General features: G+C 43.2%; 1 protein-coding gene across 1 annotated transcript; it reads right to left on the reverse strand.

The window, feature by feature from the left end:
• Positions 1–10,784: 10,784 nt before the first annotated feature.
• On the reverse strand, positions 10,785–50,922 carry wnt10a (wingless-type MMTV integration site family, member 10a; the record flags this gene model as incomplete). The annotated part of the gene is made up of 4 exons (XM_079518486.1): positions 10,785–11,366; positions 33,997–34,370; positions 47,133–47,398; positions 50,861–50,922. 4 exons carry the CDS (start codon positions 50,920–50,922, stop codon positions 10,785–10,787), a joined length of 1,284 nt encoding a protein of 427 aa, XP_079374612.1.
• Between the last annotated feature and the right edge of the window lie 13,932 nt (positions 50,923–64,854).

Consider the following 64,854-nt stretch of genomic DNA (forward strand, 5'->3'; position numbering starts at 1 on the left):
TTGTGATATTAACCAATAAGGCATGAGAACATAAACATGGACAGATAGACCACTTAATTTATGCCCTGATTTGGGTCTGAAATGTCACTTCGCAAGAAGACCCGCGGAACGCAGAAAATCAGGCTGGAACCCAGGCTAGACATTGAGGGTGCTACGTAAAGCAGCACTGGATAAGAAGAGTTGAAAATGTAAAATTTGCATAGTAGACTTAAAGCAGCACTATGTAACTTTCCTCTTTTACCGTTTTCCTGTACAATTGCGGAAATTATTACCATTGAGCCAATAGAATCGATCAGCTTGCGTAGCGGATACATTTTATCTTGACTATCAGGTCAGTTCCTGTGTCTAGGTGAGACCAGGCGCGTAGTGTGGATCAAATGATTGACTGGGCAAATTAGCATCGCAGGGGGCCCCCCGAATATAGAATACAATACACTAGGCAATATTATGTGTTGTACATGTGTCTTAGTGTTTTTGTATCGTTTTGTGTATGAAATGCAGCTGGTTCTTTTCTCCCAGGGGAGACAAAATAAAGTAACCTTGAACAATACAGGACTGAATAACACAATAATGTACAGATAGATAAAATAAAAGAGTCTTTCCAGTAGATGAACTCCTGCACCACATAAAGGAATGCCATGCTACACAGACGGACCTAATCAATCCCTTGAACGTAGAGTAGCAGAGTTGTCATTATGATCTATCTATTGAAATACCTTACATATACTGTATTACAAGATGAGCTTCATGTTTGTTTTTTTAATCATCTGCACTAACAGTGCAACATTGCAGCTGGAAAGACATCTTATGCAGGTTAAATCAGAGGAACCTCCAGGGAGGCCTAGGCTGAACCAGGTTTCGATTCTGTCCTATATTTAGCACCTCTGGAGAGGAAAATGTTTAACCCTAGCTGATCAATATTTCATGAAATTGCTCCCAGTGTCACTCCTCATCTCTCGAGCTGATCATGGTGTGCGCGTGTGTGTGTGTGTCTCTGTGTAGCAGACCCACAGAATTCCTCTACATCCCCCACCTCCTCCCCCACCTTCCTTTTAGTCCTCAAGAAAATGGAACTCAAATCTAGTGCGTTGAGTGTCGGCTTAGGTCGAGCGGAACATGTCGCAAATGGTGTTAAAAGCATGTACTCACTGGCCCTGGTCCTCAATATTTGATGAGAGACGTCCTCCCTCCCCTTCGATACGGTCCTTGCTGGAATAGGGCATGAATAAATAACACAGATCAAACTGCAGTGTTAGCGCAGATCAAGTATTTGTAAAGAAGCTGACATGATGGTGTACAGGCAGCCCTATGAGATAATGTGGATGTAAGCCCATGTGCCTGCAATGTTCCCTATTCCTGTCACGTTGCATTACAATTCAACGTGAGTAAAAAGTATGCTAAATTAGTTATCATCACAACACAAGGCCTATCTTTAGAAAAATAAATGTCATGAATAAGATCTGGATTTGTTTTCCCTAAAATCTGTAATTGCATAATTTGAAAACAGGAACTATGGCTGACGGCACAAGGCTCCACAAAGTAAACATGTCTACAAGTACATCTTGTGGTCTTTTATTTACATCCAACCAATTAACAGTGCAAGCCGGCGACAATACAAAAATAAATAATACTGGTCAAAAACAAAGTTCCAAAAATAGGAAATTAGGAATTCAATGCCCTTTCTAAGGCCCTGGTAGCTCTCCACTGGTGTTGTCACCACTCACCAGGGGGTAGTACTAGTACCCCAAGGCAACACTGAACTCTCCTCACCAGCATGTCTGGCCTTAAACAGGTGGGACAAATCATATCACATGATCACAGTAAGTGGTACTGGCGCCAATTCATTTACAGAGTAGGCTATAAATAAGAATAAAATAAAATAAATCATAATACCAACATGAACAAACTCCTTTACAGTGCTTGGCCCATTCCAATCAACAGGATTAGATTGCCAGCACTGCAGAGGAGAGGCAGGTGACCAACAAATAATTTACATTCGATTCAGTGTCAATAAATAAACAATTAAAACTGTTTCAATCATTATTAAATTACATGTAATTTGTACAAATGTATGAAACATGCAACACAAATGCAATTAGTCATTACTCAGCTGTCAGTGGGGCAGCTAAGAGCTGCACCACTGACCTGTTATGACAGACTGGACTACAACGGAGCTCAAAGTCTAATCTAAAGCTTTTTTCCATCACTTTCAAGATGGAGCTAAGAATAGAGGGCGGTAGTTGCCGGGGTCTAATTTGCTCCCTTTCTTGTGCAGGGGGGTTACTTTGGCCAGTTTGAAATCTTGGGGGACCTGTCCCTGTTTTATTATGTGGGTTTATTATGTGGGTGATGATTGGAGCTATAGAGATGGCCGAGTTTCTGAGAAATTTGGAGGGAATATTGTCCTGGCCAGTGGCCTTGTGGGGTTGAAGGGCACACAGTCTTTTAAGTACCTCCTCAGTTGTTACCATTGTCAGTTTAAAATCATCTTTACAAACACCTAGGTTTTTGTAGAAGGCTTTGATGTGCTCTACACCAAAACGGCCAGAGTGTTAACAGTAGCCTACTTGTTGAAACTAATTTGTGTGCGTGCGTGCATGCACGCGTGCGTGTGTGTACAGTATGTGCGCTTGCGCGCACGCACGTGCATGCGTGCATGAGTGTGTATATGTGTCACGAACTGAAAAAAGTAAAGACAGGTAGGCTATCCAGTCCTCCTCTGTCTGCAGTGCTGCTGTGCTGGTAATCCTGTGAATTGGGAGGGTGCCAATTTAAGTAGAGGGGGGAGGTGTTTGTGTTTTAAGAGCAATCTACGTTCTTTGCATTGTCATTGGAATCAATTTCACCCCAAAATATGTTTTGAGTTGATTGTAAAACATCAGGCGATTGGTTAGATTATACTATAGCCTAGAGGAGTTTGTAGATGAGCTAATTGATTGCTAATTGTATTTTGTCCAGTGGTAGGATCCACTTATCTCTGGTCCAGTGGTAGGATCCACTTATCTCTGGTCCAAAGCCATCATTGTAGGATCCATTCCAGGTCTATAGTTTGTAAAGAACAGCCATGGGGAAAGAGTTACATGCCATGGACCCTTGTGCAAGGGTATTATAGTCTATTATGCAATATATTGTTTTTCCTTTCCATTTGTTTGCTTGCAAGTCTTTTTCTTTTTTTTTTCTTTTTTCTACAAAGAATGTCACTACATTTGACAATACATTGGATTTAGACTAGTGGTTAAAGGGACACTTCATCCTTTTCCTGGTCATTACGTGTTCCATGGTTTACTTGCAGCATGCAGAAGAGATTTGGCACTGACATGCTGTTCAATCACTCACTCACATACATACACGCACACACGCACGCACGCACGCACGCACGCACGCACGCACGCACGCACGCACGCACGCACGCACGCACGCACGCACGCACGCACACACACACACACACAGTGGCATGCAGACATATACGCTCCTATAGATTTATGTGGCAGTGGCACACAGGGTTCGATTCCCGGGCATTATACGTACGTGTTCCATGGTCTACTTGCAGCATGCACAAGAGATTTGGCGCCATAGCCATATTAATTGTTTATCATACCAATCATACCAATCATAATTTTGACCCTGTACCATCAAGTTCAGATGTGCATCAGTGTTGTTTTTCTGCCGTGATCAACGTTTGATCATGTCAATCATGTAGCTTAAGGGGGAATTTAATTCCGCTCTAGAAACTCAGGTGTGGTCTTTTTCTTTAATAATACCAAAGTTCTAGGTCATCAACGTTTCCTGATGTCAAATTACATTCACCAGTGTGAAATTGGTTTTTCATACCATAACTACTCCTCCCTCACTCTGCAAGGCCAAACAAGCTTACCCGAGTCATGTGACATATCATGGCAAATAACCTTTGAGGGCCACAAATGATAGAAACTTGACTGGAAGAAAAGGCAGCACAGGAAGTATGCCTCACAAGTTTGTGTGTGTGTGTGTGTGTGTGTGTGTGTGTGTGTGTGTGTGTGTGTGTGTGTGTGTGTGTGTGTGTGTGTGTGTGTGTGTGTGTGTGTGTGTGTGTGTGCGTGCGTGCGTGCGTGCGTGCGTGCGTGCGTGCGTGCGTGCGTGCGTGCGTGCGTGCGTGCGTGCGTGCGTGCGTGCGTGCGCGTGTGTCTGTGTCTGTGTGCGTGTGCGTGTGTGTGTGTGTGTGTGTGTGCGTGCGTGCGTGTGTGCGTGCGTGCGTGTGTGTGTGTGTATGTGTGCACGCGTGTGCATGTGTGTATGGTGTGTATTGTGTACTGTTTTAATGCACTTGACTGTTTGACTGTACTCTCCCTTGAGTTTACTTGTAGGGACTGGTCCTTCAGATCTGTTCTATGCAATCCACCCTAAAGGGAAAAAGCAAAGAGAACATTTATTCATCATCAAGCTTGTGGCAACTAGCTGCCTGTCTGCCTGTACGACTATAACTCTGTCTTCCTCCATGCCTTTATGTCTACCTTCCTTACCTGCCTGTCTGTTGTTCTGTTTGTTGTTGTTCTGTTGTTAATCTACTGTAAAATTGCTATTAATTGCAAACTTTTTATTTTATTGTTCAGCGCATGCAATGCATTAGGTTCCAGAAAGTTGGTATACAAACCTGATCTATTGTTATTATTATTATGATCTACTTTCCTGCTTGTATAGCCTGTTCATTTGCCAGCATCTTCAATTTACTTTCTGCCTGTTTGCCTGCCTGCTACTGTCTGTCTGTCTGTCTGTCTGTCTGTCTGTCTGTCTGTCTGTCTGTCTGTCTGTCTGTCTGTCTGTCTGTCTGTCTGCCTGCCTGCCTGCCTGCCTGCCTTCCTGCCTTCCTGCCTGCCTGCCTGCCTGTCTGCCTGCCTGCCTGCCTGCCTGCCTGCCTGCCTGCCTGCCTGTCTGTCTGTCTGTCTGTCTGTCTGTCTCTGTCTGTCTCTTTATCCCAGCTGCCTTTCTGCCCAACTGTATGGCTTTGCAGCGTTTGAAACCAAAGGGAGCACTGGTTTTAATCAGTAGAGTAATGCCCATGTTATGCTCCATCATATGATGGTGTTGGGCAAAAATAGCCAATCTACAAGCTCACAACACGTTGTGGATGTGGCACGCTGTAGGCTTGTAGATTGGCTAATGTCAGTACACAACACAGCCGTATGATGAAGTATAAATCATGCTTAATGCACCAACCAGAGTTGGTTTCTACATTTTTGGTCAGCTTAAGAGGCTACCCTAGCTCTCCAAATATATGTTTGGTCGAGTGGTGACACAGCTCTGGTTTTTAATTCAAATTATTTCAGGGTTTAACCCCCAAGAGGTCATGCAACGGGCAGCAGATCTGTTTGGATATGTCGGGGGGTGGATGGGGGGGAATTCACATACATAATGTACACAATAACATAGCCTACATGCTGACATACTGTACATTGTAGGCTACATGCTTACATGCACAATTGCTCAGAAACATGAAGTCTGCTCGTTCACTCCTACACACGCATGCAGTCGCACACAAGCACGCACGCGTTCACACACACACACACACACACACACACACACACACACACACACACACACACACACACACACACACACACACACACACATACACAGTAGTCGCAAAGCTCACTGATTACAGCTTGGATGGTGTGGTCTTGATTCTGCAAGCAATATGCAAAATCAATTCCTGTAATTAGTTTGTTTACAGTGAGTCTAGTTATTATAGATGCTTGTTACCAGTAATCTGAGAAAACAACAATATCAATTATGCAATTAGGGTTAAGATTAATGAATGTAGTCCATAGTAATAATAAAAAAGGCACTAGAATATGTTATTCTTCTGGGAAACCCTCTTTGCTCCAGAGAAATCAGTTGCCCCCCCCCCCATAAATAAATTGAAAGGATATGTTCAATGCGCTCTGTATGAAAGGTACGGTTTACTTTAACCAGTTGTCTGAGTTTTCAATTATACCAAAAACATAAAATCCGTTTAAGTCGACGATTAATAGAATCCAAACATAGGAAGTGATCCTGAACATGACAGACAATGCCACCTGCCATTTACAGTGCATTAACAAGCCTGTGCTGGCAATTGACATTTCTAAGCATTATGATATTAGTTGTTACTATGTGTCCCTGTTGACTGTCACCACAATACCAGACAACTAGACCTTGTCCTTGAGAACACCAAAGAATGTCTTCAGAGGCGATGTGGACCTGCTAGTTCACGCTGAGGGATCATAACATAATAAATCTCACTCACCAACATACTGTTGCTTTAGCTCAAATCAGCAGTCACTTTGGGACCTGCTCTCTATCAAAATAACAGCCACTCTTCAAATAAATCCAACACACAAGTCCAGGCCTGGTGTTTTCTGATATTCACAGTCAGGCACCAAGCTATTCTCAGAAAGATTGATGTTCTTTCTTCCCTGTCATCTGATATTAAACTAGTATTTATCAAGGATTATAATACCTCTTCAGGCTCGGCATAGTATATAGGACTGGTTTGTCCATGTTTCTCCGGTGAGAGACAATGGTGGTCAACGCAAAAGAAAATAATCGAGGAAGTGGGAAATCAGCTTACACAATGTTTTGATTAATTTATGATGCCGTTGTTGTTTATTTAAGAGAGAGAAGATCAGTTCAGCTTGGCTGCTGTCGATGCCTACCGTCGATGAAGCGAGGGAAGAGCCCTGAGGAACCTGGGCAGGTTGATAAAACTGCATGTCATGCAAGCAAGCACAGTCAAAACATGCACGCATGCATGCAGGCTCTCTCTCTCTCTCTCTCTCTCTCTCTCTCTCTCTCTCTCTATCTCTCTATCTCTCTATCTCTCTCTCTCTCTCAAACACACGTGCACACGCACGCACACACACACACACACACACACACACACACACACACACACACACACACACACACACACACACACACACACACACACACACACACACACACATGGCCAACAGCACACTCTATTCTGCACACAACACAGGCACATGGTTTTACACTTAAGCCCTATTTTTTTAATAGTGAGATTATTGATTATTATAGATAGCTATTTTTGAAATGTCTTCTTATAGAAACGTACAGATTTCTAAAATATTTTTGGGATTAAGCTCATCAGACGCAATATAGACATCATGTAAATATAGGCTAAGGTAGCGAAGGGGCAAAGGGAGTGTTCTCTTTCCTTTCAATATGAACGTCACATTCAGGTATTGGAGCACAAGACTCTAAATAGCGCCTTTCTATTTATTGCCACATCTGTTTACTCTGAAAGCTTATATCTCTTGCACTCTCTTTACACCTGACGTGGTGACTTCATCACGAGCCCTGTGGGGCACAGAATGCATCAGTGAGTCAGGGTTTCTCTCTGCACGCAAGCAGCACGTTGTCAACTGGAATGAAAGGGTCTGGGGATACCCTCTCAATGCTGGTTAGTGGTTACTATTCTATGTATGGTCTTATCCTGTCCATGTATGACTTGCGGTAAACTGTCGTGGCTTTAACGTGGTTTAACATGAAGGCCTCATGAAGTCCTCACCTATATATGGAACCAACATCAAAAGACAAAAACGGTGTAGACAAATCAGCAGTGTAGATAAATCATTTCTCAAACACATGTTGTACAACTTGCTAGTATTTCTTTATGGCCTAGCACAGTAGGTTACATAAAACCAAGGTTCATTATGTCCCACGTTAACGAGCTGTGAAAAAATGAAGACAAACTATTTATTTCTCTTTACCAAATGAGCTGCTTTCATGTATTTTATTATTTAGTCACATTAGGTCCCTTTCAATATTATGGTCTTTCTTTATTGTTTTACAAATATTAAGTTATCCACAAAAATAAAATAACTTAGATAATAGCCATATTAAAACATAAAAAAGACATACATACATATACATCTATACATACATTACAAATTGGACATGAAAAAAATGCATATGGCTGATATCCCCCAAAGTTCTCCTGAAGACAATTGCTGCATGTGCAAACTACTAATCTGCATCGAAAATAATTTGTGCCAGAAAACCAGACATAATTTCAGGTTTGTTTTCTTTTCAACACAGAGAAGCATTTGCTTTAAATAAATTAAACAGAACAGTCTTAAGATAAAATGTGCATGGGTAGACATCTATATCCACTTCGTCATATACTGCAGACCTTGAGCTTGACATGAAAATTAGAGCCAGAATGATATATTGAGCAGACCATTATACCGGATAATTTTACTATTATTGAAGACGGCATGCCATCAGTATATCAATTATGCAGTCTATGAGTCTCATTTCTTTAATTTTTTCTACCACACTCAACCTGTTCTCTACAATGTCACATGCATCTTGCAGCTGGAAAATCTTTAGATTAAGTTAAACGTGTTTAAGTTTAGAAAGTTTTATTTACTTTTTGACTAAACTTCGGTAATCGCTGGTCTACAACTCTCCAAAATCGGGATCGGCATCAGACCCCAAAAGCCTGGTATCGGTCGGGCTCTAATGAAAATGTCCCATCCCATGCTCCTCATCTGACATGATATGCACACATCAAAGAGGTGTGAAGCATGTGATATGATGTAGATATGACTAGAAGCTTACAGGGCTGCATGTGCACGCACGCACGCACACACACGCACGGACACACACACACGCACGCACGCATGCACGCACGCACGCACGCACGCACGCACGCACGTACGCACGCACGCACGCACGCACGCACGCACGCATGCACGCACGCACGCACGCACGCACGCATTTGTGTGTGTCCAACATTATATATATCTATATAGATATATATACATTTAAATAAATTGGGTTTGTACAGTATGCACAAGGCCACTACGGCCATATTGATGATGAAACCAAGTACATTTTCTTAAACTGAGAGCCAAGGTCTCAGATAATGTTCTTGACATTTCTCTCATTACATTATAGGCTACAGAATGCACCACACAACACAGACAATGGATTTGGCCAAAAAGAGACAACACACAATGTGTGTGTGTGTGTGTGTGTGTGTGTGTGTGTGTGTGTGTGTGTGTGTGTGTGTGTGTGTGTGTGTGTGTGTGTGTGTGTGCACTGTGTTTTGAGGAGGGGGAGGGGGATTAATCACATCAAAACAGCTGTACAAACTATTCTAACAGTGGTTTTTAAACAACTGTAAAGCTTTGATAGGGTAGTGCTTCACTTAAGATGCTTTAAAAATGTCGTGAGAAGAAAAGAGACGATCCACAAGCTGAGAACGTGTCACATCGCCGTAGCGCGTTCTGAGCTTGGAGATATGATATATCTTTTTAAAGAAATTACCTAAATTGCTTATAAATACATGCCCAAAATTGAGACACGGGGCTGGAAGGTGGTTTTAATGTGATGTCCATTGGCACGTCCACAGGGGGGAGGGGGAGGAAATCAAAACCAGCAGCACTGACTCTCTGAAAGTCTTGCCTTTTCATTCCTGTTTATACTGCAGTCACTCAGCTGAGCTTCACCATAGCTACTGCACGACACCTTGGACGCTTCTTAACCACTCAAACCCCCAGCATCTGTATTCCGGGGCGGAAAAATGCCGAAAATAGCCCGATCTATATAAGCTCATAATGCATTGTGAGCTTGTAGATCAGCTATTTTCAGCAAAGATATTGAATGTGGAGCGAAAGCGGAAAAGTCACTGGTAGTCCGGAGGGACTGCGGTCAACCAAGTTTAGGGTTTAAGTGGTTAACGCTTTAGTGCCGTCTGTGTCAGGAAACATGACGTGGGCTTCGTGAAGGTAGTCCAGTCTGTGTCAGGAAACATGACATGGGCTTCGTGAAGGTAGTCCAGTCTGTGGTTTTCTGGCTTTTCATCATAGTTTGTTACTGACAGGGATACGCATAAATAACACACAATGTCCACTGATAACGTAGGTCATACCGAGTCGCAGTTTGGCCTTCAAGACACCTGAAGCCAGGCGCTCCATCAAAAAAAAAAAAAAAAAAGCATGTACAATGTGACTGGTAGTTGGTCTTCCATTTATAGTAACCACAAAACAGCCAAAGTGCCCCTGAGCAAGGCACTGAAATGCTAACTGCTCCAGGTATGCTTCACTGTCCCCAGACTCCCCACACTCTGACCTTTCAACTTGAAAGGGCATGCAGCTAGAGGGGTCATTGAACTTGAATCGCACAACATCTCCAGTCCTACGCAAAAACATCTTTTGAGTTTGTTATAATTCAGGGTAATTGTCCGACCTGTCGACTTCAATCGTTCAACTTCCTCTCACTTTGTATTTAAACTATGCAAAGCAGGGTGTAGGTGAGAGTATGCTGTGTCATCTCTTCCTCGCGTTAATAGTGTGCTCTGGAGCAATACGCTGTTTTCTTTTTTCTTTTTTTTCTTTTTTTTATATATATGGTTATTCATCACCAATCTGTGATGGCTCTGTGTCTAGAACCATAGTTCGTAAGCTAACTGAAGCTTAGAATCTGTCTTTACCTTGAGAGGAGGCAGGATGCCAACACACTCTTGACTTGATGAGTTTCTTATGCATGCTGCGTGTGCAAAGGTTCTCTACCAACGTGCACATAATATCTGGCAGTCGGCTCTAGTGGTCCAACCTCAGCACGTGCTCTTCTGTTCAATCAACAGAAAATAGCAGTCCATTGCAAAAAAAGAGAGGAAAGGTTATGGGGTACATTAGTTCAGTCATTCCCCACATTAAAAAAAAAATCACAATACAGCTGTCTATATTTATTCTTTTCTTTATCATACAGTCCAGTCTTATATCTGATGCGTTTCTTCATTTACAGACGCTGACCCACTCCGTTATCCTGCACTCTTCGCAGACCACATAGCAGCACCAGTGGAACTTGCAGTTGCAGCGCTCGCTCCGTGTCTGCTGCAGGATGTTGTGGCCCCGCCCGCAGCACAGGCTCTCGCAGTTGTCCATGCCGGGGCTCGTCTTGTTGCAGATGCGGCCCTGCGTGCCCGCCGAGTCCGAGCCCAGCTCGCGCTCGCAGAAGTCGGGCGACTTCTCGAAGTACACCAGCTCGCTGCTGCTGGGCCGCCGGCGGTGGTGGTGCGTGTGGTGGTTGTTGTGGTGGTGGTGGTCGTTGTTCTGGTGGTGGTGGCGGTGATGGTGGTTATGGTGGTGGTTGTGGTTGTTGTGGTGGTTGTTGTGGTGGTTGTTGTGGTGGTGGGAGTGGTCGAGCTGGCCGGTGTTGCGGTTGTGAGCCCTGATGAGCGTGGCGATGTGGAAGCGCTCTTTGAGGAGCGAGCCGACCACGCGGAACTCCGGCGTGACGCGCCAGCAGGTCTTCAGCTGACAGCTCCCCGACGTCCCGTGGCACTTGCACTTCCTCCTCATGTGGTCCAGCACCACCTAACCCCACAGAGGAGAGAGAGAGAGAGAGAGAGACAGAGACAGAGACAGAGAGACAGAGAGAGACAGAGAGAGATGGTGGAGGGTGTGGAGAGTCGGCCCGGGGTAGGAAAGAAAGAGGTAGCGGAGATAGAGGGGGAGAAGGGAAAAAAATTGAGAAATATTTAATCATCTGCAAGTTTAACCACTTTCAACCTGATCTAAATAGCTGATCCACAAACTCAGAATGAGTTCGTAGATCTGTCATCTTTGCCACGCGACACCGATGAATCAGCATGAGCATGAATCAGGCTTCAATGGTTCATTTCAAAAGGATGACGCACGCACACACTGCCGAAGACAAGCTTTGATTCAGCGCGCAGCATTCGAGACGACGCTTTTGCTTGTGTTCATTCTTCGAAATGACCGTCAGTCCCAGGATGTTTGAACCTACAAGCTGTGCTGTGAATGACTCATGGCAGACTCAAGAAACCTTGGTCCATCACCAAATAAGCCAGGTGGCCTCCTGGTCTCTGCGGCCGTTCGTTTGTCACGGATACCCATCTCAGGTTACACTTATGAATCACCTAAACAAGTACAGTTACAGTAGGCCCATCATTCACCTTTTGTCATTTGAGTAATGACCCCAAGCACTGCCCCAAGCACTGCCCACCCACATGCAGAGTGGCAGAGTGACCCAAAGCACTGCCCACCCACATGACCCCAAGCACTGCCCACCCACATGACCCCAAGCACTGCCCACCCACATGCAGAGTGGCATTATAACTTATGCTTGAGATGTATGATAACTCCTGGCATATACACAACTACAAAACACACACACACACACACACACACACACACACACACACACACACACACACACACACACACACACACACACACACACACACACACACACATGTCCCATTAGAGGATGTCTCCCGCCCACATTCTGAGACTTCCCTATGCACTTTACAGCAATGCAACACCATGCACACACACACACACACACACACACGTCAGCGGATGTGACTCCCACACGCCGTAAGCCTTGTCCGTCCTGTGCAACAATGCCTTCCCTGGAGGCTTTGTGTGTGTGTGTGTGCGTGTGCATGCATGCGTGCGTGCGCGCGTGCGTGTGTGTGTGTGTGTGTGAGTGCATGCGGCACGCACACGCGTGTTTTGTGTGTGTGTGTGTGTGTGTGTGTGTGTGTGTGTGTGTGTGTGTGTGTGTGTGTGTGTGTGTGTGTGTAGGTGTGTGTTAGTGTGTGTTCATCTGTCATCGCCAGTTCTAAACTTTAAGATCCAATTACCAACAGGAACACCAGGCCACCCAGAGTACTGACAGATGCTGCTGCCACTGCCGCCCCTATCAGCAAGCATGCACGCACACAGACGCACGCGCACACACGCACGCACACTGGCACACGCACGCACGCACCCACACACACATACACGCACACACAGGCACAAAAGCATGCATGCACAAATGTGCATACAGGGCGCATACACATGCAGGTGTGCGCACACACGCACGCACACTGGCACACGCACGCACGCACGCACGCATACACACGCACACACACACACACGCACACACACACACACACACACACATACACACACACACACACACACACACACGCACACACATGTTCAAACACATCCAGACAGACAAGTACAGCACATGCGTGCACACACACACACAAAGGCGGATCCCACAGCATCTGCCCTACAGAGATATGGCGGAAGTGAGAGATGGGTGACATATGTCAAATTTGTGGAGATAAGTCAAACCTTTCGCTGTCAAAATGTAAACAGAAGGGATCAGGTGTCGCAGCGTACTGTACAGTTAGGAGTGGTGCATGTGCATGCACAGTACACATGGCTACTGTATGTGAATGCATGTGCCTGTGCATGCATGTGTCCGCCGCCCATGTACAGAATGTTCATGTATGTGTGTACTGTACATACTGCCTTATTAACACTTGGCTGCGCTTCAAGCACGCAAATAGCACGCTACCAGCTCACATTGTGTCCATGAGCTTGGAGATCAGCTATTTTCGATGCGCGACAATGGCTTGCAAAATACTTTGTGTGCAACAACCCATGTCTGTGCATGCAATGTACAACATTCGAGTGTGTGGATGCGTGCGCGCATCTGTGCGTGTATCTGTGCGCGCATCTGTGTGTGCATGTTTCATAGCGTGTTTTTTGCCATCCCATCCTGCTTCAGACGGTGAAGCACGGCGTATAGTTTTCCCAGTGTGGCAACGGGAATACAGCGGAGCCCTTTCCATTATTTAACTAGGTTCTGATCCATTAGAGAGCGACCGAGAAAGGGAGGATGATAGGAACAGTGGAAGAGGACAGGGAGGAGAGCTCCGAAAAAGGAAAAGGAAGAATAAAAACGAAGCGAGCGACCTGTCATGGTTCCACCGAGCGAGACAATTCACTTGCTCCCTTCTCCAAACCGAAGGTTTGGCAGTGCCATAAAACAGATACCTCTCCGCGCCTCATCCTCCTCGCCTCCTTCCTCAGCAGGGGAGGGGGGGGGGACCACATTGGTGAATAGTTAAGCGGGCTTGGCTTGCGTGCCGCCAGGTCTGTTTCAGCATCCGCCGTGCTGTGGGTGTTCCCAAGTCAACAGCCCATGCAGAACGAGAGATGGGAGGGAGAGAGAGAGAGAGAGAGAGAGAGAGAGAGAGAGAGAGAGAGAGAGAGAGAGAGAGAGAGAGAGAGAGGAGAAGAAGAAGAAGAAGAAGAAGAAGGAGGGCACTCCCTCGTTCCGGAGCATGAATGAGTTGAGTGGTGGAAGAGAGAGATAAATGAGGGCACCTGACTCATCCATTTGGAAGCCAAGGAGTACAAGAACGAGGAGAAACGAGAAAAAGCACTCCTGTTTCCCGCAGAGCCAAAGCTAACAACTATCGCTCATGAGCGACGAGACCACCGTCGCAAGGCCTGCGGAGGAGGGAAAGTTGCGGTGGCTCTAATTAGAACAGCAATGCGTCATCACCCTGGACGGAGTCAGGGGTCGTGCGAATACGTGTTTATAGTTTTAGCGTAGATATATATTTATAGATTATGCAAATGTATCTTTATGGGTTATGAAATGACGTGTTTATAGGCTGTGTGTAAACATATGTTTATATTTGTAATGATATGTTTATGTTACTACTTCTTCATACAGTGGTTGGTTGAACACCTAGGAATACACGTCAGGTTCAGATGAAAGAAATGTTGTGACTTGTGAACATGGAACACTGAACTTCTTGGTCTTGCTCAATACATTTGCAATGCAACTTTCTTACTTTTAAGTAGCTGCTAACAGGGGAAAAGATAACAACTGCAAACAATCTGCAGGACATGATTTAACTTCTTCTAGACGAGCTGTTTCATATGTCCATGTTTTTCATAAACAAGCTTCTTCTGTTTTTGAGAAAGTGGAGAGGGAACCTAAGCGAAGCTGTGATCAGTATTCAAAAGTTCAAGGCTTTAAGTTTTGTTTGTAAACCTCACGTTTTCCATAATTCCACATGCAGCACTTCCATCGACTTCAGATTGCAGTGTTAGGCTCAGTTTTTACATGAGGTCTAGCGTAGCCCCAGAATCACAAACCTGGTGACCTTAAACACACAGCGCGGCCTGTAATCATGAAACTCTCTAACCCACTTAAACCTTAAAGACACAAACTGAACCGGGCGACATAATTGCATCCATACTGCGGCAGTTTTCAGAGTGCATTCTCATCAATTGGTTTGCAGCTTCAAAGGATGACACGCTACTTAACATTAGGTATTAAGTGAGTTATCGCTTAAGATGCGCGTTCATATCGACAGATACAGATAAACCTAATGAAGCTGGGATATTACAAACTGTGAAAGTAAACTAGGCACTGAGCTTTGAAGCCTGCATTGTTTCTGAAAAGCTGCTGCTTGTGTAACAAAGTGGATAGTGCCTAAAACTACTCTAACACTATCCTTTGATTATGTTAATCGTAGGGTGTGAAATTAGTTTTTGTCTAACTTCAGGGTTTGATTTGAACAAAACAAAAACATCTTAACCACTTAAACCCTTTACAGTATTTGTATGACAAATAGCAAAGATAGCCAACCTATAGGCTCAAATTTGTCGCATTGTGATTAGGGATTTCCTGATACACTTTTTTTCATTCCCGATCCGATCCCGATACCACAATTTCTGTGTTAGCCAATACCGATACCGAATACCGATACCAGAGAATAATATTTATGATAACTCCTCACTTTCAGTTTGGGCAACTCGAAAGCAAACTCCACAGGCCCCAACATTGTATTTACCTGCCATAGTGTCAACCCCTTACTACTGTGTCGGATCGGTGGTTAGACTGGAATATTCGCGGATACGATATGACCAAAAAGGGTCAATACCGATACTTTTCCGATACCGATACAGTATCGGCACCCTAATTGTGATGTTGTGTGCTTGTAGAACTGTTTATTGTTTCATTTAAAAAAGGCAGGCTGCCACTGTGCCACGCCTAACATACATTCTTAATTAAATTGTGATTTTGCGAGATCACCAAACATGTCAAACATATCAGACAGTCTACATTCCCCATATGGAACACATATAATTCAGCCCTAACAGAAGAAGGGATAAAACATGTATCCACTATCAAAAGCAGCGGCATAGATTTACCTCCCCACCCCCAGCACAAAGCGGCCTCCTGGTGGCGCTATAACAGGCCGTTCTGGAAATTTTGGGGCAGAGGTTCATCGTTGGCATCCAGGGAGTGTGTGTGCAAAATTTGGCATCGACCGGGTTAACGGTGCCGGAGATTAGCTGGTCACAGACGGACGGACGGACGGACGGACGGACACACGGACGGACGGACGGACGGACGGAGTGCAAAACATACTCTCTCCCCATGCCTTCGGCCTGGTGGAGACAACTACAGCTTGAATGACAAGGATATAATTGATTTCAGTTGTGTAAGTATATCCTATATTTTACTTATATTTTGCCATAGTTTTCTAGTTATATTTGGGCAGCTACAGTAGCTGGGAATGTCCAGCCATTCATTTAGCAAATTGTCACTGCACAAATCACAATGACTCAGGACCCATGAAAGGCGAACAATCAGTAAGTGCATCTTAGTTTTACGAGGAGAATCTCTGCAGACTGAGATGATAATGGGATATACTGACTGATAATGGAATATACTGACAGTGAATTGAAATGCCATGCATTTAGTTTCAGCTACAACCAGTTAGCAATACAAAATACATTTCAGGTTAAGTTTAGGAATTACTAGCGCATAAATCAGTGTTCTATCTATTTAGTTGCCCATTCAAGATCCAAAAGAAAAGCATGTTTGTGAGTGCAGTTGTTAGACAGATTTAACAGTTAAACTGTGGGCTATGCTGCCTCAGTTCTGACAGCTCACAGTGAGGAAAGGTTATCAATCTACCAAAAAGCCTTGACAAGAATACATGCTTCCAGGTGAGTTCCAGTGCGGATGTGTATTAAACATCTTGCCGTTTGACATGCAGTTGTAAGCCAAACAGGTAGAAACCAGCGCTTTAGTCAAAAGGATATTGGGGAGCTGTCTGCTCTTGCTATATCAGAAGTGGCCTGTCAATGTGACATGGGAAGTGCCTGTCTATCTGACAAAAGACTTGGTGAACATTTTGTACAAAATGGAAAAAGTAAAACGACACACACACACACACACACACACACACACACACACACACACACACACACACACACACACACACACACACATACACACACACACACACACACACACACACACACACACACACACACACACACACACACACACACACTATGGTCCATATACCCAGGGATGCGTGTGCCCCAGCCATGTGCAGACTTCCGGTAATGTGGATGCCACAACCCTGCACAGACTTGTCAAAAATACTAATAAACAGCTGAAATTTGGGGAAATGGAACTAAGCTAGCAGTCCCTGCTCATGCCAATTCTCATTGTGATTGATTGGCCAACCCACATGAGGAGAATGGATGCAGGCAGACAGAAGGACATCTTTCACAATTTAAAAGTAGAATGATGTGGAATTATTGAGGGAAGATCGACCCAATACAGAAGGTATGTTATGCATCTCAATGTTAGCCTGGCTAATAAGCCAGACTCAAATCACACTGTCGTGTGGTATTTGAGTCTGGAGATGCTGTGTATGGATCTTGTTTCCCGGGGGGCGGGTTCAAACATTTTCTCTTTGACGCAATTGGTCAGAGCTACTGTCAGTCAAAGGTCTCAAGCATTGAACGTCAGTGTACCAAAGCCCGCCCATATTGCATACCGTGTCCCGATTGGCCACACCAGTTCTCTGGTGTAGGAAATGGGCGTACAATTGAGCCTCTCCAGACCGTAATCCGCCGGCAGGCAATTTTTTTTTGCCAACGGCTGATTCGGTCGGGCTTATTAGCCAGGCTATCTCAATGTGCCATTAATTGTATTGTGTATACTGTAGGTCAGTGGTTCCGAAACCTTTTAGCCTGTGGCCCAAAAGAGAAATTAGACATTTGCCTGGGACCCAAACTAGTGACAATTGCAGCTCTACGAGTTTGTATATTTTGATTTTCACTACTTCTTAAACATTTGTTTTTTAATGTATGACATTTCTTAGTTTTTTCTTTGATTTCTTCATGAAATTATTGAAAGAAAATCATTGCATTTAGTTTTTAATTCATGAAAAGTTAGGTCTTTTTTGGGGAATGTTTTTTGAAAATGTTTTGAAATAATCATAATCCAAAGCAAAATGTAGGAAACAAATAAAGGGACCCATAAAAATATGTGAGGATTGCTCAATGTTTCTAAACGTATAGGCCTACTGTTTTTGAGTGAGTTGATGCATCTCAACTAAATTCAAAATACATATATTGTTGGTGAGTTCTGAGTTCAGATGCATTTTGCTGTTGAATGTCACAGGAATCTAACAAGAAGGGAAAGCTGGATTATTAACATCACTTGACAAAGAATGACTCGACGGTGAAACTGTAGGTCAGTGCTCTTCTGTTCCTGTGTCTCTCTAAATCCTGATGGATGCTTCGGCAGCAAAGTGTCACTCCACAGAAATAACATATTTATAGCTGATCAATCAGCTAAAAACACATCATTTTGTTGAGCGACAAAAGCGGAACTTTGTCACCGAAGCGTGGGGCGGTGATCTGATAAGAGAGTCTGATTGTCTGGTTCATTCCTTTTCCGTCTTATGCACACCTGAGGCTATGGTGGGGAATACCAAGGACACAGGAAAAGCACAGACAGACAGACAGACAGACAGACAGACAGACAGGCAGGCAGGCAGGCAGGCAGGCAGGCAGGCAGACAGACAGACAGACAGACAGACAGACAGACAGACAGACAGACAGACAGACAGACAGACAGACAGACAGACAGACAGACAGACAGACAGACAGACAGACAGACGTGTGTGACCATGCATGAATTCATGTGCATGCATGTGTAAATATGTTATGGTGCGCGGTACACGTCCGACTACTGTAGCTGATGAGAGACAGAGCGATGCAGCTGTGATTTATTGTTGCCCTGTGGAACAGGAACCAGGATTCAGATCTTTGACAACACGCCCTCGGGACACCGAGAGGGAGCTGGAGGAGGAGGGCCGGTGGGCGGGGCGGGAGCGGGATGAAAAGAGAAGGAGAGGCAGCGCCAAAGAGAAGTGGGGGAGAGGATCAGCAGAGAGGGGACGACAACACGAGGAGGAGAAGACCATCATCAGATTAGCACTCTACTGTCCCGATCCGCCTCCCACAGACACAACGTGTGTGTGTGTGTGTGTGTGTGTGTGTGTGTGTGTGTGTGTGTGTGTGTGTGTGTGTGTGTGTGTGTGTGTGTGTGGGTCAGTGACGTGACACCCCTAAAAAAGTGTTTTTTTAAAACCTTTAAATAACAGGAATAAAAATGATTTACTTTTGTTCTACTCACACTCATCTTTATGGAAACATATTTTGTTTTTAGATATTTTATTGGAATCAGAATTTATTCAGCATTTTGTTGTACTTGTGCCTAAAATCATCATATGGTGTGACATGACAATAATTGTTTATAAAATGAAAATGGAGTACACCTTTCTTAAGTTACTCACTTTATCAAAGTCCTTTATCATAACTAACCTGTAATCCACTATAGTTTTGTGAAAATGTATTACATCTGTATATTATTTTCGTAATCAACACTCAATGTGAGGCCCATGTTGTCGGTCTTTCAACATATTTTGTATTTATTGTGACAAAACTTTCTCTAAAATTACACAAATATTTGTGACTCTTCCTGATACTATTTGCTATGTAATCCATGAACATTAATGGTTTCATCATTAATAAAGGTATGATTTTTTCACTATTTGGAACGTCACACCAAATGATTTAGTGTCACACCGTATGATCATATCTTCATTTTTCAAAGCAAACTGTGTTTTAACCTACCTATTAGTGAGTACTGAACTTTACAGATTGATTAAACAATTACTCAGGAAAAACAGCAACAGGAAAATTGCTTTAACATTGAATAACATGCAATGACTGAATAAAACAAAATTAAACACATTTTATTGTGGATAGTTGCAGATTTTAGGTGAAGCTGTTTAAAACAAATGTTTAAATGGACAAAAGAAACATGGGTCTTTGTTATTTATTGTTATATCTGTAGGAAAATACAGTTTGCATCATATGGTGTGACAAAAAAGTCATATGGCGCGACAGGCAGACAGTCACACCATTATGATATAGTGTCACACCATATTATGTTTTCTGCACTTAACATAACCTTGAGGCTACTAGCTACACATTAGCATGCTAACAACATGCTAGCTATAACAAAGCAACATAGATTTACATGTAATTATGACCAAAAAATCTAATAACTTTAGCTTTTTTAATGAAAAAGGTGTCACACCCACAGACACTCGGATGAGTCGCATTGGTCAGCGTTCCAACAAGATCGTATTTCATGGAAATGTTAAAATGATAATTCACCACAGACACCTGTCATGCTATTGTAATGCAAGTGCTTAGCAGCCTTACTGAAGAAGGACCTCTCTATCCCAATGGGTGTCCAAACAATTGCCTGTTGAAATTTCCCAAAATGGTGTCACACAATATGATTTTGGTTTGGGGGACAAAATCTTTTTGATCATAAATGACTGAAAACATTATGCTTGGACTTTGAAAAGATTAGGCTCACAAATAGACATCTATATTATATTTATGGAATTTTTAAAATATTTTTTGCATTTTTCCCCCTTAGTTTTATTCAAGTTCCTACTTTGAGAAACAGGGCCAGGACAGTCGCACCATATGAGTTTTGCTATGTTTGGTTGAAAATTCTGAAGAAATGAGGAATGAAATGTTTTAATCTTGAGTATGTTCACATGAAGCATAATGTCCTGCACAATATTCAGAAGGTTTTGGACAAATATATTTTTTATTTATACGCGTTTGACACTGAGGACAGCAAAGGACAGCATGTCACGTCACCCACCCACGTGTGTGTGTGTGTGTGTGTGTGTGTGTGTGTGTGTGTGTGTGTGTGTGTGTGTGTGTGTGTGTGTGTGTGTGTGTGTCTCACTGCCAATCAGGGCTGATACTCTATCTAGGCTCAGTCAACACACAGGCACCACTATGAACCACAGATTAGATTATAATCAGTCATTTTATCTGCCCTGTCATTGACTATGATGCTCTTGGCAATGCGACATGTGATGTACGCAGATATCCTACAACTAACCTATTTTCGGAGCGGACGCGTCCGCTGCAAAATGTAATCCGCCGGCTTCTTCTGATGCACTTTGCGAACCTAATTTATGGAGCTATTTATTAGTTTCATTGTTGTTCATTCAGACAACTGAATCAAAGCTGAAGTGGTGTGTTTTTAATGCTCGTCAGAGACTGGATTCGAACCAAAGAATGCAGGAACCAATTAGGCGAGCCATAGAAATCCCTGCAATGTAAGTTGGTGGAGAGAGTAAATCACTGTAGGCTAACATGTTTCTTTAAAGCAAGCATCACCAACAATATAACCCACACAATAATGTTGGGCCTTGAGAATAAAATAACAACAAAAACAAATGTCTTTGAAACCGTGGGTCCCTGAAGAAAACAACCGCTGTCGTCTGCTATCCAGTCAGTACACATGTCTCCTTACACTGTACTTACACTAACAGGATGTAATTGCCTCCAAATTCATTGGCGGACCGCAGTTAGAAACACACATCTGGTGTGTTTTAATTGGCTTATAGAGTGAGACAGAGGCGTCTGTAAAACAACCCCAGACAGAGATCAAATAAGACATATTGGTGGCAGATTCAAGACCGTAGGCTGTGTTGTACAGTAGAGCAGAGGGAAACGGCAGCTGAGCAGTCCAGACCAAAGCCAGCAGACAGCAGAGTGGAGCTCAAAGAATGGAGTAGGAAAACAATGCAGTGTGAGGAGTTAAAATTGGCTTCCTCATAATGCGTTATTGTTTGATAACCGCATGGCTGGCGATACAGGTCATTACTAGTGTACACTCACTCGTGCACCACAAGACTGAAAAACTATCACAGCCCGTAGGGGCGCCCTTAGGGATCTGGAGGCCCGTTTCAAGACCAAATATGAGGCCCCATACACGTGTTGCTTGTGCAGCGTTTGAAAGTGCCTGTGGCATATTTAAAATTTTAACTCATATTGATACAAATAGTTTTGACTGTTTGTTCGACATGCAGTAACAACAACTCTCCTCATCCGGTCGTCCCTTCACAATAAAGTGTCCCCCCTTTACCTCCCAATACCGCACATTTTAACAGGAAATCGGTGTAACTTGCAGCGTGGGAGAGAGCAAGGCAGCGAGTGAGCGAGAGAGACAGGGCGAGAGGGAGAGGGCCTGTGTGCAAGGGTGGGGGGGCCTGAGGCACCCTAGAGGGTGGAGGCCCGTTTCAATTGAAACTGATTGTACTGCTCAATGTATGCTGTCAACTGTTTATGTTTACACACCAAACTCTGCTTTAACCACTTACTGTAGTTGAACCCTAGTGGCACAATTCTGGGGAGGACATTCAGCGGACATTGCCAATGTACAAGCTCACAACGCGATCACAGCAGATCTGCAGTATTAGCTATAGATGGACAGGTGGACAATGGACATCATCAGTATGGACACCAGTACAGTATACATGCATATACAGTACATGGATACAGTACAGTATACACACAGGGCTCAATAGGTCAGCTCCTTTTTTTAAATCAACACAAAACATCACATCTACAAGCTGACAATGTGCCACAACGCAACACGTTGTGAGCTTGTGGATCTGTTTTTTCCAACAAATGTTTGCCCCCAGCATAGGGACGCTAGCGTTCAACTTCAAGTGCCTTTGTTTAAACACAGATTCACAAACAAACAGCAAACACAATCCCAGTCCTTGCTACTGTACTACAGTATATCGTTGCTGTACAGTCAGTATACGCCAGAAACCTTATATCTCAATTTTCAACAGTGAACAGCACGTAAACAGCTGCTCTTATTTCACATTCAACAACCCAGCCCAGAAGACAGAGCGCTCTGGCCATGTTCAGGTGTTTAGACAGATATCTGCTGTTGTGTTTATTGACGGTTGCGTCCGCTCTCAAACGAGCACTTGCTTGGTCGGGCAATCTGAAAGCAAACTCCACCTGACCCAAAGTTTTACCTGCCAGGGGCACTGGGGCAGGTGGGCAACCCTTAGTGCCAAGTTGCCAACCTATGTGAAAGATAAGGTCAACATTCAGGATATCTTCAGAGCTGTTGGGCTGGGGGGAAATAATGTATTCTGCAAATAACTGCCATCATATTGAAAATGATCTAGCCTTAATAATCCTCTCATGCAGAGGACTGATAATGATGCATCCTTTTAAAATATTGCTGGAAGGTAAATATTAACGGGGCCATACAAAGCATCATGATTTAAAAACAATGTTAATCTAAGGAACAACTGTGTACTCAAATCTGTAGTCTGTCTGCTTATGTATGTATAGTTTTATCAGCACTTTCTAACAGCATGCTCAGGGACTACACATACAGTAGGTGAAAATTAGCTTCTGAGCCTATAATCTGGCTCAATCACACAGATGTAAAAATTAACATGTTGATTAATGTGCACTGTCCCTGATAAAACAATCATTTAAAAAAATAAAGAAATAACATAAAAAAATGGTTTAGTGTGCCTGTGGGTTTTATAAAGTACATTATAAATGGCTTGTGTAAGACTAATAATTAGTCACAAGCTCTCAGTATACACGCAAACTCCAATGTATTAATATTACATTGGATCCATTGGAAAAGTAACCGTTTTGGACTTACGGTCCACCTGACTTTGACGATATACAGTACAACACTGCCTAACCCTAATGCCTTCATAAGTGTGTCGTCGTCATCATCATCACCAGATAGTTGTGGAGGAATTTGCGTGTAATGTCTATCTGCCCCGTGATCGACCCTTCTCCTCGGTAAACAACGGCCGAGGCCGCCGTGCTGCCTTGTGTTTATCGGTTCAAAGAGCATCTACTGAAAGACCATTAAAGCCAAGCAGAAAGCCAGGGCGATATCAAAGCACACAAACAAATCCCACTGCAGCACATTAAGCCCAGACATCACTTTAAACAAATCAAACGCCTTGCATCAAAAGAGCAGTTAAACACACACAGACACACACACACGCACGCACGCACGCACGCACGCACGCACGCACGCACGCACGCACGCACGCACGCACGCACGCACGCACGCACGCACGCACACACACACACACACACACGCACACGCACACAATCAAGTATAATAACTGACTGAACAATCACAAACAATCACAATTGTCTACAGCACTACAGCAGTGGTTTTCAACCAGTGGTCCAGGGACCACCAGTTGTCATTGAAGGGATTCCAGGTGGTCCCCAGCTAAATGATGGAGAGTTGGTAACCAAATGGACCCCTTAATATAGATCTTTAACTCTTGAGAGTGTAAAATGAAACCAAATGGACCCGTACGGGTCCAGTCGGTTTAATTTTACGCTCTCAATAGTTAAATTATTGTTAAACATAGATCTGCAAGACGTTTACACAGTTTTGGTTCTGAGTGCGTGCGTGTGGCGTGTGTGTGTGCGCACGTGTGCATGTTTATGCATGTGTGCAGAGCATTTACTCTCTGTTAATTGTACACAATGTCCACATATCTCATTTAAAGCCTCTAATAAAATGTTATTACCAACATAACCACTTCCACCTGCTGAGCTTTTACTATGAACCTGGTGTTTGGTATGTGCGTTTGTGTGTCTGTTTGAGGCACAGTATGCTCACTGTACTGTATATGTTACTGTATATATATATACAGTACTATTTTGTTCTATGCGTGTGTGTGTGTGTGTGTGTGTGTGTGTGTGTGTGTGTGTGTGTGTGTGTGTGTGTGTGTGTGTGTGTGTGTGTGTGTGTGTGTGTGTGTGTATAACAATGAAAACTCAAACCTTGAAGGTTTTAACTAAAAAATATGGTGACTTTTCAAGACTGGCCTCATGTGTCTGTGTACCTATGTATGTTTGGAGTATGAACAGCTGCAATACTGCTGGTTGACCTAAAGTGGCACTGTTGAGCAGCCTAAACACACACAGATACACGCGCATACACACACACACACACACACACACACACACACACACACACACACACACACACACACACACACACACACACACACACACACACACACACACACACACACACACACACACACACACACACACACACACACACACTGCACCGCTCAGTTCACACGGGTACCTTTTTTTACATTCATTATATTAGTATCAATGTTTTAACTATCATTAAGATCTTAAGTGTTTTGCCAATTATTCGGGGGTCCACTTGCAATAACCAATGGCCCACCACTGGGCCTGGCTGGCCCACAGGTTGAGAACCACTGCTGTAAGTGGTTATGTTTTTCTTTTTTTACAGATGGAACCCTGCCGTCAGGGCTGTGGAACGCTGCACACACACACCACTGATGATGATGTGAGGTGCCCTCTGACGAGCACAGAAGTTAACCCCACACTAATGTTGCTATTTCTGATCAAACACAGTGTGGGCTGTGACTCAACGCGTCGCTGTGAATGGACTCTCCAACGTGGTTTGCGATTGCTCAAGAGTTAAATTAAGCAGAGAGGGGTTTTGGCATCCCCGCCATTTCTGTTCAGATGACTTCATTGTGTGCCGAGAGCTTTGGTGAAGCAACAGCAGGTCTTAACACACTTGGCATGGGGCTTTTGGTATACTACAATACCTACCTACAGTACCTAACACTACCTACTGTAGCCTATATACACATCAGCATTCATAATTTGGTGGAAGCTCGTATACCATTGTATTTCTCTCAGCAGTGAGTGGCAGGGCTGAGGTCAATACACTTTCCGCAGTTTGAATTATAAATTGAAATTAATTCATTCATTCAAAGTTTACATGTGTGCACACACATGCACAGTTAGCGAAAAGTGGTGTGTAGGCTACAGTATTACGGCTGAGAGATGTCTGAATCAATCCAACCACAAGATTCCTTTTGCCTGATGCCCGGACAGTATGACAATTTGAGATTAATGAACTGACTCTGCCCAACTAGCACATGGACAACTGGTATGTACATTGGTTCTCCAAGGCTGCACTCACACATGGAAAACAATTGTCTCATGATTGTTCTCGGGGGAGAGGGGGTGACAAAACAGCTTCAATTCATTTTTCTATGGAAGTCACATGGTTTAGAAGAGAGAGTCTTGTCTCACTGTTGCGTTCATACTGTATATCCATAGACCAGGGGTTCTCAACCCGTGGGTCGCGACCCCTCGGGGGGTCACTAAATTATTTTGGGGGGTCCCCAAATTATTTTCATTTTTTTGCCATAGACAATGGATGTGTATCCATGCATATATTCAATGGTGATAGATTGAACATTTATACTTATTGATAGAATATACTGTACATGTTAAACTCAAGTTTATGAATAGTATTTCATCTTTACTCCTCTCTATTCGTACCTGTACCTATCCTGTTTCACGTTTTACTGCTGTTGCTGCTACGACACCTGAATTATTTCCCCCACCGGCATCAATAAAAGATCATCTTATCTTATCATGTCTTATTAGTGTCTCCCTTACGCTGTACGTCTCAGTTGCCAAACTGCCGCTCTCATTTTGAGGAAAGAATTATAATCGGAATGGACTATCCTGCCAAAAATCAATACCACCCTCCCCCTTCAGACCGTTCAAAACGGCCCCTGATAAGTTATAATTACCACAGAGGAAGGCGTTTGCCAATCTCACGGCAAACTGCTGCACAGCTAGCTAGCATTGTCATCACCTGCCTAATGAACTGACAGGATTCAACAGTGCCCTGGCACGGCTCTTAGCATTATCTACACGAAGTCAGGAAACAGAGCCAGGCATCTGTTTTGAGGTGTACGTCTCTAATGATTGATCTCAGCGAAGAGGGAAAAAAACTGCTAGTGAAGTAATTTACTGGGCCGCTGACGTGTTCCTGTGTTAGCAGCAGCCACCGTACTGTAAACATGTAGCCATGCTGCTCAAACCGCTCTTATTAACTGCCGTACATGTTTTCGTTCACTCACCATCAACACTACCATTTGGTCTAGTAGCCAGAATGTGAACCCGGACATGTTGAGTACACCAACATTTTATGTTAGAAATGTTTAGTATATGTATCATGAAAACCCCCTAGTTTGACACAATTAAAATGTACTTGAGTGAAAGTACAAATTGGTATTGGCATCAAAATGTACTTGAAGTACACCAAAAGTAGAGCTTGTAGATCGGTTATTTTCAAATGGCCGAAATGAAGTGGTTCATGTATGTTTTGTAATAATAATCAAAACCTACAAAGTAACTAGTTTTCAAATATGTAATTGTAGCCTACTATACATCCGAGATGTAAAGTAGGCTACAATTAATTTAGCAGACGCTCTCAATCCAGAGCGATTTACAGTAAGCAAGAACAACACATGGTCATACATAAAAAATAGTCATCAAGAATCATACGTAAGCTAAGAACTTAACCATCTAACAGTGGAATATCTACATGATGAAACTATGCGTATATACACACTAAAGAGTGCTATGTCAGTACATAAAATGCTGTCTAAATTACATTAGTTGAGCCTTTGCATACGCCTGTATGGTTGTCAAGACTAGTGCAAGTGCTACGGCAAGTGCTACAAGCTAAGATGGAGTCTGAAGAGGTGGGCTTTCAGATTCAGACTATGGCTGAAGATTGGGAGTGAGTGGGAGTGACCACTGGCGAGAACGATGCTGATCACAAGAGTCACCACAGAGGCACGCACGTGAGAAAGCAAAAACAGCCACACAGGGAATGAGAGCCAGAGGCAACACATGGAAGTGCCTAGTTTGTAGCCGGTTGATTATGAACGAACGAACAGTTAATCATTCGACCATCATGTCCACAGATCTTAAACACTGACAGTAAACCAGTTACTTCGGAGTCACCCACGTGTGCTCCAGTGTAAACGTTACTGTGGGCCTATAGTTGCAAACATGAACAGTGAGAATAAACAGTACTACAGAGTAAAAAGATTAACATCAACATAGTCATTCAGCCTATTCTGTCCCAAAATGAATGTGTTCTGAGGACACAACATATACCTAAAAGGTATGAGTAAAGTTGTCTCTTGTTTTCTTTTTCCAGTGAACAGTCAAAGTTTTTATACCAGTAAGTCGCCCTGAGTGCACACGACCTCGCCTATGACGGCAGACAGAAGACTGCTGGGCGAGCGCTGGCGCTTTGGCATGGGGGGTCAGATCAGATCAACATTATGGAATGAATTCTGTACTGGCCATATATGGAGTGTGTCTTGAGTGTACAGGGTTTGATGAGGTCAGATCAACATATGGAATGTCAGAACAGGAAGGACGGGTGGGTAAGGACCTGTTCTAACATGTCAGAACAGGTCAGCTCTCTGAGGATTTGAGGTCAGATGTAGAGTTGCTGGCCGGCTCCATATATGCAAATCTAGGTGATGATCCAGTCTTCTCCATGTATGGTTACCCAGGGTTAGATATGGAGATGGTCATATATGGTGGCATGACGTGTCATGAGGCGTGATATCACGAGGCGTAACCATATATGGAGGTGTGATGTCACGAGGCGTGACCATATATGGAGGCGTGGGGTGACTAACTATAACTGACGGACAGGAGATGCAGGTTTTCAAAGTAAATAATTATAATCTTCAATTATAGCGCATAACAATACAATATATAAATTAATTGACCACATAAAATGTTTGTATTAGCTGCCAGAATCTTTGTACTTTTACCCAAGTAAAATGTGGAATATGATTTCTACTTCCTATCTTTTTCCAGTACTTCTTCCACCATTGGTCACATGCAAATCTACGATAAACGTGTCTGGCAAAGTCTATACTACTACAGGAGGAGTAGAAGAAGAAATAGTGGAGGGAGGGATGGAGGGAGGGAGGGAGGGATGGAGGGAGGGAGGGATGGAGGGAGGGAGGGAAGGAAGGGCGAATCTCTTTCTACTTTCCGCCCCCGGTGTTTGAAGTCTAAAATCTTTTGCAGGGTTTTAAACATCTGTTTCCAAACTGCCAGCAGCCACTAATTAGGGCTAAAAACAAGACGGGACATCGTGAGAACCCCGGGGTGGGCATGAGGCGACATGCACACCCCGCTAAAAAACCACCACATTCCTCTGCTTAAAGACTGCTTCTCTGAAAAGGGGGGGGGGGGTGTAGAGGGATAGAGGTGGCGGTGGGTCGGTGGGAGGAAAGCGAGGGAGAGAGATAGGGAGACTCAGAGGGGAGGGGAGGCATTATTTTGAGGCCCCACCTGTCAGTGTTTTCTGCTTGATTCTGGGGGCTGTGTGTGTGCATAGTGTGTACATATAATGTCTGTTTGCATGCGGACCCCCCCATGTGGACCCCCCCACACACACACACAGACACACACACACACACACACACACACAGACACACACACACACACACACACACACACACACACACACACACGTGTGTATGCGTATGAGGTCTTAGAAAGGGTTTGTTGAGGTTTTCTAAGTTGTTTGAAGTCATCAAGGTGCGTGGTGTTCTGTAACAGCTCTGTAATGAGTCATACTGTGTTCTCTCTCTTTTTCTTGCTCTATCTCTCTGCCCCCCCACCCCCCCTCTGCCTTTTTCTTCCTCTCCATTAGTCTCTCTATGCCTTACTGTGTATTACATTTCCAGACCGTGATTGTTTCATTGTGCGTGCAAGCTCATTAAGAGTGGTGATACACAGCCTGTGGTGGGCTGTGACAACGTAGACGGGCCCTGTAGTCAGAGTAACATCACTCACTGCAGTCATGTATAAAAACCTTGTTACTCCAGATTTGGTCCTCTCTGTGGCCAGTTAGAATGACGTTCCTACCAAAAGAAAATATATCAAAGTTTCTCCTTCATTACAGACAACATCCTGGATATGTATTTTTTGTTGTTTTTGTCTGACAGAAATTAGGTGTAAGCTGATCTGTCAGATAGGTAAGTTGACAGAGGTCCATTGGTGCTTCACTTTTGACCTCTGGCCAAGGTCATCACCGGTCATCGTCACAACACAAGAGGAGAAGGTTAGGGACATCAGTCACCCTGGGCACATATGGCATGCACAATACTTCCTGAAGAATAGGTTGTTTCCTTGATGTAGCCAATGACCTTGAGTCAAAGATCAAAACCTTGGGTCAGAAAGATCAAAGTTTGTCTTGTTAGAAAGATACCCTATGGCTGTCCAGAGGAGAAAACAGCTATGCTTGGCTAGTAGGCTAGGAATGAAAACGCTGTTTCTAACAAAAGAATACAATAAAATAAATACATATAGATTTTTTTTGTCATCCCTAAACTGCAAATCTTAGGACAAATGTAACTGTAAATTAAAATAAAGCTGTTGGCTTTGTTTATATTTCCTTTTTTCAGCACCTGGCATTTCTGGGAAGTAGCTGGCTACTATTGCGGTTCTCACCTGGCTGGAACAATTGCTTTCACTCAGTGCTCCAGACATTAACCTTCATATAAGCATCATATCAACGCATATCCTAGAACTATGATCGTGACCTTGCACAAGGGCTGACTGTTTCTGTAGCACAGTAGCCTAAATAAACTTGTTCTGGAAGTTTTTGTTTCAACTCAGATCACATCTACGGCTTTCCATGTCTTGTCTTGTACGTCAAAGCCTGACAGTTTGAAGACACATCCCACTGGCTAATGTGTTTTCTTCTCACACATAATCAGATACTGGTGCCAAGCACTAATTCTTGGCAAAACCAGCGGAGAGAAGTGGCCTGCACCATGAAACTCTCTTGACACCGCACAAATTCTGTCAGAAACTGTTGATCAAAAGGAGTCCTTCTCTGCCAACGTTCAGTCAATTCAGATTTTTATGACGGAGAATCGTTTAACATCATATATCAGCGTGTCATTGAAATAACGCCTGCCATAAACAGTGTCAGTAAGATAAGCAACACCTTGTTATTCTTTAGGCTTATTGATACAATATGTGTCGTCACACTTCAACTGACAGAAGAATACCTCCCTCCATCCTAATATTAAACTAATCACCCATCAAAGATTGATTTCCATTCAGCATAACCATCAACCATGTTCCTTGAAATCTATCTATGTACCAACAACTTCTGGTACTACTGCTACCTGGTACTACAGTATTTGCTATAGTAGTAAAAGTAGTAGTAGAAGCAGCAGCAATTAGTAGTAGTAGTAGTAGTAGTAGAAGTGCTGCTGCTCCTAATATTACAACTATTACTGCAACTATACTAATATAATACTGTTACAGTAACACAACTACTGCTGCTGCTGCTACTACTGCTAATACTACTATTACTGTATCTAGGACTTAAGTAGCATCTAGGACTGAATACTTTACTTGTCCGGAATGTAAACAGCACGTGTAGTACAGAAAGACATTAAGACTCCATGTTGTCCTAGACCTGTAGACTATGCAGATGACATCTGCCTGCTATCTGACCATGTGGAGCAGGCACCAGAGCTCTTGGCCAGAGAGGAGCCAGAGGGTGCCAAAGCAGGCTTTGGGGCTAATGCCAAGAAAACCTAGCTTATCACCATCCACTTCTAAATCGCAACAGGAGGCACCGCAACGAAAGAAGCCAGTGACTTCAAATACCTGCTCTGAACATCATGGCCAGTGTGTGGAAGTACAATCTCCCCTGGCATATTGGACTCAAGTTCAGCTCCTCCTCTGTGACTGTAGAGTCCAATCTCCACTGTGAATGCTGGATTGGGGGTGGGGGGGGGGGGGGGGGGGTAACAAAGGTGAGTGATACTATCTATAGCATCCAGGAGAATGAGGCTGGCAGGTCACTGTCACAGACGAACTGGCTGCGACGCCCTGTTACTGGTGGTGCTACTAATACAACTGCTAGTACTATGACTGTATACTTGCTGGTACTAGTACTGCTGCTGGGATATGTTGCGCTGCTGAGCTTGGGTGACTCGCTCTACATTTGTGTTTTGTCTGCATAATCAAGGGAACCAGAAGTAAACTGATGGACAGATACAGGCCCAAATTACACGGGAGGAAGCAGTGAACAATGAGCAATTTACAGTGTGTTCCACTACAGTGCTGGAAGCCATCAGGGCTTATCACTGTCATTTACATCTTTCTCTTCCATTGCCCAAGGGGGTAAATAGCCTACACAGTGAAATCCTCTGTATTAATTTAACTCTGAGAGGGTACAAATGTATGTAACCAAATGGAAAATATACCTGCCTCCTACAGCCAATTATTAGTTGGTGTAAGTTCATAATAAGTTCATTTCATATTTTAGTTACAAATCACTGCCAAAGGGACATTACAGGCAGGGTTATTATGTTAAACAGGGTGACTTTAAATAGTACCAGTAGTACAAGGTTTAAACGTTTGCTACTAGTTGTTTGCTGCTGAAGTTGGAGCATTAAAAGTGAGTTGTGACTGTGAGCCCTTCTGTCCCATAGGAATGTAACATTTAAAGATCATCCTTATAATGAACAGAAAAATACAGTACAAAATTACATGATTGAAGAGCAAACACAGTGCCTGAAGTTTGTTCTTGCAGTTCTTGCATCTCCAACATTTTATAAATAACCTGATATCACCGCAGAGACACCAATGCAAACATTGTGTGTGACTGGTCAGATACTCAATGAGCTTGTGATTTATATTGGCTATATGCACAATCTCCCTTCAATTGTCCATGTGAAACATAGTGGAGAACAGAAGCTCCCTCTGAAGAGCTGTTAAGTTGATGAAATTGAGCATGCATAAATAGCCAACAACAAGACGCTTGATTAGATAAGAGGTATGGTGGTGACCTCTGCAACAAACCCATCTCGAAAGCAGGGCATTTAATGATTGGGTGAAATTAGATGTACTGTATATATGCATATCCAGGCACTGTGGCAAGAGTGACTCAGCAGACATTTTATGCACCCCTTCAGCGATCAGCACTGGCTGCCCTCTCAACATTTTACAGTAACATGGATCAGCGCAGCCAAATTAACTCATGTTTTGATTCTAATAATGCTCATATAACTAAGACTGCATTCTGTTATTATTCTGCAATTCTTCAACTGTCAAGTAAGAACTGGTAACAGCCTGGGGATCTTAGACAGATCCCCCCCCCCCACACACACACACACACATAAACACACTCCCAATTCACTCTTGTACACGGCACACGCACAGGCCAAACACATTAAATCAGGATGTAATAATGACAGGCTGGTGTGGATTGAGCCAATAAAGTGACTGTGTTTGCTCATTATGACGTGAGCATTGGCCCACAGGCCCTGAGCTCACCCACACTCTCCACCTGCTTTACAAGTAAATATATCTTTCCCTCTACAGTGCATGGTCATTGTACAACAGCTTGAACCTACATCTATCTTCCACTCGTAACACCAAATTGTTCCAAACCTTTCTCCTTGGGAGAGATCAAGCAGAACAGTGAACAGTTCAGTGGTAGAGCAGTTATCTTCAGTACATCTATTCTCTGCCGAATACTGTAGAGTAGTAGAATGTCTACCATACTGCATATCATACACTTACAGACAGACAGGCAGACAGGCAGGCAGGCAGGCAGGCAGGCAGACCAGGTGGAAATGTGCTTTTTTTTCCCTTTACAGACTTTATCCAATAACTAGAACAGCTGTGCCCATTGGGGGGTGATCAGGTGTGATCAATTGGCTAATAAAGGGCGAGGTCGCGCAACATTGTGATGTCAGAACATCATTGTGATGGCAGAAAAGGCCAGCTCCGTATATGGAGATCTAGGCGTGATCTGGATTTGGGCCCTGTCCGGAGCCTGGGCACAGGTGGGCAGAGGCTTTTGTGCTGGTTATGGACAACCGGCGATCTGACAGACTTGACACCTGGCTGGAGTTAGGTGGATTACAGACGTACGTACGTACAGTACATACAGAGACTTGGCGCATTTATAGATAGATGGACACTGTAAATTAGTTTTCTCTCACACAGATTCTACCCCTCACTCCCCCTCCGCACTCACCTGCCTCCCAACTTTGTTATTGTGCAGCCTCATGCGGGCGTGGATGTCCTTGTTGGTCTCGCGGGCGTCCAAGAAGTCCCTCGAAAACTTCTCGCCGAACTCCACGTCGGGGCTGCAGCCGCCCCACTCCCAGGAGTCCTGGGGCCCCGGCAGCTCTGCGGGGAAGTGCTCCATGACGCCGTGCACCATGCCCTTCCCCCGGTGGATGGCCTCCACCTGCAGACGGTGCAGCTTGATGCGGAAGGCCTCCTCGTCGCCGCGCCGGTTCTCGTCGCAGCCGCACGCCTTCAGCTTGCCCATGGAGCAGGCGTTGGCCACGGCGTGGACCACGCCGGCCGCCGCGATGGCGTACGCGAAGGCGCTCTCTCGGAAACCTTGGTGGGGGGCGGTCACAGGAGATAAGAGGAAGAGGAAAAAGGGGTTGTGAAGGATTATGAAGGTGCATGGTGGCGAGATTTGTTCCTATGTCCATCTGAATCTGAGACGAGTAAAAGACATTGGGCAGGGATGTTACTTAAAAATCAGACCCGTCTGAAGTGAGTGGTACTGTACTGTACTGTACTGTACTGTACTGTACTGTACTGTACTGTACTGTACTGTACTGTACTGTACTGTACTGTACTGTACTGTACTGTACTGTACTGTACTGTACTGTACTGTACTGTACTGTACAAGCCCTCCTCCCTGGCCTGTGTGTGCCTGTGTCTGTGTGTTAGGCTGTGCAACAGTGACACTTGGTGGTGAACAAACACTATAACGCTATCGTGCTCGGACACAGCCAGGGACACAGGGACACTGGGACACAGGGACAGACCCAGGGACACAGGGACAGACCCAGGGACACAGGGGCAGACCCAGGGACACAGCCCCACACATAGCTGTCTATAGGAGTGGTTGCACCACTCAAAAGTCACACTCGTATTTACACTGTATTTATATCGGCCACATGACGTCTTACGTCATCATTTAGTGCACTAAACAAACATTAAGGTCCATAGACTTGGCTGGCAAACGATTTACGTCATAAGTGCTCAGAATTGTAATATCCACTCCGTAGCCATATGACGTATGACGTCCATGCATTGGAGTCACTAGCACCCCTCAAAGATGTTTGCTCTAAAAGAAAGAAAAGAAGTATACATTAACATTGGGGCAGCCATAGCTTATGGGGAGAGAGGTGAAGCTCTGAACTGAATTTCGTTGTTTCGTGCAAGCAATGACAATAAAATATCTATCTATCTAGGCTTGCTCACCCAATTCAAGTGTCGAAGTGTCCCTGAGCAAGACACTTAAGCACTAACGTGTCCCCCCAGCTCATCCTCACCACATGAGCAGCCAGTAGGTTATGTTCTGCTGGGTCAATGCAGAGGAGTCATTTATTTGCCCCGAGGGATCACTACGAATCCTCCCTCTTTATACTGCTCCACTGTTGCTTTACAGATTACAAACACCTTCCTGAGAGGTGACATAAGAATTGAACCAGAATGCAGGATTAGAGCCCGACCGATGCCAGATTTATGGTTCTGATGCATTGGAATGTCCTGATTTAGAGTCTAGGTCAAGACTTTCCAATGCAATTGGTGGTCCAGGTCCTTAGACCACCAATTACCATGTTTTGATGGCTATTTTGTCAAAAAGTGCAATTTGATGAAAGATTATATTTGAGGATATTTAAGCCCTTTATATTTGAGGACACTTAAGGCCTTAAAAATGTAAACCATTTACACTGTCAGAGTTAAATGAACACTAAAAAAGGAGAAAGAGGCAAATGCAGTTTAAGGTTTTGCTTGATTATACTTTGTCCTGCACAAAGATAGCCGATCTATACACTCAGAAGGTGTTGCACTGCAACGCTGTTGTGCGCTTGTCGGCTATTTTTGGTGAGTGACAGCAGCATGCAATTAAGTATAAATCAGGCTTAAGAGTACAAGCATAGTGTGTACTGTACACACACACCCACACACATACACACACACACACACACACACACACACGCATAAAGCACATGCCACATGTCTTATAAAAACAAGAGTAACATCTGGGACAATAGCATTTAAGTGTTCCAAACACTTGCATAGCGTATCCCGGTGGGCCAGCTGAAAGTGAGCAGACCCCCACCAACCACTCCCCTAAGAGAGGACACACTGACACACTGCTAATAAAGAAAGAGGGCTGGGTCACCTTGTGTCTGTCCTGCCTATATATCAGCCTGGCCGGCTTGTCTTGCTGCCGTGATTGTACAGTATTTATGTAATCGTGTATGTACATGCCAAGAACAGCCCCCCCCCAGACACACACACACACACACACACACACACACACACACACACACACACACACACACACACACACACACACACACACACACACACACACACACACACACACACACAAGCACACACGCACAGAGACAGAGACACACACTCACTTCATCAATCTCACATTCACACCACCGTGGTTTCCAGACAATTCCTCTTGAGAACAGAGCAGCAATGTATAAATGTTGCAGCAGTCATGCACACACACACACACACACACACACACACACACACACACACACACACACAGACACACACACACACACACACACACACACACACACACACACACACACACACACACACACACACACACACACACACACACACACACACACAGTTTAATTTGATACAAATCTGTTTTCTCTGCGGCCCCCAATCTAAACTGGATCGGATTCGGATCCATTTGGTTAATTTGTACACTCTCTGAGTTACAGAATCATAGGGGGTACATTGGTTCCTAACCATCAATCATTTAGCAGGGGACCCCATGGAACCCCCCTGGTTCCTAACCATCAATCATTTAGCAGGACCCCTAAGGACCCCTGGGGTTCCCCGGATCCCACATTGAGAACAAGTGCCATATAGTTTTATGATGGCTACTAGTACATTTATTACTAAACCAGCATTCCGCATTCGCTACACCACCAAGATACAGTACCCATGTACCCTCTAAATACTTCCTTAATGTCAACGAAGTCCACTCCCCCAGCACCAGAGACAACAAATCATGTGCAACCCAGATTCGGCACAAACAAGGGACTAAATTAATTTCGCTACTATGCCACCAAAATGTGGAACGCGGCTACCAACAGTCATTAAGACATGTGAATTCCTTGACTCCTTCAAAACCGCTCTCAAAGGGCACCTACGGACTGCATCAATTCGCTGGCCCCCGTAAATGTAATGTTTTTGGCTATATAGAAGTGTATATTTGTACGTCTAAATGTTATGAGAATTGAAAATGGTGGAGCCTCTTGTAAACAAGTAAGTGTAATACTTTATGGTGTCGTCCACTCACAGTTGACAGTTTTTGTACTTACTTGAAATTGTACTGTAATTGTACTGTAATTCTGCAAACAATAAATAGGCTACTTAAATCAATCAATCAATCAATCAATCAATGGTCACATATAAACCCCTATTAAAAAAAATCTCAATGCCGACAGCCGGTCAGCAAGTGGATTCATGAATGTATGTATATAGACATATTTTAGGCCAATAAAAAAGACCAAAAAATAGTACATTTCCCACTTTAAACAAAATAAGCCTGTCGGCTGCCGGACTAATACAAAGATCAGTGCAGTTATAGGTATTAGGTAAAGGCACTTTGTTCAAACCGGAGCACTCCTGCAAACTTTGGAAGCCAATCTTAGCCATCAGGAAGGAGTATGAAAATTTTGAAAGACCCGTTTCGTTTAATGACTATAGAGATATTGCGTACCGATTTGCGTGATGTTTGGACATAATCTGTAGGTGTACTGTCAAAAAATGTGTTTTGTAAAAGTCGGCCCCCTGGTGTTACTATAACAGGCCCATGTGAAAACATCTGCTGTGCCGTCCAGGAAGTGTGTGTCCACAGTTTCACTGCAAATAAGTCAGCGGTACCGGAGATATCACAGACGGAAACACACACACACACACACACACACACACACACACACACACACACACACACACACACACACACACACACACACACACACACACACACACACACACACACACACACACACACACACACACACACACACACACACTCTCTCTCTCTCTCTCTCTCTCTCTCTCTCTCTCTCTCTCTCTCTGTCTCCCTCTGAATTGTCAGTGCTGTACCTAATCCCTGCTTTAAATCATCAAACCCTTTCCTCAGCTCTTTTATCCAACCTGTAAACCATTAATATGGCTAGCTACTGCAGGCTGACTATAGCTTCAGTACCACTGGCTGGCTGACCGACTGGCCCGCTGGCTGTGAGTCATAGGCTGGTTTGTTAACTTGCATCAGATGGCTAGCATTTGATCTGTCATGTAATCCGCTCTGGGGCTGACCCTTTTCTCTTTCCTCATCATGCCATTATATATAATGGAGGTTTTAGGAGTGAATAACATGCAATATACATGTGTAAGATGAAGAGGATAATTACGTGCAGGCTCAGCCTCCTCCAACCTTTATCCTTTGAAAAACGGTGGCTTCTAAAGGCAATAGTTAAGTACGTTAAGTTAAGGTGCATGTAATGAGCCTGTATCATTTGTCATTTGATCCCTGTTCCCCCTCCTCTCTGTCTAACATAGACAGCCACAAAGCTTATATCTCCACAATTCAACGTTTTTTTCATAAATGAATGCCCTACTCCGTTGTACAACATTGTCGAGCAAAAGTAGCAAATAGCTATTTTCAAGCTAAGGTTTACAAGCTCAAAATGTATTGCATTATGACACATTGCTAACTTGTAGATCTGCTATTTTTGCTATTTTGGAAAGAATTTGAAAGTGAAAGTGGTTAAAAATATATATTTTATCAATGAAAAGTATTAACAAGAGCTAATGACTATCCACTGTTACACAGGTTTTCTTCTTCATTTGCTGAAAAGTAACGTGTTGGACATACACGGTTTCCACCTGACAGCGACAATATCTGACACTGTTGCAGAGGCACAAGTAATGAGAACAACTATCTTTAATTATCAATGCTGCCTCTCTTTCTCTGCCTCTCCCCACCAACTTCCTCCTGCCTCCTCTCTGTTCACGGACATACAGTACGCATGCCTCCCATTGCTCAGTGCACTTCAATCTGTTCCTCTGAACGTACGCCTCCTTCATATCTTCTGTGCAATCCTTAAATATTGCAGGGCGAAGTGCAGAAGCACTTACACTTGTACCCTTTAGAATTTCCCTTGGTGTTTGCTGTTGGGGCTCAGCTTACTGCGTGTAAGCATGGAACCCTCAGGTTCTATAAAGGCAGCTCTACTGGCAATCACTTACTGGTGTTGAAAATAGTGAGGATTATAATGGAAACTTGTAAAGAACACATGAAAAGAAACCACTTAAGATTTTATAACCCACTGCTTGCGGGGGAAATTATTCAGGCTGCTCGTTGGGAGTCAAATAAAATGCCATTAACTTCTATTTCTCTTTTTAGCGAAGCCTGATGTTATTTCCTTGTTTATATCTTAATAAAAACTTTATATATTTGTATTTATTTTATTTTAAGAACAGCCTACAGCTTGACATGATAGACATGTTATTGGCTTGCTTCACTTTTGTAAACTTTGATTACAAAGAAAAGTTGGATGAAGCAGAAAATTGCTGCTGCAACTCACTCTCATGGCATTTGCTCTTGCAGCTGCCAGTATCACCACTGTCACTAAAACTGGCAGCAAACTTCAAATGAAGTTGAGCTTTTTTCAGCTTTCTGAAACCGAACAAGTTCTCTGTGGAAGTAGGCCTAACCGTTTTATACTCAACGTTACGTGGCTCTGCTTTGAGTGATGAACATTAGACCCCACCCACTATGTACAATGTGGAATGACTTTTATTTATTTTTATACATTTCTGGCGACACAGTGCACAAAGTGTGGGCTATCTCTCTCCATTAATTCATTCTGGTTGTGTTTATGGTCCATCAGAGAGCAACTATAAGTAGGTAAGTAAATAAGTATAAGTGAGTAGGTATGAGTGGCTTATTGTCTATCAGGTGTCTATCTATCCTCTTTTCAATGCACTAGACCACAGAGACAAATTGTTGAGGTGGAGCGTACAATCAGCTCCCAGTAGGTCTACTTAACCACACGTCTTACTACAGTAGTTACCCAAGTTGTTCTGAGTTGTACGCTGAGTTGGCGGTGTCTGGGATCGAACCCATAACTTTGTAGTCCAAAGGTGAGTGCTCTAGCGACTAAGCTACCTGGATAAAGAGAGAAACTATAGAGGTTTGTAACTTCTAACCTCGATCAAATTCAGAGAGGGTGAATATACATTTCATTCTTAACCACAATGAATGGGTGACACCATAGGCCTATCGGGGCACAGTAGCGCAGTCGGTAGCGCTGTCACCTCATAGCTAGAAGGTCTCGGGTTCGATTCCCGCTGGAGATGCTGTGGTCACTGGGGATGTGCCCTTTCCTCCGCGTCATCAGCGCCCATACCCTATGTGGGGTTGGCGAAAGGGCCTTTCTGTGTGGAGTTCTCCCCATGTCCCCAGGCCTAGGGTATGTAGGTACCCTCACAAAAAACATTTAGTACTCCTGGTCTATATACTGCCTCCCCCTGATCGTGCCAATGTCCCACCAGGGAAACTCCCCCCTGTTAAGTGATAAGAAGCGGCTCATGCTCACTCCTCATGCATTGAAGGAAGCATGAGCTCAGTTCGGGACTCTCCCCAGGTTGGCAGAGGGAGAGTAGCGCCCAGGATTACAGTTTCGGCAATTGGCACCGGGTGAAAAGAAATCGTCTGATAAAAAGTTTAAAAAAAACGAAAAAATATAAAGTTAACATCTCAGGATTTTGAATCCATTTCTTTCTTTTTTAAGATAAGGTTACTTATCCATCCCATTGTCCAAGGCATAACATTGTGGACAATTATAGTTGTAGGAACAACAAAACACTGACTGTCAAAACAAATGATTAATTTCATATGCACAGAGAGTGTGTGCGTGTGGTTGTGTACGTGTACTTTTACGTGTGTGTGTGTGTGTGTGTGTGGCCGTGGCCGCATGTATGGCCGTGTGCATGTGCATGCGTGCATATGTGTGTGTGTGTGTGTGCGTGTGCGTGTGTGTGTGTGCGCGTGTGTGTGTGTGTGTGTGTGTGTGTGTGTGTGTGTGTGTGTGTGTGTGTGTGCGTGTGCGTGTGCGTGTGCGTGTGTGTGTGTGTGTGTGTGTGTGTGTGTGTGTGTGTGTGTGTGTGTGTGTGGCAACATGAGGGAAGCGGGAGGGATGGCACTTAGGTGCAGCCCAGAGCCACAGACATGGAAAGGCTGTTTCAGCTCTTGCCCCGCCATGTGCCCGGCTCTGGAGCGCAGGCCAGCCGAGAGACCTGGAACAAATCAATCTAACAAATAATTTACTGGCCGTGGCACGCCCCGCTGAACTGATGGCAGAGGAAGTGGCAAAATGAATGAAAGATTAAAAGGAAACTGTCACTTTGTGTTACAGAAACCAACTAAACTGGTTTATGCTTTTGCCGCCAAGAGTTGGGAAAGTGCTGAGAGCAAATTCACAAGCACTCGCACTGGCAAGGGGAGTAAAAGCTCTCGGAGTACTAGCCTAGCAAGGGAGAGTGAGAGCACCGGCAGAAGGAAAGAGAGAGAGAGAGAGAGAGAGAGAGAGAGAGAGAGAGAGAGAGAGAGAGAGAGAGAGAGAGAGAGAGAGAGTTTTCTCCCACCTGTCTCTCCACATCCTGTCTGACTGCCTTTTTAGCCTAGTTCTCAATCCAGGCTAAACAGGGATGATGCAGTGGTGGAAGTACAATTTACTCATGATGAACTCACTGTACTATCTTGAGGTTCTTTCACTTTACTTGAGTATTGTTTTTGTTTGTTTGTTTCATTTATAACTTATACTACATGTGAGAGGCAATTTAAATATTGTACTTTCTACTTTCAACTATTTGAAAACTTTAGTAAGTAGTTACTTTTCAGATGTACATTACAGTACAGATCGAGCACTTCTTCCACCAGTGCATGGATGAACACAGAACCATAACATTGGTCATCATAACGCATCAGAGGGGAGATAAGTGGTACAGCCAGGGATGATCCAGCAGTAGTCTGCTGTAGTGAAATTAGAAGCCCGGATAAACATGGAAGTGGAGAGTATCTGATATCCTATAAGCTGTTCGTAGAAGGCAGGGTGTGTCGATTGGGGTTCCAGGGGATGGCAAAACTCCCCTGTGGTTACAGGAGCACTTATCTTCATATACATTCTACCTTACTAATGCTCATTACTTACAAGACGGCACACTGTATGTCTACACACTCTGCATCCCTTTGGTGGGTCCGGAAACCTGCCTATACCAATGACATCATCAATGGGCATTACAAGCTAATAGAAAGAAGCTTACTATTCCTGGAAGGTTTGCATGCTATACTGAAGCCATTGTTCCCGCGTTACTGTACAAACCACTGATGTTGGCCTACAAAGCAACCATATCTTCAATCTGATGCAACCCTACAACCCCCTCACACCCAGATCTCCCTGGGGGAGAGGGGGGGGGGACTAATTATATGAAGAAAGGTTGAAAATGGGCGAAGTTGTCCTTTAATAATATTAAAAAAAGGAAAAAGTTTGAAATCTCGTTTCAAATGACCAAACCTGCCTTCCTCTGAGAAGCAGACCAATAATTATACAAAAATGACAGCATCTTATAATGAGCATTAAGGGCCAATTATATTAAGATTAAAAATAATGGGTGAAGTGGTCCTTTAACCTCTTAAACCCTATACTTTGTTGTGCAACATATAGTGAATGTAGCGGATCTACACGCTCACAACATAACTTGTAGATTTACTATTGAAAGAAGAAGAAGACATGTTTTAGATTTAAATAATAAAATGGAAAATGAAATGTGTTGCACATCTAGAGTTCAGGCCGATATGTGGCCCTCACACCACCGATCCAACCAATATAATATGCCCACATGTGTCTGAAAACCTCCATATATGTGCATTTGGTTAATGTTGTGTATGCATGGCCGGATCTACCATATTATGGGCACTTTGGGCACGTTTCCAGGGCCCTTGGGCATCAGGGGGCCCTCCTATTTTTCCCCCATTTTGTAATTATCTAAATAATTAGTCAAAATGAGTGTTTTATTATTGGTAAGAATGCAGCTGGAAAGTGCAATTGGGTGTAAAGCAGCAACAATGCGCTATATTGGCTGTCAAGGTGGGTGGGCCCACTGGGCCGTGTGAGGTCAGGTGAGAGAGGTGATTCAGATGGAATAAAAGACGTGCGTCCGCTATCCAGCATGGTTTAATTTTGTTTACATTCTGCACGCATAGTACGTCAGATGGCTTGACAAAAAGGTAAAAACACTGAAATACACGGCGGATTCTGTCACCTGCCTCTGCTTACTATGTGGGTCAGCTGGGAATAGGCCAACATAACCGCATAAAACCGCCAAAAAAGAAGAACAAAACCACCAAAATGTCACCAAAACGGGTCCACATGTGCATGTGCAGAGGGGCCCTTCGAGCTTCGGTGCCCAGAGGACCTCAGAGGTGTTAATCCAGCCTTGTGTGTATGACATCAGTGCATGTTGATCTCCATACGCACATGCATATGTGCATTTGATCGGGGTTATTATGTGCATTTGACTCCATATATTGCGTTCGGATATAGCGCAAGAGCACACTGTGCAATACAAACTAATAGGTGAGTGTGCTCCCGGTGCGCATATACAATCGCACCCACAATTATATGCATTTGATGTTTGATGGTGGGGTGTCAATTAACTACATCTAGGGTTGACAATGTTAGATTTCCATGGATACTCAAGAGGTAAAGGTTACAGTGTGTTTTAACAGCGGGCGAGCATCGGCCGACACATCACCCAATCACCCGTTATCGCCCGAAAAGATGAATTATTTTTATATATTCGGGCGACGTTCCTCCGCCCACTTTTCGACCATCGCCTGTTCGCCTGCTATCGCCGGTAATCGCCGGGTCCCATAGACAAATAATGCACTTCCGGAAAATTCATCTGGCTGTCACTCTAACATACTGTTAGAGTGAGAAACATCTACTAATCCGATAATGGTCAAACCGGAACTCTATATATGGTCATGGTTGACGTGGAGCTCCTTATATGAATCCTTAAATGGTTTGTTTGAGTCTGACGACACGGTATGTTGGGGTATGAGGTCATGCATGTCAGTCAGTATGACATGCCATATTTGGGTGTAGCTGCAGTGGGAACTCTATATATGGTTATGTCTGAGCCATAGTGGCTTGGGCCCTGACGGGCAGCGGTTACCCACAGGCCGACCAACCCATTAGGCAATTTTAATATAGAAGAGGATTGACACATCGAAATATTATCAAACATAAATATCAAACAGTCTACCTTTCCCAAAAAGAAATGCATGTATTTAATGATGTATAAGTCTGACCAGAATCCTGCCAATCTAACCCTGGATGGAAGACTCCAAGACAATTACTGTACTTGTTACTTGTGCAAGCAGAGCGCGCAAGTACTGTGATCGGCTGGGTATGTATGTCGGTGTATTCCATCGGCCAATCAGGGACCAAGAACAGCGATCGGCTGGGTATGTATGTCGGTATATTCCACCGGCCAATGAGGGACCATTATTTGACATAATGACATAACTAAAGTACGTTTCAAAATGGGTATAAGGTCAATAGGGGGTATGTATCGGCTGGGTATTTATGTATGTTGGTGTCCTCCGCCGGCCAATAGGGGGCCACCATTCTTGGTGACGTAACTAATGTACGTTTCAAAGTTGTATATAAAGGGTGCAAAGCATCTAGTTTCTTCTGATTTGATATTACATCACTATCACTATTTAACACTAGTACAAGAGTGGCTACACACTCAAATCTGAAGCAATCTTTTAACTCTGATGTTGTCAAAATGTACCCATAGTACTGATCAATTTGTATGTGATTCTTCTGTGCATTTGATGAGGGGTGAGCCATCCAACCTAAAATAATAATACGTTTTTATGTTGCAATGGCATTGACCAAATACATAATTGAATGATTACAAACCTAACATACTGGCTGGTACATAGATTAGGCCTGGATATTTTTCTACAGAGATCTATACAAAGAAAAGTTGCATTAATCTGTGAGACTTCACTTAATCCACATCTGTCTTAAGTGTCACGCTGAATAACACCGCCTACCTGAGCCAGTTGCACGCAACAGAGGTTGCAGCTCATAAATCTGCATCTATTTCAGTACTGCTGTGGTGCATAATTCATCAACATGTACTGTAATAGGTGAATCATCCAACTTAAAGACGTTGTTTATATCAATGGTTTGGAGTTTCTGCACCCGGGGCTAAACAAGGATGCCAGACAAGCAGCTACTGCCGTGGCTAATAATGACAAACAGCTTCTCAATGAGTCAGTAACCAGTGAAAGTCAGACCAGAGGTGTGTATAGGCCAGAGTGACAGTATTAGTATTAAGCTTAACCACAAGGTCACAAGGCTAAAAGTTCTTGCAGCGGTCACAGGGTGAATTGAAGCAATCTTTTGCTATTTTGAATCTGGAGGGCCCGTAAAAATGAATTCTCCGTGGCATGGGGTGGGTTTGGGGAATGTTTCTGGTGAAGACACCCCTGAAATCAAGGTTTGATGGATTTAAACAGTCAATTATCCTTGCTAAGGGAAATTCCAAGGCTGTGCGACTGCCTTCAAAGACGTGCAGCCCATTGTGAAGGTTGAGAGCATTCATCTTTCGTTCAGAAAACATCGAAGTCAATGTTGTGCAACCTTGCGTTCGGAGCAGATTGACAGTCCTGGCACATAGCGTGCGTGTTTTACTAGTGTTGCATTACGTCACCAGATGGCCATCTTGTTGCCAAGCCATGCGTAATTAAATTAAAGTGAAATGTAATCTAATGTTTGCCTCAGACAATGAGCCACATTTACACATTCATTGGAGGACAATGAATGCAATGACAATACTTTAAATGCCAGAGCATTTGACTTTTGATACATAAATTGATTGATTAACCACTTAAACCCATACTTCATTGATCGGGGTCCCAGAGGGGTAAATCCTTAGCCCCAAACATTTTCCCCTCCACAGCAAATCTCTCTCACCGATATATCTTTCAACGCGTCACAACACAACACATTGTGAGGTTGTAGACCTGCTATTTTCAGGGACTGTTCGCCTATTCTAGCCAAATGTTTGCCCGGAATAGGCACACTGGGATTCATGTGGTTAAACTGTCTGAAAGCCAACTGAAAGCCCAGGACTCTGAGTATCAAGCATATATTGTACCTGTGCATCTATCCAGGTGCCTGGGCTGCTAGGAACAGATGTCTTTCACAGTAAATAACCCCAGATGAGTCGGACCGAAAGCTTCAGAGCAGTAAAGATCCTCTTTCATCCATTGTGGCCGATGCGAGAAGCTCTGAAGACTACAAAGCCTCATAGGGAAACTGATCTGTACTAGGTTTAGTAATCCAAAGGTGACTAACTGCTTTTGAAGTTAGCTGATCCATTGTACGGGCCATTGAGTAGCTAGTAGTTTAGAAAATGCCATACAAGAGTGGCCTGCTGTCTGTCACTGGAGATAAGCATTTGGGAAGCGACGTTATTGTCAGGGGGTCTTTTGATTATCACTCTCCTGGATTTGAAGGATGAGTGTATTTTATTACTGGGCTTCTATGGGATATCAATCTTTCTGACCACTGCCCTGTTGCTAACCTGTCTACTTTCAGGGTATCTTGTTAAAAGTAAGAAGAGCTTTGTGTGTGAAACAATACCCTTTTAAGGCATTGTATTACCTGGCTATACTGTATTGTAGCCTATAGTGCAAAGGTTAACTCAAAATGACATATCTCCCATCTTTTTAGCTACTGTAATTGGCACTGTATAGAATGTCAATATTGTATAGAAAGACTATAGCTAACTGAGAGGGTTTTGTAGACTGCTAAAGACACCAGCCTCCTTTGAAGATGGCGAATGCCTTGCTGTGTATTAAAATGAATACAAAAAAAATCTCTTTGGGATAGAAGTCACAAAATCGGAAACCACAGAATTGCTGCAAACCTTTGATGTTTCAAGAGAAAGGGGAACGACACATTTCATCTGCATGGTGCGCAGAAAACACATCCAACTAACCTCTTTTAAAAACCACGCTGTCGTACGGTATTTTGTTCCTGGTCTCCAGGCTGGAGCAGTTCCAGCGATGCCCCCTGAACTGGTGCTGGCACTCGTGGATGGCGATCTGGATCCCCTGGATGGCCGACGCCGTCACGTCCGGGTTCCGCATGCACACCTCCAGCTGGCGTCGCGTGAGGCCGGGCAGTGTCAGGCACACAGTGTTGGCATTCAGGATGGGTTCGATGTTAGGGATTTTCAAGCCCAATATCTCATTGGAGTTTGCCCTGCGTGGAGGTAAAACAAATACAATCCATGTGTACTACAGACTGACAGCGCTTTCCACTGGTGTCGCACACGACAAAGTCCTGATTGTTAATTTTACTGATGAGATTGTAAAAAATGTACCCGTACTCTTGAGGGTTAAATTAACACTCCACATTTTTGCAGTGCAGCGATCGTCTCTGACCAGTCAGGGTGAATTCAGCGCTGGAGAGGGTTCTCCACTCAAAGTCTGAACTCAAAGGTTTTATGGTCTTGTTTTTGTGTGTCTGCGTCCATCCCATCCAGAGGTTAAGGGAGCTTAGTTTCAAACAGAATATTTGTATTTAATAGTTTTGTTTTATAATAGTTGCACTGCTGCTGAAATACCACTACGGACACTGGATGTTGGCTGATATAGCCTGGGTAGAGTCAATGTAATAATTTACCCTGGAAGTGTTTTAGTACACGCTATGTTACATACAGTGTTGGAAAAAGTACTCACATTTTGTACTTAAGTATATTAATACTGCAATATAGTAAATGTAAATGTCTGGGATTCAAAATTTACTTGAGTAAAAGTACAAAAGTATTGGTATCAAAATGTACTTAAAGTACCAAAAGTAAAAAGTAGTCATTGTGCATAATGTCCCATTTCACAAGTTAAAAATATATATAAAAAAACTTTTTAAAATAGCCAACAAGCTCACAATGCATCGCATCGTGACACATTGTGAGCTTGTAAATCTGCTATTTCCAAATGGCCGAAATATACAGGGCTGAAGTGGTGTGTTTTGCAATAATAATCCAAATATACAAAGTAACTAAAGTTTACAAATAAATGTAGTGGAGTAAAAGTACAATATTTGCCTCTGAGATGTAGTGGGGTAGAAGTATAAGTAGTGGAAATTGGAAATACTGAAATAAAGTACAAATACCTCAAAATTGTATTTAAGTACAGTACTTGAGTAAATGTACTTAGTTACTTTCCACCACTGATCTTCAAGGAGCAAAACACGGCATTGACACTGAATGGAAGACTGACTTGAGGAGTTTATGATGACAGTATTAAAGAGTCATTTGGGGTCACAGGGTTTGAAGGCACAAAATTTGGGCCAGAAGAGAACATAACGTATGAACCTCTGTTCAGTTGTATAAACGAAAGAAGTAAAAGCATCGTTCTCAGACAAGGAGTCAGTATCGTGTACAAACTGTACATGTTTGAACGGCACTTCTCCAGGTTCTGTCTCCTGATGAAACAAAAGAAATTGACATTTCATCTCCTGCTTTCAGAGAAATCTGTCCACTAAATTGACCACTCCAGTTGTCTTTCTTTTTTAGTGTATCCTACTAGTAATTAGTAAATGCCAGTTATTCAATTCATACTCGTCACAACAGCAGATGTAAGGGGGAACAAGTCTGACAAAATAGCAATTTCTACGTGTCTAAAAGTAGGTGCCCTGGTGCCTTCCCCAGCATTGACATAATTGCCTAATGATGTTTTTTTGTGCATTTCTCCTTATTGAACCTACTGTATGTCTATATGCACAGCAATCCACTGGTGCGCCTGTTGCAGATCTATCAATTGTGTGTTTTATAACAGTTTGTATTCAACTGACAGTAGCCTACCGTAGTCACTGTTCTGATATATTACCCAGAGAAACAATAACAACAACACAGGCTACAAGATGTGCAAGATATGCTTCTTCTCATGATAACACTGCAGGACTGAACACACACTCACACGTGCATCCAGGAACATGTCCAAACACACACACGCGCGCACACACACACACACACACACACACACACACACACACACACACACACACACACACACACACACACACACACACACACACACACACACACACACCTGTTGCAGGTCTGCACGTTTTAGTAGTTTCATTAATATTGTTTATGCATTACCCTATTTTTTTTTATCAAATAAACCATATTTCAAAAATCACTAATACAATTTGTACTACTTTTGAAACTCTGGTCACTGTAGTAAGGTAGGCAATATAACGGTATAGCTATACGGACCATTTATCTCCTAAGTGGTAGATCTAAATATAAGCCACTGGCACTGTGATATCTTAACATCTTATTAAGTTTCCCTTTCTAATTGGCATCAACTACTTAAACCGTCTATTCTTAGTCAAAACTGACCTGAGTTGGAGCTGTGCTCTTTTTTTCTCCCCTCTACACCAAATCTCTTCACCGAATGTTGCCCATGCAGAACAGGGATGCTAGGGTTGCCCATGCAGAACAGGGATGCTAGGGTTGCCCATGCAGAACAGGGATGCTAGGTGAATGTTGCCCATGCAGAACAGGGATGCTAGGTGAATGTTGCCCATGCAGAACAGGGATGCTAGGTGAATGTTGCCCATGCAGAACAGGGATGCTAGGGTGAATGTTGCCCATGCAGAACAGGGATGCTAGGGTTGCCCATGCAGAACAGGGATGCTAGGTGAATGTTGCCCATGCAGAACAGGGATGCTAGGATGTTGCCCATGCAGAACAGGGATGCTAGGTGAATGTTGCCCATGCAGAACAGGGATGCTAGGTGAATGTTGCCCATGCAGAACAGGGATGCTAGGTGAATGTTGCCCATGCAGAACAGGGATGCTAGGGCTCAAGTGGTTAAACTTTGAACAGGCTCCTCTCCTTTGTAGTTCCTCTTGGGGCTCTGTTCCTACCTGTTTGCTACCTTTGCTTTGAGGAAAGTCCTGTTTCATCTGTCCATCTATCTAGCACTATAGGCTACACAACTTTCTGAGTTCATATTGTCAGTGAGCCCAATTGTGGTCATGAGAAGTAGGCTATAATTTAGGCCAGTGGTTCTCAAACTTTTTTTGTTTTAATTTCAAGGATGCCCTTATTGCGGTTCTATTTGGTTCCATTTGTATAGGCCTACTCTTAGGGTTACAGTCCATGCAAGTCGATTTGGAACGCCCCCAAGGAACCCCTGAAGTTCCCTGGACCCCACTTTGAGAGCCACTGATTTGGACTTTAGGTGACATGTGACACAATCATTGTGGATAATATGAAATGTATAGTGACAGAGGAACAAATGATACATCTTTTTTTTGTGTTTAAACTACAGCAGCCTGTGTTGTGTCGATCAGAAAGACCAGAGGCTCTGCAGCTTAGCTGTCTGGAAAAAAGTTGGTTCTAGTCAAAGTGGAGGACAATGTCCATAATTAAACTATTGTCCATATAGACAATAATATTTCCCTTGCTTTCTTATGACATTAATAAATTATATTAATGTAGGCTAAGTACCGTTAATAACCGGAATTAATCAAATATAAAAAGGAGACCTGTGTGATAAAGTAAATTGATTGGCTATAACTTGAGATGAATTGTGTTATGATTATCGTAGCCTAGCCTATAGATAAAGAATAACCGTGGAAGTGTTATAAAGGATTATAGTCATGATTCACGTTATTAATTGGTATCCTGCATTTGTATTGTCAACTCACCTTTTATCCAAAAGACAGACTACTATCAAGACGCAAGTCAGTCTGTGGAATGAACGCTCCATTGTGTGATGATTTGTGGTTTTGCGAAATAATAAATAACGAAAGATAGAGTCAAAGACTCAAATAAAGTACAATATTCCTTCTTCAAAGCGCCTTTTCAAGAGTTGTAGGAAAGGGAAAAAAGAAAAACAGAAAAGGGTCATGTCCATTTAAGTTGCGCTGGGTTTGACAGCTCCGCTTTGGCTCAGGAGAGGCTGCTATCCTCTAATCCAGATGTGATACGCGGCAGAAGTCATTCAAGAAAGTTTCAGCGGCGCCGCTATGAACCTCTCAACTTTAGTGAATGGGGCGGACGGGGCAAGTTGGAAGATGGGTCAATTACAGCGGTCCTAGGTGGTGTTTCTCTCCCTCGCACATCCGTACACATCCCGGTATCTCCGCCAAGACATTTGCATTGGAATAACATCCGAGGGAGACGAGTGTGCCTATAACATCGGCGCGCTATCTGAAGTCTGGTTGACTAGTGATGTTTCAGCAAGCACTGATAGCGTTCTAAACTACTGCACTTAGCACTCTGCCAGCCCACTTTTTTTTACGTCACTCAGGGAATACAGGAGAGTGGCGGAGAAGGTCAAGTGCCTTGTTAAAGTGGGATAGAGATCCGTGGATAAGGAAGGAAGTTTAAAAAAAAGTGTGTGTGTGTGTGTGTGTGTGTGTGTGTGTGTGTGTGTGTGTGTGTGTGTGTGTGTGTGTGTGTGTGTGTGTGTGTGTGTGTGCGTGTGTGTGTGTGTGTGTGTGCGCGCGGTGCGCTGCGTGCGTGCGTGCGTGTGCGTGCGTATTCAACTGTGGGACAGAGTTTTAGCCTCAGGAGGAGTAAGTATAATGAAAGTGATATTGATGAGGATAAGACTACAAGAATTAGAATGATGATTATTTTTTATTTATATGAGACTATAAATACTTGCCTTCTCTCTATGTGGGACAGCAGCTCTTTATTGCATGGCCCAAAGGGGAATGTGATTCACAGACATTCACTGTTGTGGTGGGATGATGATGATAGAGACCATTTTTGTGTGCGGGACCGACCAATTGTGTACTTATTTTCCCACATATCTGTCTTTATCTTCCAGGCATAATAATACATTATATCATTATACCAATGTTACCTGTACACAGTACAAGGATGGGACAAATTGATTTAGAAGACATGCCCAACAATCTAGCAAAGCAGTACTATGCCATGGAAAAATAATTGTTGGGGGAAATTAGGAGTAAATTGCTTAACAACATTGCCCATAAATCATGGTCTTTGAGCTTTTGATCCAAATCACTTTAACATAATGGCCCCCTTGCTGAGCACACTCATCTTAGTTCTTTATGAGTGGGGCCCAGAAGAAAGAATCGCAAACCACAAATAAAGAATCCTCCCAACCAATGTAATGGGGCTGAGCATTCTGACCCTGTGAGGTCACTATGAGTGGTAAAACGCAACAAAAGTTTAAGATTCTGCCACAATTAAGTTGGCCTACTCTTAATTTTGAAGATTTGGGTGCTAATCCCACATCATAGTTGTTCTCAGGGCTCGTCGTGGCAGCCGGGGCTGCGGGGCAGACAGAAACTCTGTGCTTAATTATTTCAAGGCATATTATGAACATACTGCTGCAGGCTTGGTCGCTCAATGGGCTGGAGCTGTGAATTAGAACCCAGTTCTCAGCATTGGTCGGAATACTCAAATGTTTTTTTTATAACTTAAGTAAAAGTATAAAAGTAAAAAATTCTAAATTTTACTTAAGTAAAAATACAAAGGTATTGGCAGGACATGCAGAATGTCTCTTTTCACACTTTTTTATGTTTTATTTTTATTAAACAGCAGCTACAAGCTCACAACACAAATAGCGTGGTATGGGTTTAATTGGTTAATAAATGTGTGTAATAGGTCATAATCTAAATCTGCAAAGAAACTAAAATCTTCAAAAAAATGTAGAGGAGTACAGAAGGCTACATTATTTTCCTCTGAGGACATGTAAAGTATTGAAAATGTCCAAGTAAAGTAAATGTACCTAAAAACTGTACAGTACTTGGTTCCGATACCAGTAGTGTAAAGTTGACACTATGTCAGTCTGTGTTGCAATGCTCCCTTGTTTTGCTCTCTATTGCTGATCATGGCTCTCATGAAGCAGAATACTTTGAAGCAACAGGTGTTTATCCACCCTCTAGTCTATATAGCACTGGTTTTGTGCCAAGGACCCCCGAATTGGTACTCCGCGGACCTCCATCTGAAAAGGTTTAAGAGAAAATGATTCAAAATTAAACATTTTAAAAAATATATCAGATGTACAAGCTCGCAGCGCGACACAAAGTTATAGGCTGTGAGCTTGTAGATCTGCTACTGTTTTTACAGCTGGAGTAGTAGTGCATGGGATTCTGAAATGGATGCTGGGATGCTGAAAGCTCCGATAAATATTAAAAACTAGGGGTGCAACAGTTAATCAAATGAATCAATTAAAATGGAAAAATAATTGAATTGATTTTAATACAAAATAATTGATAATGGATTTTGGGGAGGAAGGATTTAAATGAAAATATCCCCCTTTTTTGTGTGAAAATAGCAAAAACAGTAGAGCTAAAAAAAGATTATTTTTGGCAAATTTGTTGACATAAAAATAAAATATGCACTTCTCGATTATTGCTATTAATCTAAAAAGTAATCAATCGAATAATCACTATAAGAAAAGAATCAATAGCTGCAGCCCTATTCAAAATTCTCTCCCATCTTCTTTGAGTCAGAGCTCTCACACGCACGCACGCACGCACGCACGCACGCACGCACGCACGCACGCACGCACACACACACACACACACAGTTGGAAGCTTGTGGTTGATCTTGCCCCACTGAGACGCTCCCATAAAACAAAATGAGAAAAAGGTGCTGAAAATCTCATCTCTCTAAGAAGCTCTTTAACAGAGAAGCCTGGTGTTGCCAACCAATCTCCTGAATGAAAAACAGTCTGTTTGGTAAGTTGCTTTGATGACTAAGATACTTGTTTTGCCCTATAAAAATCAGGTTTTATGCAGTGTATGAACAAACAATGCCCAAATGCTCCTTGATGTCCCCTCAACCAACAAGGGACTAAATTATTGTCTCCACCAGGCCGTCCGTGTGTCCGTCCGTCCGTCCGTCCGTCCGTCCGTCCGTCTGTGACCAGCTAATCTCCGGCACCGTTAACCCAGTCGATGCCAAATTTTGCACACACACTCCCTGGATGCCAACGATGAACCTCTGCCCCAGAACGGTCTGTTATAGCGCCACCAGGAGGCCACTTTGTGCAAAACAAGTTTTTGGACAGTACACCTACAGATATTGTCCAAACATCACGCAAATTGGTACACAGTCTCTCTAGAGCCATTCAACGAAACAGGTCTTTCAGATTTCTCAGACTCCATCCTGATTGGCTAAGATTGGCTTCCAAAGTTCGCAGGAGTGTTCAGTTTCAAACAAAATGCTGCAAATCATGAACACATTGTGTGATTTCCGTGAAATTGTGCACGCACATTCCCACTAGGCTGAGGAAGAAATGCCACATGAACATTTTCAACTCAGCCTCATGGTGGCGCTATAACTGGCCGAAAAGTGTTTTTACCTCTAACTGCACGGATCTGTGGATAACTTTGTATGCCAACTCCCTAGAGGCCAAGGAAAAACCTTTTCCTGGAATTTCTCACATCTGCTCTTTATAGCGCCACCAGGAGGCCGACATATGTAAAACACATTTTCTAATATTACTCCTTCAGATTTTATCCAAATTTCACGCAAATCGGTACACATGCTCTCCATAGTCATGTGATCAAGACGGGTTTGTTTGATTTCTCATAATCCACCCTCATTGGCTATGATTGGCTTCTAAACTTTTCAGGAGTAGCCCGCTTTGTACCCGTTTTGTACAAATCGCCACAACTACTCAACGCAGCGTCCGATTGTGGTGAAACTGTGCATGCGTATTCCCACTAGGCTTTGGAAGAAATACCACTTGACAGTTTTCAAATCAGCCTCATGGTGGTGCTACAACAGGCCAAGCCACGTCACACACACACACACACACACACACACACACACACACACACACACACACACACACACACACACACACACACACACACACACACACACACACACACACACACACACACACACACGTTTATATTGCTCCTAAACATTTTGCCAAACATCACACTCACACTCCTATCCTCCTGGTGGAGACCTGTGCCCAGAAGGGCACTTTTTCTAGTTTTCACTCCTATGCCACCAAAATGTGGAACGCCCTACCCTTGACTCCTTCAAAAGCGCTCTCAAAGGGCACCTACGGACGGCTGCAATTCGAAACTGGCCTCCGTAAAATCTGAATCCCCCCCAGCGCCCACCCCCTTTTCCCCTCACTGTATATGTTTATTTTCCCTTTTTACCTCCCTTATGATGAATTCCTGTTCTGTTCTTTGACTATATAGAAGTGTCTATTTGTACGTCTCTAAATGTTTTGATGAATTGAACAAGGTTGTAAACAAGTGTAATGCTTAATTGGGTCGTCCACTCACAGTTAACAGTCTTTGTATTGAGTTTGTGCTTGAAATGTACTGTAATTCTGCAAACTGTTAATAAATATTTCAATCAATCAATCAAAAACGAGCCTAATAACCAAAGGTGACCGGGCCTTTTCAGTTATTTCCCCCAAAGTTTAGAACAATCTTGCACATCAAGTCCAGCCTCACCATTGAAAGCTTTAAATCCACCCTAAAAACCCAACTTTTCTCCATTGCCAGCTCAGTCTGAGGACAAATCAAACGTATGGCCTTCTCTATAGTCATTGTTTTTAGTTTTTTTGGGTTTTTTTTAACTTAAAACTGTGTAAAATTGTACTACTCTCATGTTCCTTTTGATGTTGTTGTATTTGTATGAGGTATTGCTTTTATGTTTCTTTTTACTATGTTGTATTTTATGAGGTTTTTAGATGGAATTTTTAAATGGAAGCACTTTGGGTCAACTTCTGTTGTTTTTGTGCTATATAAATAAAGGTGACTTGACTTGACATCCGGTCTCTACAAGGGGAATTGGGCGGTGCCCCTAGAGGATTTTTCTGCTGATGGGTTCCCAGATTTCCAGGATACTGACACCAGGTCACTGACACCAGGATACTGACACCAGGATACTGACCAGGATACTGACACCAGCAGCATACTGACCAGGATACTGCCACCAGGATACTGACCAAGATACTGACACCAGGATACTGACCAAGATACTGACACCAGGATACTGACACCAGGATACTGACCAAGATACTGACACCAGGATACTGACACCAGGATACTGACCAAGATACTGACACCAGGATACTGACCAAGATACTGACACCAGGATACTGACACCAGGATACTGACCAAGATACTGACACCAGGATACTGACACCAGGATACTGACCAAGATACTGACACCAGGATACTGACACCAGGATACTGACACCAGGATACTGACACCAGGATACTGACCAGGATACTAACACCAGGATACTGACACCAGGATACTGAAACCAGCAGGGCCGTGCAGAGACCAGAGGGGCAGGTGCTCAAAGATCATAAAGGGCACATTGAGTGTGTGCAGAGCGTGTGTGCTGATTTTTAGGAGGGACTTTTTGGGGGGTCCCTCATGCCATTCCTCCATTTCACACCAGAAATGTATAATGGAAGCAAGATGTTCTACAATAACTCGTCCCAATGTGTCATTCTTGCTATTACCCCTTAGCTTACAACAAACAGCCTGACATGTTGACTTTAACAAACTAAAAAAGCCAGGATGCCAGTTTACTTAATTATCACACTGATTGGAAATAGGGGGAAACAATTTGCCTGACTCTGTACAAACAATTAGCTAACAAATGTTCATGAAATGAACTCATCTCACAAAACATACAGCGTAAATTGTTTATTGATGGGAGAGTGAATTGACCATGCTTGCTGCTGTCTCAAGTTGTTTGCAATGCAGCTACAAGATGAATGAGGTGGCAGGGCACTTGACATCACTGCATCAGGTAAGAAGTGAAACTAAAACTGATTGATGACAGCCAGCTCATTTTAATTATGATATAATTACAAATAATAATGAAGATGAAATTATTGTTATTTGCCAAACGGGTGTGGGACAGGCCAATTAAAATGTATGTAATGTTTTTGTTTTTGTTGGTTTGTTATTTTACTTTGGGCATCAGAGGATACTGACCAGATACTGACACCAGCATACTGATCATGATACAGACCTTGAAGGATGTAGACAGAGAAAATGCTAATAAAATCAAGTGTCTCTAGAATATTTAATATTTCTCATTTTTATATGGATACACCATTTGACATTTTCAGGCGCATTCTGTAATTTCCGTTGTATAAAAGGTGCAAATGGCAAAAGGTGAAAACGTGTGCACTTTGTGCACATTTTCAACCATAAAACCTGGAAACCGACAGTATGACTTTTCACATTCAAATAAAGAATATATCAAAAGTAGCATCTCTACAAGCTCAAAACGCGTTGGCCGCACTGAGAGCTTGTACTGTAGATCTGCTACTTTTGGTACTTTTGTATGACGCTGTAGTATTAAGTATATAGGGCATTAATATACAAATACAAATAATGGAGTTAAGAGGTTTCTGTGCAACAGCAATGATATACTACAGTATATGTTCCAGAGCCATCAGATATTGGAAATGACCTGAAACAATATATTTGCAAGCTGAGTGAAACAGGCAACACAGTAGGCCTACAAACTTGTGAACATACACATGCACGCGCACGCACGCACGCACGCACGCACGCACGCACGCACGCACGCACGCACGCACGCACACACACACACACACACACACACACACACACACACACACACACACAGAGATACAGGTCCACATCTGGAACAGGGCCTTCTGCCAAGGTGCTGGAGCTTTGCTCATACACAAACACACTCATATACAGTAGATCTTTAATTGTTTCCCATTGTTCATTGGGGAGTATTTCTGTTCAATATTTATCATAAAATTATATGGAAAACATGTCTGTGCTGGTCTCAGTTCAGCTCAACCCCGCTGTGTCTGGAGACGCAGCCTAAAGTGTTTTGTCAGGCTTCATAATATCCTGCTACATGTACACACATCTCTGATGAAACAAGTTATTTTCATTTTATTCTTATGTACTTTTTGTCAATCTTGGCGTCCCCCCTTGTTGAAAATATGTTTTACTGTTAAAACATTGCCGTTAAGTCAATTCACATCTGTCTGAAAGTCTAGTACAGATACTATAATTCCTACAGTGCCTTAATTCACAATGGAAACATGACTGGAATATGTGTTTACGTGCTCACACTGTCCAGTCATTTCAACGTAAACTTTATTACCAAAGCGGGACGGCTTACGCAGCTGCGATTTCACAGTCTAGAGGCGAGTGTCATGTAAAGAGATGAGGTCATATAGTATATGATTAAATAGTTATTGGCTTTGAACAATAAGACTTTTTGCATTGTGCAACCTTTGTCCTGTGATTTCTTTTCCAACTTGTGTATTGAAAAACAACAAGCAATTTGCTGTGCTGTTAAGTCATATTATGCATGATTTATTTTTAAATTACTGCACTTTAGAGCAGCTGTTCTCAACCTTGAGGGGGTTCCAAGTGGTCCCCAGCTAAGTGATGTAAGAGTTGGTAACCAAATGAACCCGTATAGATCTTTAACTCTTGAGAGTGTACTCTTGAGAGCATAAGTGCATGTTACGCTCTCAAGAGTTAAATGATTGTTAAACATCTATCTGCATTACCTAAGTCTACACAATTAGAGAATGTAGAAGAATTGTTATTTTGATCAACATTTGCCTGTTATCTCTCCTAATGGTACCAGTGTACCACAGTACAGCATGGAATAGTGGACAAAATCTTATCCAACGATAACAAAATATTTTAAGCTTGGGGTCTGATCAAATTGCATCAAATGGTGATGCGTGGCTCAAATCCCGAATTAATAATGAGCCTTGATATGAAAAGGGTTGAAAACCACTGCTTTAGAGGTATAAGGATAAGCTTCACTGCCAGTAATATCTGACTGGCTGTCTAATCATAAAACGTACGAGAAGTCTTAGATACATCATGCAAGGCTTTATCATAAAACGGAGAAGTCTTAAGCTGGGTTTATGCAGCTGGTCTAAGCTAAGGCTTAGCAGATGAAAGTTGATGAAAGAGAGCAAGTCTGGCATACTAACACAGTGTAGTGGTTGCCTCTCATTCTGTCATCCTAGAATGAGAGAGGGAGTTACAATAAACCCGGGGAAAGGTAGGTTTTCATAATACATATTTTCATCCAAAACAAAGATACCATAATGCATGATTTGAAACTAAATGGTCCCTACTCTTGTTATTTGATGCGATTAAAACTGTGATAGTACTTGAAAGTACTGGACAACCTAGTCTGATGTACTGTAAGGATAACACATTTACTACCTAGGCCATCTTTTGTATTTATATATACTGTACTATATGACCTTATTGAATTGCCAAAAGAGTTACAGTATATATTTGTTACTAAGCCATTTTACCAGACACATAATGAATTCTCTTAGTCCCTTTAGTGTAAACCCATTTCAGAGATCAGTTGCATAGTTGACTATTTTCTAGCTCAACGTCTCACTGGTGACTGTGAGCCAGGCCCTGGTCTTCTCTGGAGGCGAATACTGTGCCACAGCCTGGAGCAGAAGCCCACTTGTCATGCAGGTTGTTGTTGCGCTCCGGTTCTTACCTGGCTGCCTGAAGCCCACCCCTGTGTTCCCCCAGTCATAGCGGTAATCGTCCCAGCTGGCCTTGGATGGGAGGCTGCAACCCAAACCCCCATCAAAACAATTCAGAAACAAGCCGGCGCTAACCTGCATGACACGACAGCGGTGCCTCCAGGCAGACTCAAGTCGCGCCATCCCTACAAGTATGGTGGAACAATATGCTTGAGAAGGTTCTCAAGCATATTGTTCCGCATATGGCTGCAGCATTTGGAGGCAGGAGTGGGAGACGGCCGAGCCCCTTGAATTCATCATGTGAACTTGAAGGTGATATATCTAGGCTTTGTCTCTCTTGACAGCATCCCTTTAACTTGATACATTGTATCACCTTCTTAGAGTAATGAGCTTTCAATAATAAAGTGGAAAACCCCATTGTTGTACAAATAATGGTGTGTCTGCCATGGTTACGCTCTCCATTTTAGGCCAATCGGGCCTTTCATCCATTGAGTCTCTCAACAGCATGCAGGATCAACCTGACTGTAACCAAGATTGCTAAATCCAATATCATATGCATGTGTTTGGTCCGACAGTCCGACACCCTATACCCCAAACCCTAACCTAACCCTAACCTCATAGGGAAGAACAGTGAGTCTTACAGTACGTTTTAACAGTGGGCGACAGCTAGACGAATTTTCCGGAAGTGCAATATTTGTCTATGGGACCCGGCGACTACTAGCAGGCGAATAGGCGATGGCGGAGCAAAGTCGCCCGAAAAGATAAAAATAATTCATCTTTTCGGGCGATACTGGGCGATTGGGCGATGTGTCGGCCGATGCTCGCCCGCTGTTAAAACGTACTGTTAACCAGCCACGTATATCGGGGGCCACGGGTGAGTCTTAACCGGCCACGCATGTGTCTTAAAGGTTTCATGACATTAACCAGCCACGCATGCACTGTTGCATGATGGACTGTTAGTACGTCAGACCAACGTATGCACCACATATCCTACAGACCTACACTACATAATATAAATCATGTCATGGTCAGTATCCTGTCAGTACCATGGTCAGTATGACGTCAGTATCAAGGTCAGTATCATGTCAGTATCATGGTCAGTAGTGTATCAAGGTCAGTATCATGCCAGTATCAAGGTCAGTAGTGTATCTGATCATGGTCACTGTACTTTGAACTGTCATTGTGTTTTGTGTATATTGCTCCAATACTTTGACCCGGATATCTACAAGCTCACTACGATGTGACTCAATCAGGAGTATACATTCTGGGCCTCTCTCTTGTTCTCCATATCCGGGTCAAAGTATTGGAGCAATATACACAAAACACAATGACAGTTCAAAGTACAGTAATATTACCGACTGCCAAGCCCCCCCCCCCCCCCCCCCCCTTTTCTGTGTGTGTCTGTGTGTCTCTGAAAAATGGAGTTCAAATAAAGTTCATATTTCTTGGAGTTTTAGACTCTGCTGACGGAATGAGCAAAACAGAACGCGGCAGAGCAGAGGTTAGTCAATTACAAGGCTCTAGTCGAGCACCAAACTTCTAACAAGCAAATTCTTTACCCTGCGTGCGTGCGTGCGTGCGTGCGTGCGTGCGTGCGTGCATGCGTGCGTGCATGCGTGTTGTGTGCGTCCGTGTTGTGTGCATGGGTGCGTGCAGATGCACGATTGCATGTGTGCATGTGTGTGCTGTGCTGTGCTGCTGTGCACAAGAATCATTCAACATCAACAAAAAAATGCTTGATGTCCATATGCAATAGTTTGCAGTCTGTGTGTGCGACTGTGCGTAACTGACCCAAGTGGACCTTATTATTACACTCTCAGAGTGGCAGGTCTATTCGGCTCAATTTGACCCACCCAGAGGTAAATTAACACAGCAGCAGGGTAGGACAAATAGCAGAAGAAGGTAACTGTGCAATTATACCACAGAGAACTTGGAAAAATGGCAGGGCTGTCAGTCAAAATGTATTTAAGATAAATGGGATCATGGTTGAAGTGTTGGTTTGGACAAGAATAAGCAAAAAAACTAAAAGTAAAGGTTTCTTGATCCCCCTCGATTTCTGTGTTTCTCTAACCCAGTGTTTCCCAAACAATGGGTCGGGACTTGGGAGACTCGGGACTCGGGAGACTCGGGAGACTCGGGACCCAATCATCGTGTGTCCAGTCTTATGAGTCAAGTATATACCTTTCTTTTTTACGTTTCCTAAATTTTATAGGATTTTATTTTAAGGATAAAATCATGAGGATTTTCAACAAAAAAAATAATGCAAAAATCAGAAATGTAATTAATGTAACCTTTGTGACCCGTTACAATATTAGAGTGGTTATGGCTATTGGCATAACTATAAATTCCTGTTATAGTTATGTTGGGTTTTGGAGTAGTTATCAGAAGTGCAGATTTGCAGAAGTCGACTATGGAGCCAGCTACCAGTGCACAGTTTTTACTCTTTGGAAGGTTATGAACTGGAAACACTTCCTTTTAATAATAATAAATGATAACAATAACAACAACACAAATACCTTTTACCTTTCAAATAGACAATACAGCCAATATCTAAAGCAAATTCCAAATTCCCTTCAGTCTCTAGCTGTTACTGATGTGGACTCAGTGTGTGTTATAGAGACAGTCAGAGGATCAAATCTTCAGTCTTCTGCATGCAATCAGTTCTCTTCTGGTTCATCTCTGTGGGTTTTGGCTCGCCATGCTGGACATCAGCAGAATCAAACTCCAAGCGGTTCCAAAAAACCTGATCTACAGTATCACATTCTGATAGCGTTTTACTTTTATGATCCCCTAAAATAAAATAATTAGCTTTACTTTAGTCACCTTATCAGAATCACATTACTCACAATACAATAATTGTAATTCCTTTATCAGCTATCAGCTATTGTAACATTTCATTCATCAAAAACAAACAAATAATCAATTCAAATAATCAGGACTAATACAAATACATTCTTTTCACAAATAAATGGCATAATAACACAGCTACACCACCAGGATCAAATCATTTATATGTGGCCTGTATACTGCAATGGCAGCCTCCAGTAGTGAGTGGGTGGGGCATGCTGAACCATAGCTGAACGCTGTGGATGACAACTCACAAGCTTTGCGTTTGTAAATTTACTTATTTGCCGACTAAAGATTGAATGGAAAACGAATGGAAAGACGAGGCTTAATTGTGCTCAGCATATACCGTACAAGGACAGGCTATGATCAAGAGAGCGTTATCCCCACAAAAACAATAAAACATCAACCAAGTTCATTAATTTCACATGAGCACTTCAGAATTAGCATTCAGGGGTTAGCAGGGGTTTGGTGGGTTCGGGGAGTGAGGCCAAGTAGTAGCCTGACCAGTTTGTTTTGGGAAGTCTGGACCTTTGCTGTGGTACCAAGAGGTCGAAGAAACCTTGAACGAGGGCTCCTGTTAGGGTCTTCAAGGTGTTTTTGTTGACCAGTGAGGAGATCCTGTATAGGAATCTTGTTCTTTGGTTGACTTTTTTGATTGCGTTGGTGGCCATTTTATCACCGGAAAGATTTGACTCCAGGATGGAATTATAGGTTCATATTTTCGTGTGATAATATTGTCACCCACTCTAACCAAGAAGCCATCTGCCTTGCTGAGATTACTATTTGATCCAAAGAGAATGGATTCAGTTTTTCCCAGGTGTAAAGATAGTTTGTTATCAGCGAGCCAGGTGCAGATTCTACCGAGTTCAGAGCTGAGTGCCTTTTCAACCTGCAATTTGTTTCTATCCGATACCAGCAGTGCTGAGTCATCTGCGAACATAGGAACAAGTTGCAGTCACAAGCTGATGTCATGTCGTTTACATAAAGAACAGTAAAGGCCCTAGTATGCTTCCTTGTGGGACGCCACAGCTCACTGGGAGGGGTTGGGGGAACAGTGTTCCGTTCACATCCACCATCTGTTCTCTCCCCTCCAGATAGGATTGCATCCAGCTCACTGACGTGCTATCGAAACCAATTGCTTTTAGCTTGTTAACCAGTATATGGAGTGGTTCACAGTGTCAAAATCTACCTCGTGTTTGATGTGCCCGCTCAAATAGAGGAGGCATGTGTCAGTGGAGTGGGATGTTCTGAAGCCAGATTGGAATTCATTTTTTTGTGGCAATCTTTTCAACCTGTTCATAGACAATTCTTCCATCACTTTCGAGATGGAGCTAAGAATAGAAATAGGACGGTAGTTGCCGTGGTCTAATTGTCTCCCTTTCTTGTGCAAGGGGGTTACTTTGGACAGTTTGAAATCTTGGGGGACCTGTCCCTGTTTGGTTGATCAAACAACCTCTCACCATGGGTATTTCTCCTCTAAACTCAAACTTCGACGTCAGGTCTCTTTGGCTGCACCCAGATGAGTTGTTTCTGGATAATACAGTTGCTGGACGGTTTTTGTTTTTATCAACCTTGTAACTTTTGTTCAGAATACTGGCTTGTGGCTTCACTCAGTATAGCTGCCTCTCTCTCTTCTTCATCTTCTTCTTCTTCTTGGGTTAACTGGGGTTTTATGGCGGTTGGCATCCAGGTAGTTGCATTACGGCCCCCTTCTGTTTCCAGTACTTCTTCTTCAACCCACTTAACTTTACTTACAGTAGATTATTAAACATAAAATTATAAATAAAATAATAAATCATCGTCCACTCTGTTATAGTTCTCCTACTCGGAACCCGGAGCAGGCATGAGGCATGAATCCTTCAATCAATACATAATCGAGGTCCTCTCCACTAACGTCATCAACCTTCAAAAATATCCTTGCTGCCTCCAAAATCATCTTTATTCTCTCCGACTTTCCTTTGATTTCCACTGCGCAGTTGATAACCATAGCGATGAACGCCAAAAAACTTTTCCTGTGCATATACAGATGCCCTCAGCTGCCTTTCTCTTTTCCTCCTGTTGCTCGACGACTCCCACCTCTCTCCTTTCTTCCCTCTCCTCCACTCTCTTCAGTGCTTCGGCATAGGACATATCCGTCTTTTATTCACTTTTCCCTCCTTTGCCTTCCTAGGGCATTGCACTGACCCCGTGTAATGATCGTCCCCACAGTGCAGGCACTTTGCCGGTTCTTCGCTACACACCTTCTTGCAGCTGGCCTTTCCTCACCACATCTCGCACGCCTTTTATTCCCCCTACATACTGCAGCGACATGACCTGTTTACATCTGACAACAGAAGCACCTG

The sequence above is a fragment of the Electrona antarctica genome, assembly GCF_951216825.1.
Source record: "Electrona antarctica genome assembly, chromosome: 13".
Taxonomy (NCBI): Eukaryota; Metazoa; Chordata; class Actinopteri; order Myctophiformes; family Myctophidae; genus Electrona; species Electrona antarctica.